We start from the raw sequence: 72089 nt of genomic DNA, 5'->3' as shown, positions 1-72089 counted from the left end.
CTGACTAAAGCACCGCTATAACGCAGCAATGACGTTACGACTAAGCGCCGTTATTACGCATGTTCTAAAAGGGCGTACCCTCTCGACGTCGTTAAATGAAAGTTGTTGGCTTTCAGGCGGCCTTATGAAATGTAACTTTCTTAAATGCTGCCCACTGAGTAACACTGGCGCGCTGTAGTGTAGTTCAGCACATAGCCGAAGGGGCTATGTCCAGGATTACAAACATCATTGAAATATTCCTCAAATTCTTTAACAATTGCAGCACGCAAAGAAGAGTCATGAAGCATCCCATCTTATTTTATATCTTGGCAGATAATTAAAAATTGCAAAACAATATTAGGGCCAATAACGTGAAAGTGATGTAATTCGAATGACGCCAGCGCCAGTGCTCTCCACATGCAGCCTGTTGCAGACACGATCTTCAACGGCGCGCTAAAGTTTCGAAGGGTGCCGCTTCAGCTCTTTATGCCGATGGAAATCGGCGCATGGAAACTCACTGAATAGGCCCGATGAAGTTGCCTGATTGAATGCTTTCAGTGCGGCAGGAATTATACCGTCGCTAGGAGCGCATTCCCGCCGTCGTTGCCGCCGCAGCTCGTGTCATGCTGGCCTGCTCCCGGCGCATGAGCGGATCGCGCGCGGGAGAGGGTCTCTATACATATACGCGTTGTGAGTTTGACTGCGAAAACGACGAAGCGAAGTGGACGCACCGTTAACGCTGCGTTCAATCGCCCCGGCAGTGGAGTGAGGCCAGCGTTTTGCGCTCGGCTTTAGACAGGAACGTTGCGCGCACGCGCACTGTAAGCATGTTGCTGCTGAGCGGCTGAGTGTATGATCTCGCGTGCACAAAAAAAAAAAAAAGAGACAGAGGGCCGTCAAGCTAGCCTATCCACTTTTTCACTAGGCGCTGAGTAATGGGCTCGTCTCTTGAAGCGTCGAGATGTCGCGCCTGCATCGCCACTGGCGGCGCTAATGACTGCAGCGCCTTCTCCTAGCTAGGTTCCGCGTAGGGGGAGCCAACGTGGGCGCAGGAGGAGTAATGCCCCTAAATAAAATTACAGCGTTTTGAAACGCCTGGTATATGGGCCAAGGCGCCGTAACATCTGCCAAGAAAAGCAGGAGTAGCCTCGCGTGCTGCGTCGTGCGAACATTCACCGGCGTATTAACGCGACGGCGTTAAGGGCCCCGTGTCGCAGAAAAATCCGCTGTCGACTTCCGGCGTCCGGCGTCGATCGTCTTGTAAGCGAGAAGTGATTCCAAACCGCGCATACCGAACCACGCAACCAGGTGTGCGGCAGAGGCGTTACTGAACTATTTAAATTTCTGAAAGCAGAATGCGTCAGACAAAATTGTAAAGTACGATTTACCACAACCCACGGACACGGTAGCGTCGGATTGTAGTTCGAGCATACGAGAAAACACAATTCTGTTGCGCGGAAACTGAAACGCAAACCGGCCGTTTTCTAGCGTTTATACCATTCGCAGAGCGGCGCCCCCCGCTTGGTATCTTGCACCAACACCATCCAGATGGCGCTCGCCTCCGCGCATGCGCGGCCCACGCAAGAGACCGCGTTTCTACCAGAAAGCTCGCCTTCGTGCATAGCGCTGGCCGCCGGCGTTTCCCGGTAGGCATTAGGGTTACATAAGCTGCAGTTGCCGGGAAGCGTGAGAACAGGTCAGGGATCCTTAAATGCTATCGGCGTTCCCCTCTTAAAGTCGAAGCTTAAGCGTCCTCTAAATTTTTATTATAGAACACTGTGCCAAGGCGATCAAGCGCAACCATGAACCATGACGTCGCTGTCACGCCTCTTTTCCAGACCAGAGTGGCCTTTCTTTTGCTTCTTAGAAAAGTAGTGTATAGTGCACTAATACCGCTCGAGTCATTTTTGTCTTTAGTGTCCGTTTAAGGGCGCGAATACTCAGCCGTCTGTGCAAACGCATGCTGCTGACTCGCAGTGGACCATGATCACGCCCATGCATATGCAACGAAGCGACGCGTGCGCTGCTACTCTAGGCGGCTACGTATACGTAACCGGCGGCTTCAGCGGCCGCGAGTGTCTCAACTCGGCCGAGAGGTACGACCCGCGCTCGGGTCAGTGGTCCATCATCTCGCCCATGCGGTTCCGACGCAGCGGCGTCGGCTGCGTTGGATTCCACGACTGCATTTACGCCGTGGGCGGCTTTAACGGATCGGCGAGGCTCTGCTCGGCCGAGAAGTACAACCCGGAGACCAACATCTGGACGACGCTGCCCAACATGAACACGCCGAGAAGCAACTTCGCTGTGACGGTGAGCGCGCAGAATTGCAGGTTTCGTCACAACGTAAGCATTCAGCTTACTTTGTGACGACGTTTTGATCTCATAGAGCAGCCGCATGTACTCCTTCACAATGAATTGTGCGGGGTGCGTATGGTGGTGACCTCGATAAAATGATAAGTCGTCAAACGGTTCGCGTTTCTGAGCTGTTTCGTTTTCTATGTGCCTAGGGTTGAGCCCATGGCCACACTTCCCAACACGCAGCGAATCGCTCGGACGTTTCGGTAGCGCGTCACCTTCGTTCCTCTCCGACATTGCGATGACATCTATCGAATTCGTGGTGCAAAACACTCGCGAGTCGTATCCGAAATTGCGGCCTACTCCTCTAGGGTCTCGGCCCTCGGCACGACAATGCTTCACTCGGTGATCTCGGCGTAGGCCATACTCTTATTAACAGCAGCCATTGGCGATGTGAACGCTTGTTAATGATGTCGGCGAAAGTACCCTCCACCAGGAACAGCTGTCGCCCGCGCTGAGGGGAACTCAGTCGAAACGCGGAGTGGCGATCCCGACAACTGGTCAGCACATTCCAGCCCTGTTCACACCGGCGGCGATCTTCCCTATGCAGGGGCGCACTCACCCCCGCTCTCCGCGATACCGAGGTGGGCGATGTGATTTCGGCAACATCTCCTGTTTGCGGAGCTCGGCTGCCCCTCCTGTAAAACGCTCCCGAATCAATAGTTCATTCAGTATGATCTTTTACCAATAACGCAGAGTTATCGCCCAAGCACTCCGTACAGATGGTTGACCAGCGAGGCTGAAACGTGCGGCCCCGGTGTTTATCACTGGGTAAATCCTGACGGTTCATTAAAGTCTTTCTCGATTATTGGTCGATTGCCGGCTACGTCTTTGCATTTTTTAATGAAGTTACAGACACGTTCGGCTGCAACGGAGAGAACGACGTCAGTGACGATATGCTCGTAGTCCACCGTTGTCGCTTGCGTTCGATGTCTAGGGTTTGCTCGGCGGCGTGGTTAGCAGCATCCGCCCGCCATTGACACTTGCGACTCTTCAATATTAGATCTGTCCGTCACGTAAGGCAATGAATGGCTCATACCTCCTTAGGCAATGGCTGATACCCCCGTAAAGGCGGCCTCCCCATTACGACGACAGAAGTGAAATTCTACGCAGCAATGATGAGTTGCAGCGGCACCAGCTGTGGAAGATGACGACGACTAACGTGGGAGCAGTGGCACCAGCGTGTTCCCGTGGTTGCGCCGAGGGGCGCCAATGAACTAGCTGTAGAAGAAGACGACGACGCTCGAGCCATTGCTGATGATGATAGTTTTCTCTACACAGGCGCGGACAGACTGATTTTCGTTTCGGCCAGCCATGTAAACCTTCGTTTTAAAAGTACGCAGCAGGCGCTTCTATTTAGCGTTACGTGTTGCCCCCTGTTGTAATCGCACCGCTGGCGCGAGTTGTTGGGAACTCGGCGCTGACGCCCGTTGTTGCACCTGGGTCGCAAGCCCCAAGGGTAGCGTTGGCCTGGCGGCCTGGGGTACAACTGGAAGCATCCGAAGGTCCCAGCAAAGCATGAGTCGACTGGTAACAACAAAACAACTTGTTTATTCTAACATCGCAAAGAGTTGGCGGTCAGGTCGACCGAAGTAGAGAGACGGGAGAGCACGTTACTCAACAGAAGAAATCGGAGCCCTTTTTGGCGTCCGGGGGCAGCTGCTTTTATACTCTCGCAGTTGAGGGCAAGAAGGAACCCCTCTATAGACGAGCACGTGACTGTGCCGCTCGGGCACAATGGGATAAGGTGGCTCATACGTCGTGTCGGCGCCGCTGGGGCACAATGGGAAGAGAAGGTGGACGCATCCGTCGTGTCGGCGCCTGTCAGACCCCCTCGCTTCACAGTTGTTGGGAGCTCCTCTCCCCGGCTGCCGCGCTTCGACAAGCGTGGGCACCAACATGCACATACACACACACACACGCACATGAAGACACGTGGCATTGGAACATGCCTGGACGCGCTTGGCGGGGAGGCGTAGCGGCGGCGCCGAACAGGCCAAAATGTCTGCCGCTTTGTTGCAGCCGCGCCGGCTAAACCGCGCGTCGTAGGCGAAACGTAACACCCCTAGGCAAATCTTTTACACTATATTTCGTGGCAAGAGTCCTTCAATGTGGTGCGAAAACACATTCCGCACGGGAGAAACTGATCTGGGGACTTTGTACAGGAAGGTTGAACAGACTGTTAACGGAAAGTGTCATGAAATGAAGAAGAATAGGAGACCACGTCAGATGTTCCTTTTTTTGGTATGTTTTACGCTGTATAACCTACTTACTAGCTGAGAGTTTGCAGGTATCGCTGCGTAATTCTTCCGTTTTATTTTTCGATGTTCATAATTTTCTGAGACGCAGCCAAATGTATTTTGTCTACAGCACATGCCTCTTAACTCGAGATAGACACACACGGCGCTGTCAGCACCGTGTATGTCCCATCCTCTATTCGGTTGTCCGGTGTACGTCTCTAGCGGTGTTTTTTAAACGTTATGGAAAACCACCAACTCGCCCAATCTGCCATTCTTCTTAAGTTGTAACACACTTCGGAAATACTATAGTCCGTGTCATGCATAGCGGGCGACACTACGAAGTCTAGACTTCTCTCACCGTTAGCATTCGCGAGCAAAAAGTAGTGGGCAACGTGTGAAGGAAACATATTAAGTACGCAGCGTGAAATTCGACACAAAGTTATTTCTCGGTCTTCTACGTCGCAAAATGTGACTTGTTTAATACACGAATGGCTTCGGAGATCTAAATCTACTTGCGACCTTAACGAGCGGAGTAACGCGTTCACAACTACTGCGTCAAACACTTGCCTTTGCTTCGTGTTGTCGACAAATTCGACTTCGCCCTGCCATATGCTAGCCGCCTGGTTAGCTCAGATGGTAGAGCGGCTGCCCCGGGAAGGCGGTGGTGTCGGGTTCGATTCCCGGACCAGGAGGAATTTTTTTCAACTGTGACGCTTTTCTTTCGAGGAACCCGTATGGGTTTCCTTTGTAGCAATTGCTACGAACGGGTGGATGTCGGATTTTCCCTTTATTCATTACTTCTCTCCACCTTGCGGGTTTCCGCAGAACTACTACGTCTAACTTCGGCCTCTTCGAGTAGACCAGCTCATGATCTAGAATTGTGCTATCGGCCACAGGAATTCTTAAAAATGTTTTGGAAGTGTTCGCTGAAACATCCTGTACCTGAACCATAATGAATGTGTTGTACCGGCGGTACAAAACAAATGTCCAAGGACAAAAGTTTATATGGAGGCTTCATTAAAACATTTAGTGATGGTGGAATAAAAGCCATCTTTAGGACCCCATGTAGAGCTGACTTTGAGCATTATAGAAATCAGGGAAATATTGATTTTGCTCAAAATTTAAGGCCGAACATTCCGAATCCTCGATGTATTTCGGTGGTCGCAGGATGCCGCTTCCATTGGTGCGTTCCTTCACGGAAGGAAATGCCATCGATCTCTGAGGGCTTATGGACTTCACGTCGCGCAGTCAATGCATATAAGTAGTCAAGAAGTTGATAAAGATGATAAGGAGTGATGAGGGGTTATATGGGCCTCATCACGGTTGATAATGCTTCGACTCCGATGCATAAGTTGTGATGGAGCGATAAGGGCTTATGCTAGCTGGAAAATTTATGATAAGGCTAATAAAGAAACGATGAGGGTTGATAAGTGCCAGATCAAGTATGATATCGTTGATAAGGCCTGCTAAGGATTGACAAGGATTGTATCCATTGTTATAAGGTTAAAACGACCGATAAATGTCGATTAGAGTTGATAACAGTCGGATCAAGCGCGATAAGATTGATCATCATCATCATCATCATCATCATCATCATCATCATCATCAGCCTGGTTACGCCCATTTCAGGGCAAAGGCCTCTCCCATACTTCTCCAACTACCCCGGTCATGTACTAATTGTGGCCATGTTGTCCCTGCAAACTTCTTCATCTCATCCGCCCACCTAACTTTCTGCCGCCCTCTGCTACGCTTCCCATCCCTTGGAATCCATTCTGTAACTCTTAATGACCATCGGTTATTTTCCCTCCTCATTACGTGTCCTGCCCATGCCCCCATTTCTTTTTCTTGATTTCAACTAAGATGTCATTAACTCGCGCTTTTTCCCTCACCCAATCTGCTCTTTTCTTATCCCTCAACGTTACACCGATAAATGCTGATGAGTGCTTATACTGGTCAGATCAAGTTTGAAAATATTGATAATGACACCGCGTTTCTTGGGGATGAGCAAGTGTACAATGCTTACGACTACTCCAGTGGAGTTTCTCCATATTTTTCTTTACAAATTATGTTCTCGTTGTATCACTGCGCTTTAACGAAATAATCTGGGACTCACGTACACATAATATTAATTATAATATAGTAACTTTAAGACAGACTGACAGTGTTCTCTGTTTTGTGTCTAGGCATTGCTAGTGAAAGGGAAATTACACCGGTATAGACTTGTCTTCGTTTCTGGATTTGGTTTGTATTTTATAAAGAGGAACTATTTTTATTTTAGAACAACCGTTCTTTAATCTCAGGAGTCGCACGTGTCGCTTTTGCGAACACATCTGTTTGTCGATCTGTATCTGCTCTTTCAAGGAATGCAATGCTAAAGGCCTCGTTTTCGTTATGGTATAACTGGGAAGACGGCCGTTACAGGTCTCGTAGTCACCTCTGCAAGACTTCGTCTCTTCCAGTTAAACATAAATAAATTAATATAAGTCGCTTGCTTATTCCGGTTTCTTTTTGGTTTACCATGTTATGTCAATGTTTGGATTCTTTTTTGCGAGCTACCATACTATGTGGGATGATGGACATCGTGTAATGAATCGTATGGCTTCTCTAATTTAGCTGATCGGGAGAATGAGAAAAATCGACTACATGCCTCGTGGAACGCGTAAAAATAGACAGAAAACGATTATGTATAGTCATGATTTCTGATAATCACAATTAATCCTGAGACGTTCAAGTTATGACACACATTACACTTAAAATGTCTCCCGTTTTCCCAAAATATAAACTCGATGTAACGGAGTGGTTTTTCGGAACGCTGGGAGATATAGCAGGTAACGATCGTATAGCGCTTTCGAATTCTTCGGCAAGTGATGCTTTTTTGCAAAGCTGCAGCTCTTGAAGCTTTGGCCACGCATCACGAATAAAATGCCCTTCGAATGTCAGTTATGTGGCTCGTCGGATTGCTTTAGAACAATGGGTAATCTTCCCGCGTGGCTCGTAAAAGGCGCTAGTAAAGCTCTGAAACTTAGTGCTGTATTATTGAATCACTCTACAAGTGTTTTGGTGTGCATGCTGCTTTTAACCAACACAGTTCCAACAATCACTACTAGTCACCCATAACATGTTCCATATTATCTCCGAATATGGATTTTACGCTACCTTTGGGAGCAATCTTAGTTAATACGGTACGATGGCAGCATCAGAGTGTCGTATCGAGAGTGTATCGTATCAACCACAAACGGCGACGTCCAGTTCTCAGTTAATTCATCCTGCACTCATGTTTTCGCGCTTTAACTGCCTCAAACAGCACGCGCTAACGCCTTTCAACTCTTCTGCGTTGCAGGTCATCGACAACCTGGTGTTCGCCATCGGCGGCTTCAACGGCGAGAGCACCACCAACCTCGCCGAGTGCTACGACCCGACCACGGACCAGTGGTACGAGGCCACCGACATGAACGAGTCCCGCTCGGCGCTCGCTGCTTGCGTCATTTCCGGCCTGCCCAACATCCGCGACTACGTCCACCAGCGCCGCGACAACCTGATGGAAGAGAAGCGACAGAAGATGCTCGAGATCCTGAAACAGCGCTCCCGCCTTCGCTCGCGGGAGAACGACTAGACCGCCGCCCATGGGGACACCTCCCGCGCCGGGCATTCGCACCGGAGACCGTGACGTTTAGGCTCCGATAAGTGCAAAATGAATGGTTGCAGACGCGCAGGTTGTAGCCTGCCGTGATATTTCGTGCTGGCAGCGTCGCGATAATGCCGCCGCTGCGTCCCGGGAAAGGTGGCAGTGAAATTTAGGCATGTGTCGCCCATATTGTGGAACGGTGGCATTTAACGTCAAACCCGTTGTCGCAGCGTGGTTCGTTTGTTTAGCGTTAATCGTGGCGAAAGAAGAGCTGTATTACGTGCACGTCGCCACTTGAACGCCTGGCATGGAAGTGCAAGTGCCTGTCGTGCAACCATGTGCAAATTTTGTATCGGGCGTGACGCTCAGGACATCGACGCCTGTCGTTGTTTTCAGCGTGATATGTGCAGAGAGCTATACGCGAACGATTGCGACGTGCGCGCAAACCTTGGTTTCCCCAAGCTGTTGTCCTGAATTCTGTGATTCTTACGCTCCTTTTGAGAAATTATGCGGCCTTATAGTAAGCTACAGGTTTTGGATGTATCGCACGCGGCACCATCCGCCACCAGTACGCGTAGCTTTAAATTATACTAATCATGCATTGCGTTGATGAGCAGCAAACATTCCGAAGAATTCAATTCGTCGCATGGTGTTTTTTGGGCATTGGCCGATAACAGCGCTGTTCTCCGAAAAGTTTTTAAATCAGAAATAACTGTCCTTGTACCACTCCCTCGCAGCTAAATGACTACATGTGAAGTGCGCCGTTTGCGTCATGTTTGTGGTCTTTGATCTTATTGGTGGGTTGCGAAATTGTTTTAGCAAATGACGCGCTGCCGGCACAGCCTAGTGCTGCGCTGTAGTGTTGCTTGTGCAGCCGATACACTGAGCTTGCATGCATGAAACAAAATGAAGGGATAAGCTAAGTTAATAAATTTGTCCGATGCTCAAGCCCGGCACCCCTCGTTGAAAGCGCCGATGGGGCGGCATGCCAGTTGTCGCGGCGCCATTAATGATTGACAGCGGGACGACGAATTTTCCATCTCTAGCCGCAATTTGTGCGGTGGCTAATCAGGCGCTGGCAGTTCGTGAAGGCAAAAATATAGAAAAATGAGCCGCCCAATAAAAATCCATTTTTAGAAAATAAAAATAAATTACCACCCAAGCACTCCGTACGGATAGTTAACAACTAATGGTGCTGAAACGTGCGGCCCCGGTGTTTATCATTGGTTTAATCTCGACGGTTCATTAAACAACGGCTAGGTAGGCTGCCGGACTCTCGGTACTCGGTTGCTGCTTGCGCTCGGCTGCACGAGCCTGTTCATGTGCCCGGGCTGCAGCATCATCCCGGCGTAGACGAGGTCGTTCCCGGTTCTGCTCGCGGTGTTGCTCATCGAAAGCTGCCTGCTCCTCATGAGAACTTACGACGTGTGGCCTACCCATTTTGGAGCCGGAGAGAAACTCGTGCGCGGGCTCGGCGGTGACTGAGAGCAACGACGTCACTACTGGCGCAACCAGTCGCGCACCTCTATAGCACGTTTTCCTTTTGCGCATACGCATGGGGTTGCGCCGGAGGAGTTTTCGATGTACAGGCGACTGATGGATGAATCGGCTAGCTATATACAGCTTCTCTGTAAAAAAAATTACCGACGATTACGTTACTTCCTAATGCGAAATTTGAGCGCAGCAAATAAGCTGTTTCACCTTTTGGATAGATTGAGGCAAAGAAATCGAACAACACATGTATGCGCTATCACAGAATTTTTTTTTATTTTTCACACGTATTCCTTTAACAAAGACTCCACTAACAGTTCTTGACAGTCATGAAGGAAGCTTTGTGGTCGGAGAAATAGACTGATATATGTTCGACTTGGTACACTAATGCTTGATTCTCAAAGACGAGATGTATACAAGTGCCTCGCGAGGTTGTCACAGCCGTGGGGGAAGCAGAGGCTAAGCGCCGCCGCCGAGAAGACCCTGCCGTTCGCGCCGCCGAAGCGGAGGCTCATTGCCGCCGTCGAGAGCAACCAGCAGTAAGCGAGGCTGAAGCAGAAGCTCATCGCCGCCGCCGAGAAGACCCTGCAGTTCGCGCCGCCGAAGCGGAGGCTCATCGCCGCCGTCGAGAGCAACCAGCAGTAAGCGGAAGCGGAGGGGGGCGGCGTGTACACCCAGCGGCAAACGATGGGGGCAGAAGCGCGCGCAGCAAGCGGACAACACGATAAAGGGAGGAGGGAAGAGATAGCAGCGACTGACTGATGCCTTTGACTGATACTCTTTCTGCATGGCGGCGACGGTGTTCTATGCAGTCACGTTATCTTGACTCTCTAGCGGCGTCAGCGGCATCCAGCGGTATCAGTCGGTCGCTGCTAGCGCTGAGGGGATGAAAGGGGGGCGGAGCTGGTTACGAGGCCGACGCCGACGACAACGCCGACGACGACGCGAAACCCAGGAACGGACGCCAAAGAGCTGCGCTCTAAAACAAGAAGAGAAAGATGTCAGGACAATACAAGTAAAAAAAAACAATGAATAAAATGAAGGATCTTGAACAGTGTGCATACAAGAAGGCGCAAGGTGAATATAAAAGAAAAAGGAGAACAGCAGTTGAACAATATGGCAGACTATAACAACACAATGCAAAGCTTGGAGAAAATGACTGCGAGTTATGAAAAGCATCAAGATCATAAAAGTAAGGGATACAAAGACCCTCTATTCTGCGGGCGGTTCAGTGTTGGTGATGACAGATATGATCATGGCAAGGTCTATGTTCTCTGGTGATCTTGAGCGGAATACGAAACGGGATACAACTGATGAGTTCGGGGCAGGCAGTGATTCTGTGAAGGAGTTTGAAAAGACACAGAAGGTCAGCGCGATTATATCGGCAGCGAACTAAATGCGGTGACAATAATCCAAGAGTGCTAGAACAAGATCCAGTGTCCCTGTTAGCAAAGAGGTGACGATATAGGCTTGGAAACGTTTTCTGGACCCGATCCGTAATGTCACTGTTGGGTCCACATATGCCATTCCAGACAACCAGATTGTTGTGTAGAAATTGCGGAAGGATGAAGGAGAATTGAATTCTCTCAATAGTCCGTAAACAGAACGAAAAGAGCGCATATCCCGCATTGCAACGCGTTCAGTGTGATCTAATAATAATGACAATAGTAAACATCATTAACGCGAAAGCGTTAAGGGCTCCGTGTCACAAAAAACCGGCGTCGGCGTCCCGGGTTGACCGTTTTGTGAGCGAAAAATCATTCCAAATAACGAATACCCAACCACGCAGGCTCTCCGTGTAGCGCAAGGAATTCACTAAAGTAACTGAATTTGTCAAATTAAAATGAGCCAGGAAAATCGCAAAGTACGACTCGCACACAACCTACAGACAAAATAGCAAGGATTTGTAATTTGAATATACGAGAAACCGTAATTATATTACGCAGAGTTCTATCTCAAATAATTCTATTACGTGGAATTGTACCTCAAATTCTGTTGTCTGCTACAGTTGTCTTCTCCGTGCACGTGCATTTTGTCTCGCGTATTACTTTTTAAGTGCACCAGTATATGCGTGGGCTCCGTGGCTGTTCCTGGACACTATAATAAATATTTGATTGAATGATCGAATATTATGTTAATAATAATAATAATAATAATAATAATAATAATAATAATAATAATAATAATAATAATAATAATAATAATAATAATAATAATAATAATAATTATTATTGTTGCCATCTTACAATAATCGAACATTAGAAGGCAGGCCCGTCAAAGCCAAGGAAGTGGCTTGCGTGACTTGGCCCTGCATGTCGGCAAACAAAGTCAAAATGGCAACATGTACAGAAATGAAAAGCTCGTGAAGTTTATCACACAAAAATGAAACAGAAACTCAGCTGAAATCAGTGACAAAAGAAATACAAAAAAAAAACAAGAATAGAGAAATATAGTATTATACATATCTTACAGTGCCTTCAACATTTTTTTCAAGTTTCGTTTCGAAGTTGCAGTAAATATATGATCAGCTAGGTCATTGAATATTCTTGTGACATAAACATACCTACTAGCTTTACCAAATCTTGTGTTGCAGTGCGGTACTATAACACGCAATGTTTCCCGCAGTGCACGGGGAACAATATATTCCTGTTTGAAATCAGGGTTCCGAAAATGTCTTACCCCAACCGTCTGAGTGAACAAAGTTTTAAATGACGGAAGACCCAGATGTATAAACAAGTTCACATTGTCGGCGGAGGAAGAGTTATAAGCAATGGACTTCAACATATTTTTTAGAATTCTGTCGATTCGACAGAGCCATCGAGATGAGCAAAACCCGAACAATGTAATGCCACAACGTAACACACTGTACGCTAAGGCGTGCATGATAGTGATTTTACATGCATCGGAACAATGGATTTAATGTTAAAAAGCAGCGAGGAAGCACTTCTGAGCCTGCCGCAAAGATATGTCATGTGATCATTCCATGAGAAATAATAATAATAATATTTGGGGTTTTACGTGCCAAAACCACTTTCTGATTATGAGGCACGCCGTAGTGGAGGACTCCGGAAATTTTGACCACCTGGGGTTCTTTAACGTGCACCTAAATCTAAGCACACGGGTGTTTTCGCATTTCGCCCCCATCGAAATGCGGCCGCCGTGGCCGGGATTCGATCCCGCGACCTCGTGCTCAGCAGCCCAACACCATAGCCACTGAGCAACCACGGCGGGTGATCATTCCATGAGAGGTCACTGTCAAAGAAAACATTAAGGTATTTAATAGAGTTTACATATTCTACAGGGGCACACTGACACGATGGGCAAGTACGACAGTGTAGAAACAAGGGTAAATTTGTAACCGTTACTTTAAGTGGATTTCTAAAACATAACATTTTAGTTTTTCTTTGTTTATTGACAAACAGTTGTTAGCAAACCAGGTCACTGCGTCGTACACACTCTCTTGAAGTAACGCAATTGCTTTTGAGTAACATACATGCTTAGTTAAAAGGACAGTGTCATCTGCATACTGAAATATCATACACTTCGATACAGCTGAAGAAAAATCATTTATGAATATGTTAAAAAGAAGAGGAGACAATATAGAGCCCTGAGGCACTCCAGCTTTCAAAGGTAGCTTGTTACTGATGAATAACTCGTTGTCTAAAGATATCACCTGCGAGCGGCTGGACAAATACTTCTTTTAGGAACTGCTAAAATGGCCCCCTGAAGCGAGCAGGTTTAGTTTTTCAAGCAGGAGTTCGTGGTTCACAGTATCGAATGCTTTAGAAGTATGGAGAAACAATGCACATGCAAACATGTTTTGTTCTAAAGCTGTGTTTAATTCATCGGAAAATTCCTCGAGCAGAGCAATGGTGCCCCGTCCCGCGACAAAGCCGAACTGACGACTCGATATAACTGAAAACTTATCTAGAAATGACGTCATAGTTTCTAACAGAAATTTTTCTATTTATGACATGATAGGCAAGATCGAAATAGGTCGGTGACTGTCCACAATACCTTTCATTCCTCCTTTAAATAATGGAGATACAACAGCCGTTTTTAATTCCGCCGGCATTGTAGCTGTGTCTAGGAATTCATTAAGTATGACAAGAAGAACACGCGATAGTGCGTTGAAGTTTTGTTGGAGCAATGATACCGATATACGATCTATACCAGCTGGCTTACGTCTCCTAAACCCAGCAAATATTCTTGCGAGTGTGTCGAATGTTATCGTCGGTAAGAACGCGGAAGCCGATATGATTTTTTCTTTCCCAGAGCGGCCAGCTGGCACCGTTGAAGTTGCTCCCGAAACGCGCGCGAAATGTTGATTGAAGATTGTGGCTGTCTGTGCAAGATCACATGGGAAAGCGTCAGCTAACTTTGAATTGGTAGCGTCTTTCCCGCGTAGGTGGTTTATCAATGACTACGTCTTCACCGGGTTTCGAACAGATAATTGAAACTAACGTTGAAAGTAGCGTCGTTTTGCGCATCGTATAAGGGCGACGACTTTATTCCTTGCGATTCTGTAGCTAGCGCGTAGGTCAGCATTGCTTGGAGTTCGTTTAAGCCGTTTCCACAGCAAGTCGCGGTAGGCGATTGCATTCATTATATCCACGGTAAGCCAGTTATGATTTCTTCTCTGTTTGGCTAGAACAATTCGAGTGCAGGCTTCTTGAAAGCTGCGTATTTTCGAACAAAATTGTTCATAAATAAACACTGGCACTCCGGAAACAATCAGTGAAGACCAGTCGAACCTGCCAATCATCTCATCCAATTTGCGTTGATCAACAAAGGCAACGCGTGTCCGCCTATCTGAGCTATTTACTTTCCAACGTTGAGGTGTGTTAAGAAGGCGCCTCAAGCTAAAACGACTGACAGTGAAAAAAATTGGAGGACGCTTAAGCTTCGCCTTCAAGAGTGGAACGCGACAGCGTTCCCGTCGACCCGCCAGGGGTGTAAGACAATGGGCTACGGCGCAGCGACTACGCGCCCCGCATCGGACGCGGTGAGCGTCGAGCAACGCAGCGTTCGGCGCGACAACGAAATGTGCGCCTGAGCAAGCGACGCACGCCTGAGCCTTAGAAACAGCTCGTTTCTAAGGCAACACCGCGTTCACTAGAGGCGCTTTTGTACCGCTTTGAAGCACCGAACTCGTGGCTCAGTGGTAACGTCTCCGTCTCACACTCCGGAGACCCTGGTTCGATTCCCACCCAGCCCATCTTGGAAGTTGCTTTTTATTTATGAAGTGCCTGCCGTGATTTATCGCTCACGGCCAACGTCGCGGACGCCGACGCCGACACCGACACCGACGCCGACGACACCGGCTTTTCTGCGACACGAGCTCCTTAACGCTATCGCGTTAATAGTGGTCTGCTAAGCGTTGTGTAATCACGCATGAATGCAGATCATGATTAGGCTCCAGTACGGCGATGTGGTCTAAGCAAGAATGCGTTATTCGGCCATTCACAATTTCTTCACGTGTGAAGGTGGTGACCATGCTTTCGAGGCCAAAAGCAGAAAGGACAGATAAATAGTCTGACACTTGAGCTTTGCCTGGGCATAATACGTCAATATTTAGATCACCGGTGAAGCAAAACACCTCCTCATAACTGAAACGCTTCAACACAGTCTCTAATTCTATTATAAAGCGACTAACGCTGTTTGCAGGAGGCCGGTAGATCGTGAACAAAGTAAGAGTGGTGTGAAAAAAGCTGACATTTAAATACAGGCATTCCGCATGAGCAAGATCTACATCAATACATGATACTGTGTACTTTTCATTCACAAAAACTGCAATCCCACCCCCTCGACGGTGTGAACGAGTGATAAATTCTGCACTGTAACCTTTTATGACACAGAACTGTGTGCTTGATTAGGGAATATTTGTTTCGGTTAGCACAAATACATCTACAAAATTTATTGCATCTTCTGCAATATGTTTAAACTCATCCCAGTATTTACGTAGACTGCGAATATTTATATTGACCAAACTAAAGTCCAATTCGGAATTCGGACCGAAGCTGTCCTTAAAAGCTCGAAAGCTCGGAAAATCAAGCAAAACAGACGGATACATATTCATTGGATTTTTTCAATATCCATTTCATTGGTAATGCGAATGAGTGGAGAGACTTCGTCCTTCTTAGCGAAGATTTTGCCTGCTCTCACCCAAACGAACTTGTACTTGTGTTGCTTGCCTGCGGCCCGGGCAAGCCAGAACAGATGCCGATTTGCCTTGGTTAGATTGTCATTAAAGTAAAGCTTCGGAAGCACTTTAGATTCACAGAGCTGTCGAAGCTTTCCACGAGCCTTGATCCAGTTTTATTCCATGTTTATCGTTGAGAAACGAACCAAGACTGTAGGGACAGTGTCTGTTTTGCCAGAAAGTCGGTGGACAGCAACGACGTCAGCATCAACCAAAAATTCGGGTAAATCAATTTTGTCAGCCAGATCATGCAGTATTTTCTTCAATTTTTCCTTATCAGCAACCGGCAAACCTCGAATTTCCAAATTTGCCTTTCTGCTGTGCAGTTCAGATTCATTTTGATCATGCTGCAATCGTTGCAAAATCTGAGCCTGAACACGGACAGTCTCATATAATTTCTGAATTTCTCCGTCTCTGGTCCTTGCGGCTTCTTCAGACAACTTGAGCTGTTCGCGTGTAGTCTCGTATTGCTTTGACAAGAAAGTGACGGCGTCTTCAAGGTCAGAGACGGTCTTCGACAGCTTTAAGAATTCGGCTTTCAGAAGCAACAGTGAGTCAACCTTAGAATGCAGTGCCTGTGGTACTTCTAAGCTTTTATTTTACGTCCTTGATTTCCGCAACAAGAGCTAAAATAGCGTCATTATGACCTGCCGCCTGTGCTAAATCCGACTGCGATGAAGAAGGTTGCTTTTTGTTCGCTATGCAGGTCTTGCGTACCCAACCCTCACGTTTCGCCTGTCCCATAGTGTTAAAGATATTAGGGGCAATACCCGAGCAAGTCTGTCCGAGATGATATGAATATTTGCATTCACAACACCCCATGATACGTCCATTACTAGGCAGGCTTTTTTGACAGGCAATACAAAGGCTGTCTTCGGACATCACAACAGGTTATAAAAGCAACGCTCGGCAGTCGGCCGCAGTTCACATACAATGAGAAGCAAGAGATTACAAAGGACAATATACCTGTGGAAGTACAGGCGATCAGTTGAGTGGGCGGCAGCGATACCAGTGTATCGCTGCCGACTGCGGAGCGGTCTGGGTTGAGTGGACGTTTTATGCTGAAAACGCCGTGCCAGCGTTGCCAGAAGAGCAGGATCCAGGCGATGAAATCAGCCGAGCAGTGTCGGTAGGCGTCGATGAGCGCACCTCTGCCAATCCAGCGGGAAAAACCTTCAGCAGGCCAAGGGATCTGTGGAAGTACACGCGATCAGTTTAACAGGCCAATGTATCGCTGCCGACTGCAGAATAATAATAATTCTAATATATTATTATTATTATTATTATTATTATTATTATTATTATTATTATTATTATTATTATTATTATTATTATTATTATTATTATTATTATTATTATCGAGCTTTCCACTCGCCTTTCCCAGGATTCAGCTCTATCGGTTTCAGAGGAACTTGTCTTTAAGAGCATCAAACGCTTAAAACCGCCTTTTACGTGTGGTCCTGATGACATTCCACCTGCTTTGATTAAGACTTACGGGTCCTTGCTTGTTCCAGTGCTTACCTGTATTTTTAATTCTGGTTTAAAGACGAACACATTCCTGAAGGCTTGGAAAACAGCGTGGGTCGTTCCCGTCTCTATGTCAGGGGAAAAACTGCTGCGTGTTACTACAGGCCTATTTCTTTCGTATGCACTGCATCTAATTTATTCCAGTCTACTGTGTTCTCCGTATACGTTTATCCTGTATTAAACATATTATCACTCCTCAGCAGCATGGATTCATATCTGGACGTTCCACAACTACCAACCTTGTTAACTTCATGATGCGTGCCTCTCAAACAGTGTATAAGAAAGGACAGCTGGATGCCATTTATTTTGACCTCAGTAAGGCATTTGATGTTGTAAGCCACAGAATACTCCTTCAAAAGTTGACACAACTTGATCTGCAGCACTCTGTCAGCGCTGATAAGAAGCTACCTACGTGACCGGCACTGCTACGTCAGCGTAAATCGTCAGTCGTCAGAACTTTATGCAGTTACAAGCGGAGTTTCTCAAGTGTCTGTACTGGGCCCTCTTCTTTTCTCGCTGTTTATTAAAATTGTTTCGGTAGTCATTCAAATTTCTTCACTTTTATTATATGGAGATGACGCGAAACTTTTCAAAGCAGTAAAAAAAAATGTTATTGATGGTGCCGCTTTTCTGAAGGACATTGCGATTTTTGGTTCATGGTGCGCTGAAAACAAGCTGGTCATACACGCATCAAAAACGGAAGTTGTAAGCTTCACGCGGAAGTCTAACAGGACTTTATTTACCTATACCGCTGAAGACGTTCTCCTGCGAAGAGTTCGAGGAAGAAAAGACCTTGGAGTGTACTTCGATAGCTCTCTAAGTTTCTCATCCCACGCATAGCAGACGAGGCAGCATGCACTTCGAACGCATGGCACAGTATGTCGGGTGACGAGAGACTTCAAAAAACCTGGGCCATTTGTAACTTTATACAAGAGCATATGCCTCCCACTTCTTGAGTATGCCACCGTCGTTTGGGGCGGCACTTGTAGGTCAAATTGAGAACTTCCCCAAGGTGTGCAAAAAAAGTTCACATCTATATTGAAAAATCGATTCTGTCAGCAGCCTTCCATCTCCATAGAGCTAACACTAGACACTCACATTAGCTACCCTCACCTGTAGACGCAACAAATGAGATGTTCTTTCTTTTTCCACAAGTTAATACATGGAAAAGTCTGCTGCTCGCACATGCTTTCTAGTGTACGATTTTACGTTCCGCAGGAAGGCACAAGGAAACAGCGCTGCTTTCAGTCTTCCGATTTTTCTGATCCTCTCTCTAGATAGCACGCGACAAATAACGCCCATTCAGAGTGCCTGGATATCTTCATGCCTAATTTCAATAATTTCCTGAAAGGAGTTGCAGAGGAATTTCAATAACTCAAAAGAAAAATTATGAGCCATTCCAGGCTGTGAAGGTGGTTGACCAGCGAAGCTGTTTAGCACACGACACAGAGATGACACATAATTTTCAACAAAGGTACGAACTCATTTATTGTCTTGATGGGTAGTCATCGTAACGGAAGGTACGCCCACTCATTTATTGTCTTGATCGATGGTCATTATTTCGATGCACTTGGTGGTCGGTTGGACCAGATCGATGCGGCATCGCACGGGATATGTGTGCGGCACGGACCGCGTAAACCGCTCCCGTCTCAGTGCCGACACACCCACACTCATATCACCGACAACGGCAGCAGTGGTAGTGTCATCGCAGCTGATTCACGCAAAGTGAGTAGCCATGAACCTTACGGGACTAACAGTCATTGCATTTTTTCGCTTGCTCACGAGGGTATGATCTATTGATGATGACAGTTTTGGACATGCTGTTCTGCATGTTGTATGCACGATTAGAAAGAATTTAAGCACTGTTCGCTTCGCTTTGCTGACTCCTTGCAGCCTCTGCCTTACGGAGTTGTGAGCCATTGAATTTTTTGCTTGCTTACGGGAGCATGAATGCTCATGATGGTACGAGCCATTAATGATGATAGTTCTTGTTCACGGAGAACAAAAATGCGTAGAGCCCTAGCCATATACAGCGTCGCTGTACAACTGTTATATCTGTTGTGCCTGCTGTCATTCTGTAATACCTTTTCTGTTTCTCCACTCTTGCTTTGTATTGTCTTCGTGTACACATTTTATGCTCTGTTAAAATCTGTACTCGCGAAATTATATTTTTATGTGTGCGCACGTGTGTATGTGTGTGGGGGTGAGCACTGTTTTCCTGTGCATTGTGTTGCCCAGTGCCCCAGCACCAAGAACCTCAAGGTTGTTCCTGGGCACCTTAACAAACACCTTTGATTGATTGATTACTATTGCTGCGCTTCACGTCTGTTTCTTTTAAACTCCACGTCGTACATTTTCCCCACTTACTCGTGCCAAAAATCACTACATCATACTCTTCCGCACGCCGCACGACCGACTCAACTCTCACTTCGGGCGGCGAACGGTGATGACTCGAACCAACACGGACGGTGCAGGTTGGCGCGGGTTCAAGAATCGAAGAAAATTATTCTAAAGCGAACCGGCTCGAAGACAAGCTCCTCCGGGAAGCGCGCTTGCTGCAGCATACGACGACCATTGACGTCTTCAAGCTTTCAGGTATGCGAGATCGCCTTACTGCTACTGGCAATGAGCTTTCCAACCTGAAGGAATTGCTAGAGGAGCATATTCCAACTGAAGAGCTCGAAATGAGGTAAGCAACAGCAGCCGGTTACAACAATCAATCGCTGCCGAATCGCTCACTGCGAGATGAAACAAAACATCTCTGGGCAAGTGCGCCCCCCCCCCTTGCCCCTTCCCCCCCTCGCTAGATACGCCTATATATGAGGCTTTCAGTGTAGCTACGGATGCGGAGGGGTTGACCAACGTAGTAAACAATAGTTAACAGCCACCAATGAGATTAGAACACAATTAGAATGCAGTCAGGTTCGATCCTATTCGCAAGGTGCATGCGGTATTTCAAGATCTCACTTGCCATACAGTCCACTTCCATGACATTTTTCTGAACGCTCATTCAGTACCTGGAGGAATTCTTTAAACAGCCTCGTTCCTGAAAGTTTCTCGACGACATCGAGTGCCATTCATTACAACGTTTCTATTATGCAGGGGCAACAGCTGTCTAATGAGATTCGGAACTGGAAATTCCTCGCTTCCACGTAGCGCCAGAGCTCTAAGCATATGGCCTTTGCTCGGATTCGTTGACTGAGCGCCACCTCCAGGATCGAGGATGGCTGGGACCGTCATACAATCAAACTTTCTTCTTATTGTTAATCCTGGACTTATTGGTGCACGTCACTGATCTCGCGCGTCTGGCAGCATCGGCTTAATCGCGATAACAAGTATACGGACACTGGAAGCGCATTCACCCCCTTAGCGCCGCCGCCGTCGGGCTGTCCCGCTATCGGCCGCGCATGCGCCGCTGATGCGCGGAGGCGTCGAGGTTCACCAGAACGGGGAGTGTGTTTGCCTGCAAAAATGACGAAGCGGAGTGGACGTACCGTCAACGAGACGCTTAATCGGGTCAATGTCGGCGGAAACAGCGTTCTGCCTTCCGCTGCCGGCATAAAAGTTGTGCTCACGCGCACTTTAAGCACACTAGCGTTCTTTGTGAGCAGCTGTATGTATTTTCTGGTCTAAGCAGTAAACTTCAAGCTAACGGTGTTTGACATTTCACTGGGCGCTGACTGACGCCGACTTCTTGCCGTCATTTTCATCCCGTGCACCTTTGAGGTCAGACACCTGCAACGCTATGGGCGACGCTCATGACGCCAACGTTGTGAGAAGCTAGGTATGCGGCTGTCAACACGTCTCAACCACGTGTAGTTAGGACACTGTCCGAGCTGTTCAAGCACAGCGCTATACCTTGCTGTCGCTCTCAATGCTTTGCCCTCGGGAAAAAACTACCAAATTTTAATGATATTTGCATTGGTAGCCTCCTTGTCACACTTTAGCACGCTGCTACTATCTACTACCTTGCCCCTGCGACGTCAACAACAACAACAAAAAAAAAATTGGCTGCGGCTCAGCTCAGCTAACCCTGGATATGCAAAGCGAAAGCTTGGTTTAGGCTGGTTAAGTCTGGGTTGCACTTGGTTAACCTTTGATTTAGCTGTAATTATTATACTTAGGTATACAACCATCGTTAATCATCAGCGTGACTCACCGCGCCGGAGCTTGGCGCGGTGAGTCACGCTGATGCGTTGCCAAGGCCACGCGCACCTGTGTTCTTATGAAAGTAAAATTCGCAGCGACGGCGAAACTCGGCTTGACGTGGTTAGTAAAGGGGCGCTATGGGCTTCCTGCAATGGTCAGGCGGCGCAGCGATCGGCTCAGCCGTCAGCACCACCGTGTCAGTTGCGCGAAACACAGAGGCGGCCGCTGCTGCGGCGGCATGCTTTTGCGGCACTCGTCTGAAACCTTTCGGACGTTCTAAGTTGCGGTTTTAAGGCAATCGAAAACGTCGAGGTCCATTTCGGACCACCGACGCTTGAGAAAGGACGTAAAATCTTTTACTACAACCACGTATACCATGTCAAAGAAGTAAACAGCAGGGATAGATAGATAGATAGATAGATAGATAGATAGATAGATAGATAGATAGATAGATAGATAGATAGATAGATAGATAGATAGATAGATAGATAGATAAACTTTATTAAAAGAATATTCAGAAAAACCGCTAATGGTCGGGGCCCCTAGTGCAGGGCTCCGCTGGCTCTTGCCATCTTCTCAGCTCTCTTAATCAGCTTGAGCTGGTCGTCGAGGGCCGAGCTGGACAGCAGTGCCTCCCATTGCTCCCTCGTTATGTTCGTGTCTGGGTGTTCTATGTTGTGTAGTGTGCACTCCCACGTAATGTGGTATAGGGTTGGTGTGGCCCCACACCATGGGCATTCGTCCCTGTAGGCTGTAGGGTGTATCCTATGTAATATGTGTAAGTTCGTGTAAGTGCCTGTCTGGAGCCTACGCCAGGCAGCGGCATCTTCTGTCTTTAGATTTCGATGGGGTGCTGGATATCGCAAGCAACGCCCTCTGTGGTAGGGACATCACAGTGAGACATCACAGCAGGGACACCACAGTGAGGTGCTTAAATTAAATTGTGGTGTTTTAGGTGCCAAAACCACGATCTGATTAGGAGGCACGCCGTGGTTGGAGACTCCGGAATAATTTGGACCGCCTGGGGTTCTTTAACGTGGACCTAAATCTAATTGCACGGGTGTTTTGGTATTTCGACCCCGTCAAAATTCCGCCGCCGTGGCCGGGATTCATTCCCGCGACCTCGCGCTCAGCAGCCCAACACCGTAGCCACTAAGCAACCACCGCAGGTCGCGAAGTATTTGTCACAGCAAAGTAAGTATGCTTACGACGTCGATCTCGAAGTGCGTCAACAAATCATTATTTTCTGCCACTTAAGTGAGCAAATACGGCCGTGGACACCTTTGAACTGTCATTTGTCACTTCCTTACTTGGAGCGTGCCTTGCACCTCACATTGTAGAGATTTTGGTGAATTCTCAGGTAAGTGCTTTTTTATTCGTTGACGAAGTGCCTCGAGCATATTCTGGTTTTGTCGTTCGTGCTCGAATGTGAGAGGGCATTACCGCTGAAGCATCATAGAGAGCAATCAGCTGAGACTAAACAACGTGAAGACTGAACAAATATGCGCTTGTGTGCGCGAGGGAAATGCTAATTTTCGAATACTCGACGTGTTCTGCAGTGTACTCCAACCTTAGTTCTGTTCAAAGCGCGAGAAAATATCGGCACGAAAGAGCTCGGTTCCAGCATTCGCGTCTTGATCTTGGCGCAGGAAGAAGTACAGCGCATGCAAAGCTCCAGCGCGGAGTGCTTACGAAGGTAGATTTGACACCTAACAACCACTGCGAGTTTGTTTTGGAGAAATACGAGCTAAACAACTATCAAAACAGATTTAAAACAGCCGGAATCAGTTCACGCATTTTTATGCAGTTGACGCTTTATTGTGTGTTTTTACAGATGCCGCTGCTGGCTCTTTTTCATTTCTTTTTCTTGTTTTTGCACTTACGTCTTAGTTCGTTTAACAGAAATTCGCAAGACTGACACGAACCGCGACGATCCACTGCAGTTGCCGGGTTGCTTCCCCCGGTTTTGAAGGGAAGCGGTACAGTTTGATGTCGACATCCCCTTCGCGGTTGTGACCGTTCTTAACGCAGCAGTATCTGCGCTTGTTCTTTTTGTTCACGCTTCTCACGAAGGAGCTGCCAAGAGGTAGCGGGGAATCCATTGGAAAATTGGAAAAGCAGGCTTACAGGCGGGCCTGAGCGCACCACGGACAATGGTGAAATGACGGTGAGGGCCTGCCCGCGGGTGCTCACCGCCGCTGCCAGGTGGCGCGACATGTACAGGCAAATTGCATTGCAGGGTGCCTATAACGTAAAACTATTCCAAACTTTTCTATTCCAATTTTGCAATCACCCTTCCGCGATTTGTCAAAAACTTTTTGGACCACCCCTCTTTCACCTGTCTGTCACGCGACGTCACGAAAACCGCGATAGCTCCCCATCTGATATAACGTGTGCACACGGATTATGCATGATTTGACCGAACAAAAGAAAAATAGTTATTTCTGATTCGACGCTTCTTCGCCATTAGCCCTCGGCCATTGGTCAAAAGTTTTCGGGCTGCGCCCACTTCACGTACCTCTCATGCGACGTCACAAAACCGCAAAAACTCACCGCGTCAAAGTGACGTGTAGGCGATAAAGATGCATTAATATGCATTAATATGCATTAATATGCATTAATTGCTAATTGCATTAATTGCTAATTGCATTAATCTATTAATGCATTAATATACCGACGCAAGCATCGGGGTGACCGCCCGGTGCTTGCGTCGGCGGTTACGCAAATTTGACGTCAGGAAATTGGAACAAAAACACATTGGAATAGTTTTACGTTATAGGGCCCAAGCTCTCGCTTTAAAAAATCTGACGGCATCAAAGCACTTCTTACGAGTTGTGAATGCAAAAGCATTAATGTCCAATTGAACGCCGCTGAGTGGTCCTTCGAGTTATTTATTACTTCTAGCGGTACGCGAGCGCGTTGAGACGCTTGCCGCGTTTTGATTTGGCCTTGCCGTGGCGCAGTTAGAACGCAGGCGAGAATTGGCGCGAACAAGGAAGACGCGGATAGCTTATGCTTGTTAAAGCGAGAGCGAGGGTGATCGTGTCGCGGCGATGCCCTCTTCCCTCACACGACACCTGGCGCACTACTGCAATAGGAGGTGTTCTGCTCCATAGAAGCGCGCTCGTGCAGTGATGTCGCAGCCTGTGGGAAATTTGGTGCTGTTTCTCTGCTGCAGACGCACGATGCCGCATTTCTCCCTCAGTGAGCCATTTGACGCTTTCGCGTCAAAAAGACATTACATATGTGAGTGATATAATGAGCACACGCGCTCGCGTGGTTGACAATGAAAATTATTATTTTATGCCTGAAAAAGGAAGCTGTGCAATCGCACCGCAATTTATTCAGAGTTCAATATGTGAGTTTAAAATGTGATTAAGTGACCATTTAATTGTGGCGTCTGAAGATGCAGACGTTGTGACCTGTATAGTAGTGCTGTGGCGCGTAATGGAGATTAGCATTTTTGACGTGCCTTCCTTACAACACATTGGAAATAAAGGTGTGTTCATCAAAAATGCCGGATCTCCTGTAATCGAGAGTAGATGTAAGCATGAAATGGCTACCGGCAAAGCAGATTAGTTGAAGATGATACTAGCCAAAATCGTAAAGATAGGTGTAGTGCACGTTCGCAACGGCAGACCCCAACACACGGCACCGCAACACGCCATACTGAGAACTGGTCCATATGGACGCAGTAGTTTCCTGTCACAGACAGAACCTAATTGCAAGTCTCGTCTCGGCCAAACCACAGAGAAAGAAAAAAAAGTTTTTTTCTTTCTCTATGGCCAAACTGCCATCCGCGGAGCGTCGGACGCTGCCGGCTTTAACGTAGCCGGACGCGCCGCGGAACTCGCGGACCACTGGCGTCGGAAAGAGCACAGGCAACCCTGCCTCAGCGCCAAATGATGACACTCAAGTACATAGTGCCTTGCATCTGCTTTTTGAATTTCGCTATTTGTAAATGACAAATAAAACTTCCGGGTTCTAGAAGTTACAGCTTGAACGATATTGTGAACAAACATTAGGCAGAACTCGGAAGCAATATTGTTTGTAACTTGTTTGTGCAATAACTAGTGTATGTCATGGGGGCGTGTACAAAGGGTCGGGGGCCAAAGGCCGCATTTAAGTTTGGAGTGGTTGCTCGGATGATCTCGTTTTGTTCTCGCGATGTTCTCGCTCCATTGTCATGTTGAATGTCCGGATAACGGCTCAGGATTTTGGCTCAATGTTTCGTGAAGGCAGCCGACAACGGCCGCTAAAAGCATTTCATCCTTAATACGGTTTGTCGCTACGTTGCTTCAATGCTAATCGCAATGATGTCGACAGTCATCGTGAGATCGACTGTGCCGAAATTTTAGTGCGGTACAGATTATGCAGGAGTTCTAGGCGCGTTCGTGCCGTCACCATTCTGGCGGCGCCCCCCCGTGTTTCCACTATCGACGACGCATGTGTGGCAGGCGCGTGGAGGTTTAGGCCTCGTCTCCAGAGGCGAGGAGAGCGTTATGCTGCGAATATAGAGTTTCTCACTACATTACCCAGAGGGAAATCTGGCACTGCTGCGCTGTGGTATGCATGGGAATGCCGGTATATTGTGACTTCGGATTGGCATCGTTCTCGGAGAGACACGACACCTTGATGACGCGCTTGGCAAGTACCGTTCTGTCTGTCACAATGATTCATTTTCTACTAAAACAGCACGTGAAAAGCTGTTTTAGCTTTAGTATTACGCAAAAACATGTTTTGTTTGACTATGAGAACTTGTTGTTACGTGTACGATTATACAATACGTAAAAAGTATCAGCGAGCCGCTAAAGTTGGAGGACAGACGACAAGGTTCGCGCTCGCTTTGAAACAGTTTGTCGTCTGTTCTTGCTTTTCTTCGCTTGGTCATGCATTGTAGGTGAGTAAAGATGTAATATGCGTGAATGGAAACATTTTACGAAGATTTTACTTTGAGAACGCGTTATTTGTGTAGGCAAATCCACGTTTGAGACGAAGCCTCTTACAACATCAGCCAACACGAGCCTCGCAGGTGCATATACCGTCATTCCCATGATGGCACGGTGTCCCCTTAAGAAACTCTCATAGACGGTGGCGCCAGATTACCCTCTAGGTGTTATAGTGAGAAACTCTATGGCTGCGAAAAGGACGAAGCGAAGTGGACGCACCATCCTACGCTACGCTCAAACGCCTCGGTGGCGGAACCCGATTATTGTTCTATGGCGGAGCCAGGGCAGCGTTCTGTCTTCCGCTGCTGGCCTGAGCGTTGTGTGCATGCGCGCTATGGAGGCACAATGTCGTTCTCGCTCAGCTGCTGTGGGTATACACTGGTCTTGGCCGAACGGGGGAAGTAAACGGGAAGCTAACCTTATATACTCGACACAAACACGACAAAACAATTATAATGCCTCAGTGCAGAACCAACACATACAAGCTGTCGTTCTTTCCAAGAACGATAGCAGACTGGAACAAGTTGCCCTAAGATGTGGCCACCTTATCATCACCCGATGCATTTTTTTCAGCAGTCAGTTCTAGCCAATAACCTTTGTGAGCTCGTTTTTTTTCTTTCTTTTTTTGGATTTGAATGTAACGCGTTTGCATCTTGTGTTGTTTGCTTTGCTTCGCAGTAACCTTACTGTGTGCCTATGTGGTTCTCTGTCGTAACTGTTACTGTTGTTGTTTTCTTGATGGACCATTAATATGAAAAGCGTCATGTACCCACTCCTGCCCTGGCTACCAAAAGGCGGCTGGCAGTATTGAATAAATAAAAAAATAAAAAATAAATAATATTTCAATAGACGCTGACTAACGCTGGCGGTTCCCCGACAGTCTCATCTGGTGCACCATCAAGGTTCGACCCCTCCAACTCCACTGACAGTGCTCCTGATTGGACCAGCTTAGGGAGCCTTAATCCGCACGTGTAGGCTTTGCGCTTGAGCGTATATATATATATATATATATATATATATATATATATAAACGTTCATTTTTAGTTATCTATATTTTCCAAACAGATACGGAACTGATTAAATTACATGAGAAGCATCTGGATCCTTAGGATCAAGGTAGTTTGGATCCATACACAAATTATATCAGAGAGATATATGTACACAATATCAAGTTCAACAGTATTTTTTTATTTATGCAGATAGCAGACATCTTCAATCACGATTATATTTCAACAATAATACAGGTCTTTGTAATGGGGTTTCAGCTTAACATAAAAGTATTTAATTTGTTTTACTTGAACAGTTCTCTACTCCATCGGTGTGAGACTCCTGGCAGCTGCCAGGGCGCTGTTCCTTCTCCCCAGCAGCAGTTGCGTTGCGTGCTACGCATCGCGCCAGCACGCCTAACCCGCGTCAGTTAGGATACCGTCGGAGTCGTTGAAGCACGACGCTAAACCTTGCAATCACTGTCGATGGTTCGCCCTTCGGGCTTAACTGCTCCATTTTTTTTTCTGAGAACTTTACAGCCAGTCTATCCGTTAGACTTATTCCGATTTTGTCAACCCTTTCAGAAACTGCAATAGCAGGACAGTGCACAACAACACGCCCAACTACCACGTAGCTTTGTGGCCGTTCCATTAGGGCCACTTCTGTTTCCCTTGAGGTAAGAGAGCACAAATCGCGTTGCAGACATGCTGAAAACCGATCTATGTGTGGCGAACGTTGGCCCACGCTCGTAAAAACTCCACGCTTAGCTGAACGCTATGTGTACCTAGATGTATGTCCACTAGCGCTTGTATACTGTGGGGTGCTGTCATCAACCACGGCTATTACTGTCATGATGCTCGCTGCAGGGCATGAGCCCGTGGCACGCGGACGAGCTAGCGCCGGGAGCTGGATAGCAGCCGTAACAGTTGGTACTCGGATGCGGCCGAGTGGTACTGCGTGCTTGTCTGCCTGTGTCGGTCTCTGCGGTACTCAGCTGGTCGGCTCGCTCAGAAGCCACGGCTCTGAGTCCACAATACAGAGTGGAGGCGGCTCGAGCAACGTCATTGAATGCGACTGCCGATGATATCGCGGGCAGTTTCGCCCCTGTCTCCGCCGAGTTTTCTCTTGCGGGTGCTGCAAAACTAATAGTTTGTATTACTTAGAAGCTGCTAATGCTACTGTAGAAGCTAAAAAAAAATATTCATATGCCTGCTTCCGTCTGCCTGCTTTGCTTGCCGGCTTTCTGAAAAAGTAATAAAAAATGCGTCGCTCACAAAGATTCCGTTTTGACAAAATGTGGGAAATATTAGGACGCGGGGTTATTAGGCGTCGATTGAAGACTGCTACACCCTATGTTTTCGGCTTGTTTAGAGGCCTTACGTGAAGCGCTTACAAAGCCTTTCCAAAACTCTGAAAGACAAAATATGGCCGCAATTTTGTCACCATTATATCGGTGACGTGTAGGAAAAGTGTTAATTATGTGCTTTGAAAATGTTTACTCAATACTCATTTTCTCCCCATTCTTTTAGAAATTATACGAGGCGTATATATATGTTGATTTGCCTGCGCTCCTCGGTGAATTATGTGCACTACATCGTTTATATTTCGTCGAAATAGGCAACATGTTGCCAGTGATGAGTGACAAATGTTTAGTCTGCGTATGTTAATTACAGCCTTTCTGGGAAACCACTCATTCAAACGTTTCACAGTGTCGTACTACCGTTCTCCGCTGTGTTTCCCAAAGTCCTAAGGCAACTGCAAAATGCACGAAGTTCGATTTCGGCCACAAATGGGGACCATGATAAATGTAATGTGTAGCAGAACTTTCACGTTTCCAATCTAATTATAAGCATCGCAAATAATTATTGAACCCCAGTTTTCTCCTCATTTTCATGCGTTATTCGCGATTGCCAGTTTGTTGCCACGGTGTTCTCGGTGAACTAAAGGAGGCAACTTGTTTATATTTTGCAAAAAAATAATGTTCACGTAATTGTTTACATGTAAGCGCAGTTTCAAGTGCGTTGGTTATTAGGCGGCTGTGCGATAAATCACCGATACAAGTGGACCGCAGCGTTCCCTTACAAAAATGTTTATAGAAAGTCCATAGACAGTCTATAGACATTTGTCTATGAAGTCTATAGACTGTCTATAGACATTTCTTTAGACTAGTCTATAGACAGTCTATAGACTTATGGCCATACACTTTCTATAGACTAGTCTATAAAAAGTCTGAGTCTATAGACTGTCTATAGACATTTCTTTAGACTAGTCTATAGACAGTCTATAGACTTATGGCCATACACTTTTTATAGACTAGTCTATAAAAAGTCTGAGTCTATAGAATGTCTATACACAGTCTATAGACAGTCTATAGACTTATGGCCATACTTTTTATGGACTAGTCTATAAAAAGTCTGAGTCTATAGATTGTCTATAGACTGTCTATAGACTTATGGCCATACACTTTTTATAGACTAGTCTATAAGAAGTCTGAGTCTATAGACTGTCTATAGACGGTCTATAGACTTATGGCCATACACTTTTTATAGACTATTCTATAAAAAGTCTGAGTCTATAGACTGTCTATACACTGCCTATAGACAGTCTAGAGACTTATGGCCATACACTTTTTATTGACTAGTCTATAAGAAGTCTGAGTCTATAGACTGTCTATGGACAAGTGTATAGGCTTACAGTTCTACTTTTGTAGACTGAAGTCTATAGAACGTCTACAGATGAAATTTGTCCGTAGACATTTTATACACTTCAGTCTACAAAAGTAGAACTATATATACAGTTCTACTTTTGTAGACTGAAGTCTATGGAATGTCTATATACAGATGTATATAGATAGTCTTTGGCATTCTATAGACTTCAGTCTACAAAAACAGAACTTTATAGTCCGATACACTTTTTTTCTATGACATTCTGCAGACATTTGTTAACAAATATGAATTTTTTTTATTCTATAGGCACTCTATATACACAGACATCTTATAGACAAGTCTACAAAGAGTGTATAAGGCCATAACTCCATAGCGGCTATCTACAAGTTAGTTTACATTTTTGTTTACATGCCGTAGCAAAAAGTTTTGAATGTATTTATGCATGTGCACCTGTTCCTTTTCATCTGCACTTATGCATTACCGTTAGTAGATTAATAATGCTTCTGAACCAGCTGTACTTTCATATATGTTGCATAAACAGAAATAATTTATATAGTGCTGAATCATGCAGTGCGAAAAATAAAACAAATGCACCAGCAATGCAATCACCGTTTTTATTGCTCGATATAATAGATGAATTCCTTAAATTCATGTCGTATGCTATTATGGAAACAGATTAAATATTTACACTACTCCTTGGCAAGCATGGTCGCCAGGCTGGCCTTGACCTTTGTGTCATTAGTCCCAAAGGTGCTGCAGATGTATGCTGCAAATAAGTAGATGCAGCAATATGAGGCAAAAATTAAGCAGCTTAATATATTTGCTCAAACCATCTAAGTCAATACTTAATGCGGTTTAACTATGACTAATGGCTGCTTGTGAATACAAATCAGCACCTTTATACAATGTTTTATTGCATGGTATGGTGAACAATTAAACAGTCACAACTGCTGCTCGTGCCAGCAACAGTATGTTCCCTTTTATGACAAGTTCATATATGATGCATTATTGTACTTATCCCAAATGGTCTCTATATTTATTGCTGAAACGTTACCCAGTTGGGCTGTCTGTACATTCTTTTTGGGTGGTAGTTAAGTATGCCCGTGCAGAGGGATATTTTCAGAAGACGTGACTGGAATATTCACAGTATCATGCCTAAGATTGTAATTTATTTTGCTTAATACACATTTAAATGTCTTTCTCATACTTTTAAATGAATGGGTGATTGGCCATAACTTCAACGGAAGGCAGATGGGCTGATTCTATCGATATGGTCACTTAATTTGTTACAGGTAATGAGGCCTCTTGGGCGTGCTAACAGGTTTCCAAGTTAGGTATACCACATGAGCACCCGAAATACCACACGAGCACTTTGTGTCATGGCACGACAGATATGCACCTCCTAGGAAACAGAACCGATAGTATAGTTCGAATGAATTCTATTACAGTAAATTATTTAAGGTGCTTTGAAAGATGAAAATTTTTTCTAGGCTATCGAGGTTCAGGACGTTTAGCTAACGCAAAAAAAAACACATATTGAGTAAGAAATGCCTTGTCAGTAAGCTTGACTTTCTTTTATTTTTCAATAAATGGAACCAATTTCCTTCAATTTTTATTAGGTGAAACGTTTTAAAAATATATTTAACTCAGAGATTCTCTGGAAACTTTGTATGACATATAACAAGACAGCATACCTATGTGGCCATTTTAAAATTTCCCGATCTTTTTCCAAGCCTTCCCTGGCTGTTTTCATGAAAATTTTTTGGCAATCTATGACGCCTGCGGCTTAAGTGTAATAAAAAAAATATTCTGGTTTAATGCTTGCCAAGTACTGCCAGTCCGTAATATTTAGATAAAACGAATAACACGACAGTCACTTGACATGCAGTATTAGATTCAACTGACTTGAATCCCTTGATTAATAAAGCTGACAAGGGCTTCGGCAAGTTCGTAATTGATGGCCACACGAGTACAGCACGGAAGACACAGAGACACACGTAAAGCAAATGCAACAATGTGAGGAAAACCTATACAATGAGTTATACAATTAGTTATTTTTACGGTTCAATAGTAGTTTTCAATATAATTTGCTCTCATCACTTATGCCTCTAGTTAACTTTGTTTACCTCTGACTAAAGACTACATGGCAATATTAATCAGTACCATTATGATGTTTCGTTATACTACAGTATGATAAGCAGTTAGACAACCGTAATGGTCGCCGGTGCCAGCAACGGTACGTTTCGTTTTAAGACAGGTTCATGTGACACACAGTGTACTTATAAAAATAAAAGAAATGCGAGAATCCCAAACGATTCCTATAATAATACTTGTTGAAACAAAGATACCCGGCTGGACTGTGCACATTTTTCAGGTGTTAATGCAATATGCCCGTGCCGAACGAACATGCTCAGCATACTGACTGCAGTTTTGAACAATCACGTTAAGATTTGCAATTTATTTCCGCTTAGAACAGTCTGCAATGTCTCTTTTCTCATACTTCGAGATGAATACATTTGCCACACTTTCAGTAGAATGCACATGAATGGGGGCGTACTGATCAGGTTACTTATCAACTAAAACATGTTACGATCTCTTAGGTGTGTTGATAAGGGTAGAACAAATGAAATGCCCACTGAATTATTTGAATAATCTGTGCGTTATCTACTTAGAAAAGACCACCAAATTGATAATCTGGCTCTTTTTTCTTTTGTACAGCGCATATTATATGCAGTCTGTCCAAGACGACGGCACAACAAGCAACAGTAATGAAAACCGGAACACTTATTACGCACGACAATGGCTTCATACCATGCACGATTAGCACAATGCGAATCTGCGCCAGCAGCTGCCTTGTGATTAAGAGCACGTAAACTGCAGAACGCCGAAGCATCGGAAGCCGCTTAACGCTTTTCATATAGCTCGAAAGATAACTTCTGCTGCTAAATTGTTTAAAAAAGAGACAAAAAACAAATTTTCCAACTACCGTCAAACGCAATGCCTTCAGTTTGAAACGTGTAAAGGTGTTCCCGGAGCGACTAATTTATTGTTCTCTAATTTTTGCGGCTAAGTTGCGAAGCTGCAAGTGACTGAGCTTATCGCAGGTTTCATGCTCCAAAAGCGTTTGTGGTTGCATATAAATAGATTGGGTGAATCTAGAGATCTCTACTAGATATTTCTTCAAGTCTCGTATTTTGCTTGCTGTAACTTCCCAAAATTATTTAGATTGGTTGCCAGGAACCTTAAAAATACTGCTACTTTTAAACTATGCGAAAACGGCAGCGCACACACTGCTGATGCATGCCCCGCAAACACGGCCTTTCATCCGAGTACGCTAGCAGTTATTCAACTATGCCTGTCTGTTCGAAAATTCTTGATGTTAACACTATTTCGAGATATATACGTAAAGCGTGTCACGAGAATTTCACTACACATACGGTGCAGCATTCATCGCGGCGAGATCAAGCGCCACTAAATGAGATCTACCACACTGGCTGCCCAACACACAGAATCCGCTTAGTGGTAGCTCAGTATCAAGTTAAAACATGGTGTACTTCCTTTTTTACGCACCTAAGCTATAATGATAAAATCAACAAGCACGAGCGATCGCTCGCCGTAAAACATTCCGTATAGCAGAAGCGAGAACAAGAGCGCGTTATCAAACCATGTCAACGACAAACCGACACTATACCCGAGTCGCCTGCGCTACATGCAGCCGGTTCGCGCTACGAAATGCGCTCACATAATCATGAGGTATTGACGCAAAACGTCTTTGATAAAGCTTACCATTCAGTGTAGTTGACGTGTGATGCCACAAAGAAGACACGCATACACAGACACCAACGTTCAGGGAGACACCGCGCACCGGCACAACCGTTTACGTGCCTGGCGCACTCGTTGAGACGGCGCACCGCCGCGCATGCGCAAGAGCTCCGAGCATGCGCAGGAGCTCCGCGCGGGAGGGCGTGCGCGCTCGGAGGAGTGTGAGCGCCTTTTCCTCCTTCATTTTTTTCTTTGTCTCTTTCTGTTTCTCTGCGCGCCATGCGCGCCGTAACAGGTGGCTTTTCTTTTCCGTTATGCATTTTTTTTCGTGGACGAAGGATATGCGCTGGCAGGTTGTATGACAAACGCTGTGGGCTATCGTATGAGACTGGAACGCTAACATGAATGCGCTGTTTGTAAAAGCCGTTACGGGGCCCTTCAGACGTTTTAGACGCATTATTGCCAGCGTCGATGAGTAATACAGCGTATTTGTAGCATATCTTCCAGCGTACCGCCAAATGGGATGCCCGCACGTATGTTAGTGCTAATTTTCTGTTCCGATGATAGGTCAAAGCAATCAGTACAGCATTGAGGTACTCATATGCCTGGCTGCGCAGGCATACCGCCGGCGAAATACTGGGTGGGCTCAGAGAATTTGGCACCTATTTTCAGTGAATGAGAAACTTTGATGAGTTTATAGTGCAGGATATTAGGCAACAAAAGTCGCCCGATGTTAGTGACGCAGCCGAGATATGAAGACAATGTGAAAAGTATCCGAGAATCGGACGACACACAACGCGAACACCACATGCGCGACATCGGTTCATGGCACATTCACAAAGTCCGCGTTGTCAGCTACAAACATTACAAGTGTCTTTGCTGTTAGCTTGATGCCTGTTTCGAATCCACTTGTATCTGAAGCTGGCGTTCATAAGATATATTTTAACAATTGGATCGGCGTTTTGCTTCCGTTATTCTACTGCCGCTAAAGTAATGCGACAACTGTGAAGACTGTCTTGGGATTGCCGAGAGCGACTACGTAGATCATATGTGGTCAACAAATGCGGAGGTATACACTATGTGTATACTAAAGTCTACAAATAGGCTCTGCAGCAATCTCAGCAGTATACAACTTTAGTGGCTTATATCAAATGCAGCTATGTATTATCCACCGGTACCTGCGCTTGGTTACAGCGTACACGGGTTGGGCCCAGATTAACGATGTTTGTCTATTGTTAATCTATAGACATGCAAGACCACGACAACTCAGACGTGGTGAATTCACCACCTGGTCTGCGGGCTTTCGCCTCTTATTCACCCCCTTTGCCACATTTTCCCCATCTGACCTTCACCACCTGGTCTTCGCGAAGTGTACGTCCGGGAAGCAGCCAGTTTTAGGGCCTTCGGGTGCCTGGAAGACCTTGGTGACTCGGACGGTGCCTGCTCCGCCGCGATCCTCGTTCGGTGCAGCTGCACCGAACGCAGACTAGCAGTCTGCACGGTTTGCCCTCCGCGCCGGGGTTGCGGTGCCGTCGTGCATAAACCAGTGCCATATCATCGCGTTCGCAGAGGGCGGGGGGTATGGGAACTCGGAATTACATATTATCGACTTTCTTCTATAGACATTCAATACACCAGGAGTAGAGAAAAAAATAGAAACCTTGTCGACTATTGTCCATAATATAGAGAGTCAACAGACAAAGTATGGACAAAAATAAATAGAAACTGTATTGGCTTTCGTCTACAGGTAGTCCATATAGAGGGGAAGTAGACGAAGAAGAAACAAACTCCTTATAGAATTTTTTCTATAGGCCGTCTATAGACTGCGAGTAGACAAAAAGAAATAGAAATCTTATCGACTTTCGTCTACAGAAAGTCTATATACAAAGTATATGGACAAAAATAAATAGACACTGTATCGACGTTCGTCTAAAAGTAGTCCATAGAGGGGAAATAGACAAAAAGAAACAAACACCTTATCGACTTTTTCTATAGACCGTCTATAGACAGCGAGTAGACAAAAAGAAATAGAAACCTTATCGACTTTCGTCTATAGAAAGTCTATAGACAAAGTATGGACAAAAATAGATAGAGACTGTATCCACTTTCGTCTATAGGTAGTCCATAGAGGGGAAGTAGGCGAAAAAGACACAAACACCTTATCGACTTTTTTCTATAGACCGTCTATAGACTGCGAGTAGACAAAAAAAATAGAAACCCTATCGACTTTCGTCTATAGAAAGTCTATAGAGAAAGTATGGACAAAAATAGATAGAGACTGTATCCACTTTCGTCTGTAGGTATTCTATAGAGGGGAAGCAGACAAAAAGGAAACAAACACCTTATCGACTTTTTTCTATAGACCGTCTACAGACTGCGAGTAGACAAAAAGAAATAGAAACCCTATCGACTTTCGTCTATAGAAAGTCAATAGACAAAGTATGGACAAAAATAGATAGAGACTGTATCCACTTTCGTCTGTAGGTATTCTATAGAGGGGAAGCAGATAAAAAGGAAACAAACACCTTATCGACTTTTTTCTATAGACCGTCTATAGACTGCGAATAGAGAAAAAGAAATAGAAACCCTATCGACTTTCGTCTATAGAAAGTCTAAAGACAAAGTATGGACAAAAATAGATAGAGACTGTGTCGACTTTCATCTGTAGGTATTCTATAGAGGGGAAGCAGACAAAAAGGAAACAAACACCTTATCGACTTTTTTCTATAGACCGTCTATAGACTGCGAATAGACAAAAAGAAATAGAAACTTTATCCACTTTCGTCTATAGACAGTCTATAGACTTTATATCAACAAAAGTCCAAATCTATAGAAAGGAAAGGTCGTCTATGAAAAGTCTATAGACTTTCTATAGACAGTCTAAAGTCATTTTTGTAAGGGTTAGGAGGGTGTTTTATGAGCAGTGTAAAATTTAGCCCGCTGCCCGGGTATCACTACAAATGTCAGCAAAATAAAATTTAGGAAACATGGAAGGAACGCGATGGCAAATAAGCGTACTAGGTTAAATGCGTGTGGACCAAACGAACTTTGTAACAAACTTTTTTTAACATGTGCTCCAAAGTGTTATACGACCATTTTACGCTTTATTTTCGACTGTACCGACATAACATTACGGTACACCAAATTTGCATTCAGTGGCGGCCGGGGGGGGGGGGAGTGGTGAGGAAGCGCATGGTAAGAGCAATGTGTAAATAAATTTTAACCTTCCTGGCTGAATTAGGCGTCGCAAATAATTATTGATCCCTGTTTTTTTGTTCGTTCGTTATTTCCATGCATTACACGAGGTTTGTAGTAAGTTTCCCCTGTGTCCTTGGTAAAATGAATGCGGCACTAAGTTTATGCTTGGCGGTAAGTGAAGGCCAGGTTATGGTTGGAGTTTAGGCAAAGCTTAGAATGAGTGGGTTATGTGAGGCATTCGCATTGCAATACGCACGCAGGCGCCGCGCCGACGTAGCGATGGCGATGCAACGCCGTATATACGCTGCGATGGCGATGGCGCCCGCGCGACAGCGGCTGAAGGAAGAGAAAGACGAGCGCCGGCGTGTAAGGGCGGCTGTGTTGCTGCTGCGCGTCCCACGGACGGCCGAGGGGTCGCCCTCGACGCGCGAGGCGACGGGGACAGAGGCGTCCTCCGGGCGAGGGGCGACGGTCGGCAGCAGCGCAGCGAGGATGGGCAACAGCGGCGACACGGTCGAGGAGGCGCTCAACAGGGACACCCTGGAGGCCCTGTGGGACATGCGCAGCTCGGGCGTGCTTTGCGACGGCCTCCTCAAGACCACAGACGGCGGTCAGTTCCCCGTGCACAGGGTCGTCATGGCCAGCTGCAGCGAGTACTTCAGGTATACGTTGGACAGACGGCGCTTACTGTAGGTAAACGCCAGTGCCGCATTGGCACGACGAACGCACATTTAAACATTATGTAAAGTTATAGCGAGGAGGAAACGTGCGATCGGTTAATTCAGTAAAGGTGAAGAGAAATCCGTAACGTGGAAGAACTTTAAGTGTTCACGTAAGTGCTCACGTGGGAAGATTCTCGCATCTCTTGGCCTTTTCCGCCACTACGACTTCGTTACGTCGAAGATTGAGACGTGTGAATTTAATAACGACGCGCTGAGGCTTGTAACTTACTGTGTTGAAGCTAATGACGAAGTGCACTACCTTCTCAGATATGTCTGGAAGTGAGGGAAAACCAGTAATGCCTCGTCTGTCACGTCAAAACCACGAAAGCTTGTCTATATGAGTCAGTTTCTAGTTGGCGCAATAACTGACTAGTTTTTAAGGTGATAGAATTATGAGCAGACTGCGGCCACTTTCTTTTTGTTCACAGGAGAAGTTCAGCTATGAGCCATCTCACTCGTTTCATCTTTGCTTGATTTGAACAGCAATGCATAGGGACAGATATTCGAGCGCTGCAATGGTAAAACTTAGACTATATACATCCTTGAGTTGCTTGCAAACCAACTTTTAATTCAATTATCGTTCGCATTGCTGGCTTGGTAAAGGATGAGCATGAAAAACATGAAGCTTTATTGCTGGTTGTGAAAAGGCAGAAATGCCATACACCCAAATGTAGCGCGAAGCTACAAAGGAAACCCTTTGTTTGCAGCTTCGTAGCAAATTCGGGTTAATGACAATTTCCCCTTTCATGACACTACCCGCGCCTTGCGGGATTCCGCAGAACCGATTTGTCATTGCGGTTTGTGATGTCGCCAGCTTAGAACTACGTCCGACCTCGACCAGTGACTCCGTAAAGACGCTGCTCTTGAATTGTGCAGCAATAGGCATAAAGGCTGCGCATTTCCGTATTTGTTGACACAGTTGCAGGTGCACAAGAAGGCTGGGACGTTATTGAATAAACAGTTTCCATGATACCCTGAAGTGACTAGCGCAAGACTGGACCCGGGACACTAAAAAGAGGACAAGAATAAGCTTGTCCTCGTTGCCTTTGTGACTAGCGCAAGAGTGCCACATGTGCACTCTTGCGCTAGTCAGCATGGAATATCAACTAGCCCGGTCTCACACCCGGCGCCACAATACTGCAGTTCGTGAGAACAGCTAGCACATCCAGTGGCGTAGCCAGGAATTTTTTTTTCAGGGTGCTCGCACTTGACTGGTGAGGCAGTGTAGGGCAGGTGACTATTGTGGCACGTAGTTTTAAACCAGGTGTCCCTGGTGCACTGTAATTTCGGGGAGGAAGGGGGGAGGGCACATGTTTCGTGTTTGGAAGAGGCACAATACACACATGATTCACACATAACCTATATACGCCGATCTAACTTTGATGTTGAAGTCTTTTGTGGGGCCTACTTGGCATTTTGCTGGGCACTTCGGGAGGGAATTAATGGTTGAATCACCACATGGTGTTGTACGTCAGAAGCGTCATGCGCCCGACACGTGTGACCACGCCGCTCTCGTCACTCGACCTTTAGTTTCAGGTTTCTCATTTATCTCCTCAAAGAGAATGTAATACACGCACGTGGCAGAGAGAATAGAACTATGAACTTACTAACAGGCAGCCAGAATACACGAATTGAGGACGTTAGGTTTGACCGATAATAGCAAAAAAAAAAAAAATTATTTGAACTAGGTTTTGAAAAGACGCAGATAAACTGTTTACTTATTGAAGAAAAAGTTTTGAAGCGTGTTTTTATAAATTGCACTGAAAGTTGAGGAACTCAAGAACGTCGTCGAAAGCAAGAATTTGAGTGGTGGTATTAGGTGTTCTTTTAAGTTAACAGAACTTTAAGAACGTGCCTGTTGCATACAGCAGAAACCTACTTGTTCATCCGGATTACTTAATGAAGCGAACATAACGTGCAAGAACATCAAAATTCGTAATTAGATAAGTCATAAGGTCTTGCTAACAAACTTTTAACTAATCAGGTTATTGCACACATTTAAGCCAATGATTCGACAACGCTCATTCATATAGAATCAATATTGAAATTAGCTTCAGTTTGACTTAGGCGCTGCCAAACTTGCGGTAAAAATGAACTGCTTTAGTTAATTTTTAAGAAAGCACAATTTTATCTACGAAACTCAAAAATAACTTATAACACTAATGCATCTCGTCGCACACTTCGCTAACGCATATTTGGAAACTGGGGACATCCTCAGAAATTGTCAAAAGTAGATATTTATTTATTTATTTCAAGTACCCTCAAACGCAAATGCATTGTAGAGGGGAGTGGTTACAAAGGAACGGTAAGCTATACAACGTTATACAAAAGAAACGGTAATGCAAAAAGTATCGAGAGAGGAGCAAACGAGGAATGTACTCACAGCAACAGGCATGCTCTTTGAAAAAGCGATGGCACTCAGTGAACGTTTCTTTTTGACATATGCAGACTGAGAAAGGGGCAATGAAGATTATTTTAAGGAAAGCTCGTTGCAGATAGCAGAGCCTCTCGTGTAACTTCAGCCTGAAGAAACGCCTCGAAATTTTTCTTTTCACGCCACTGCATTCATTCAGGGCCCTCTTCAGCTCGCATCTAAGCAGTGGTGGCCGGTGCGAGGTCCTAGTGCAGGGCGTGTCCAGCGAGGCCCTGGCCATCATCGTGGAGTTCGCGTACAAGCGCATCACGTGGGTGGGCTGCGACAACGTGGAGAGGCTGCTCAAAGCCGCTGACTACCTCTGCGTCATGGGCATGATCAAGGACTGCTGCGACTTCCTCCTCTCCATCATGACCCCCGAAAACTGCCTCTCCATCCACAACCTGGCCAAAATGTACAACTGCTTTGACCTCGCCGCCAAGGCCAAAGAGTGAGAGCGGTCTTCGGGCACGAATAATATACGATCCTTTGTTGTACATGAAATGCCTCCGTTTATACACGCGTATTTACTGGGCGATCGATCACTCAAATTTGCGCCACAGGGAAAAGGAGCTGGAGCTTATCTGTAAGGCGGGAAGATTTGAGTACACGATGGGATGCCGCAGTGAAGGAAACAGTGCAGCGTTACAGTGTAACCCAGTTGAAGGAATGTACTATGGTCGACAATAGAGGCTTGAAAGAGTTGTGGCTATCTAGAACGCATACTTTCACTTCTAATTCGCCACTTCGTGCTATGTCAGTATTATTTGAGCTTGTACGCTTAGTGCGACGCCTATACCGTCTTTTACAAACCCATAAGTAGAGGCGCGAGATCGTGCCCTCGAGTTATTTGCAAAAGAGGCTCTACATTGTAACTTCTTATGCGCGTTACATGTGTCCACGATGGAACGTAAACGTTAAGCGCTTCAGTGAGGTTCGTGTACACAAAACACCACTGTGTTAAAATGCTAAATAGGAGCTGCATAACAATTCAACACTCGCCGTGCTGACTGTTTTGTCAGGAGGCGGTCTCTCTGTGCCGAAGTACAAGCGCAGCGCAAGAGAACCACCTAGAGGCTGAGTCTGAAGGCCTAATTACTCCCCCCCCTCCCCTCCTAAGCTCCAGCGTAACAGAACGCTCACGTTGCTTGCCTTTTGTGCTGTTCCAAAGCCTCCGGCATGTTGTATGCCCGTTGATGAGTTAAATGCAATGCTAAACTTAATTGCACTCCCAGGCAATCGAATGACTTGCATTATGCAGTATATTCATATAGTTTCGTAAACCACTTGATGCAGACCTTGTGTAAGGCTCCATACTTGGTGATGTAGCCATTCCATGCACACCACTTCCTGTGCTGCTTCACTGATGTGGTTTTACTTTCCAAGGAAACACAGAATCTTCAATGGACATTGTAGTATTTAGCCCCGTATTAATTTCAACCTCCCTCAAGTTAAATTCACGCAAGACATGGTATACAAGTTAACGACCCTTGTGCAATAAAAAAATACCTTTACATTCATACTAGGTTTGGCAAACCGGGAAATATGCTAAAACAAAAGAGAAGCAGAGATTCTGCCTCGAAGTTTACGCTCTAGCTTACCGTAATGTCATGGACATCGACGGCGTTTCCTCGCGCCTAGTTATTATTTCACCAGCAAGGATAAAAGAAGTCGCACTTTCGAGAAGCATCGATCGCGATAGCAAATTAGTAAACATCTATGCGAAGTAAGGATAGTAGTTTTATTAGCCGCGTAAACGTGATAACATTCGTTTACTAACTGAATAACCAAGCGTCGTGTCAGCATGCACAAGCAAACATGAACACATCGCAATCGATGAGCGCGGACACTTGCTGTCAAAACGCTGATGCGAGCAAGCGCGGCAGCAGTAGTGAGCGCAGTGACCTTCGTGCCATCTATCGGCTTCAACACAAGAGCGGTTAGAGCAGAGCACGCACAAAGGTATTAGCCGTGTGCAGATCCGTTTCAAGATTCGGCGCATGCGACCGCGTGGCCGTGCAGAGTACAGTCGCGATCAATTTGAAGGTGATCGCTCGAGCTGCGACCGGCGGGCCTTCCAAGCAGCATAGCGGCCCATTTCGGAACTGCGAAGATAAAAATTGCGCTATCTTCTTCCCCTTTTACGCTCGTCCAGGCTGCAACCGTCACCCCCAAGACTAACTCGTAACATTTTTGTGCATGTTACCCTTTCATGGCAATGATGTGTGTGCGTCCCTGGCTCATGCATACATTGGCTAGCAATGACGCCTCTGTGCAATAGCTGATAAGGCAGTCGAAATGAATTCGCAGGTTATCTGCTGAAGGGTGACGAAAAGCTGCGAGCTGCCAGACGGGAGTGACAGCTGCTCAGCGAACAGCAAAAGAGAGAGAGGGAAGCTATCTGATGGTTCCCTCTTGACTGACGGTGATGACGTAACGTGGCGCTGCTCCTACTTTCGGTCGCCGCTCGAGCGATCGCCTTCAAATTGATCGCGACTGTACGCGCTTGTTTGCGGGGTCGAAGCCAACCCCTTCCCTCTCGCTCTGCATCCCCGCCTTCTGCGATCGGCAGTTCACCTTGATCCCGGTCGCAGAATGCGCAGTTGTTGACGGAGAACAACACCGCCCCCCCCCCACCCTCTCTCGCATCCCCCCTCCCAATGCCTTTCGCGCGACGGAAGAGGGCGCGTTTGCTCTCTGTTTTGTCCTTCGTGCGCACCAGATTGAGCCGCGATCGTCGACCTCCCTCGCGTGCTTTCCCTCGCACATAAGCATACGGCGCGCGGCGACGGTGTTATCAACCTTTGACTTTACGCGGAACATAACGGCGAAGGCGAAAATGCGCCTGCAGTGTCCATATAATTGCTTTCGCAATGAAAGTAAACATTTCACCAATGATAAGGAAAACGTTGTATTCTGAAACAGCCGAAATCTGAACTTAGCAAGTTTCAAGTAGGACCACTTTTACTGAGTTACAATGACCCCTACACCATAAAGGTGGTGTTTTCAATTCGCTCGAAACTGTTTGCATTTGGGGTCATACCCACATCTCCAGCTTTCGTTGCCGGGGACAATCGCCGAAAGAGTTGGGTCACTTTCGTTGTAATTATTCAGAGAGCGCGACAAAGTCAAAATAATATTTTTTGTCCTCTGTGAGCAGGCCGGGAACAAACGCCGTGGCAACTCGCCTCATGCCCAAGTCCACGCTCAAAATTCGCTGATAAGCGCTACGATACATACCACCAGGTTCTTAAGTCGTGCTACTTGTGTCCAAGTATGAAGCCCAAAGGTCGCTGGAGATATTTAGAAGCTTTTCACATACGTGCGATGGGGACCCAGGGCGTAAGCTCGCCTCCCATTGCTATAATAGAGAGCGATACTTATTACCTGTCACCTTGAGGCAAGTGTTACGCTAGCCTTGCCATGTGCCTTCCTTGTGGTTTTGCGAACATAATTTTCAATATATTTTTGCTACGTCGTTCGCTTCTGACCATATATTTCTGTGGCAGCAATAAAATTGGATGGTGGGTAAAGTGCCGTGCCTTGCAGCCTTCTTGGCTTCCACATGAATTGTGCTCAAAATAGGGCTTTTTCCATGATGAAAGAATGTTTTACCAATCAGCCCAAGCAGCTACTCTATTAGGTAGCGATAAACCTCGCCAATTTTTGCTGAGACTTTAAGGTAATCTACCAAGTACGACAAGTTGAAGGTTAACCGAACTGAGGACGGATTTAGCACTCATTCCTCCTCTTGGAATCACCCACACTTCTCAATACCTGATGTGCGGCTGTGTGCCTCCTCCATAAACGTCATTTGAAGCATGGCAAATGTTTGTGTGATCATTTTTTCAAAAGAGGTATCAAAAACTCAAGGAGATTCGTTGCGCTTTACGAGCAGACGTCGCGATGTTGTAAGGGTAGCGTGAGAACCGTTGGGACTGTCACCGCGAGCCGGCAAATTATTCTACGGTGGCGTAAACTTGGCTACTCAGTGGTGAAACGTCCTCCTACAACCGCTTAACGGGAGAACACAGTAAACCAATTACGAAGAGCTCTGTGAAGCTACTTTCGTCTTACATTTATTTTTGGGGGAAAATCCCAAGTTATTTTCTTCGGGAAAGGAATACTTTGCAATCTGTGACGCCACACCAACGTCCTGGAGCAGCGCAGTTTCAGCACAAAATTAGCAGAGAGAAAAGAAAGATGAAACTTTTTCTCCCTAATATCGAAAATATTACAGCACAATTAACCAAAATGTAATATTGAAAGCACGCTTTCTAAGCCTAACCCGATGTAGCCTCTCTCACAACTGAGCGTCCCTCTTCAACGTTGCCGCCGAACCCCCGTCAGCTACCTGATGGAGCACTTCGTCGAGGTGGCCAAGCGCAGCGACGAGTTCCTTCGGCTGGACGCGGACGACGTGGTGTCCATCCTGTCGGACGAGAACCTGAACGTGGTCAAGGAGGAGAGCGTGTGGAAAGCCGCGCTGCGCTGGATCGAGTTCGACCCGGCGAGCCGGACGCGCTACATGGCGCGCCTCTTCGAATGCGTGCGCACGGGCCTCGTGGACACCGACTTCTTCGTCGAGAAGATCAAGACGCACAAGTACGTCGTCGACGACGACGGCTGCAGGTCGGTGTTTTTTTGCGCGAACCGTTTTTTTAAACCGCTGTCTACACGCGCATGCAGACCAGCGCAAAAAATCATGGAGGAAAAGAAAACTCGACGAGGGAAGCAACAAATTCCACAGCTGCGCACACGGCAGAATCGTGAACGAGATCACGCCGCCGCTGAAGATTTACACCGGCAGTGAAGCAGAACTCACTTGTTTAGTGCAATATCAGCTCTGTGCTCGTTCTTCCAACTCTGCCCCATCAGGTGGCGCCACGGCTCCGGCCACTCGTGTTTACTGCCCTCGCCCACCCGGTATTCCGCCCGTTTAACGGAATACCGGACAGGCTCTCTAATCTTGCGAAATAGTTGCGATTCGCGACGCCATGTCGTTTATTGGTGTGAGCATGCGGATACACAAATATTCTGGGTTGCGGTCACTGAAACTGGAGTTTCAATATAAGGAGGAACCAGGGAGCTAATCGTACCAACCGAAAAAAATAAGAAAAAAGAAATGAAATACAAGGTGATACTTACCTTTGACTAAGGTTTCAGTGTGAGCATACTGATGTGAGCAGGCGGATAAACAATTGTTCTCGGTTTTGGCTCGTTGAAAGAGGAGTTTCAATAGTAAGGCTGAACCACGGAGCTAATCGTAACCATCGCCAAGAAAGGCGGTCATTAAAAGGCGGGATAGTTCTCCATTACACTCGTACAACGATGATTCAAACCTTGCAGTGCCATAATATGCGTTTTGCACTATGTTAGGACTGTGTTTAAGGTTCCGATCTCGCGCCATATTTCTTGTAAAAGAAAAGCAGGTCAGCTTATTGAGGAAGCTGCGCCGGCTTCATTTCAGTACACTTAGTGCAAATTAAAACCTTTCTGAAGGCTTAGGGAACGCCTAATAGATTTGGAAAATAAGCTCATTGCACACAGGCCTGCGGTGTTTGTGCAATAAGGTTAAGTATCCGCATTGTTGTACCCACATGATGTATCCGCATTGTTACCTATGAATAAATGCGGCTGTTTGGAAGCCAGATACATTATTTATCGGAGAAAAGGGTGGATGATCATACAGCTTTAGTGCAAAGTACGGTGCCTTACGTATGTTGAACACAAATACGCGGAAACTTACGGTGCAATTGGACAGAGCTTCAGTTTGACGCACGGGTACGCAAACTGAAAAAAAAAAATTAAGAACGCTTGGGGCCATCTGGGTACTGGAGAAGAGCCTTTCGAAGTCAAGAGAATCCAGGAGGATCCAACGTGATGTTTCTACGTCAGCCCTGCGGACGTCAGAATCGCCGAATGAACTCGGAAACTGAGCGGACTAGTCGCTCGTATCATGCATTCAAGTGAGCTGGCAGTAAGCCAACTCTTAATTTACCATATATTCGCGATCAATGATATCAAGAGCCAAGCCACTACGACAGCCCATACTGAGGCGAAAGGCTACGGTTGCCGCCATGTTTCGCGAATGCGATCCGTTGTAGCGTGCGTAAACGCTACGTACGTTTAGCGTTACCGCGTCCGTCTCCCCCAACTGCATCTGCGCGTTAAACGCCTCGTTGTGCTGAAATCTGAGCTCATCGAACAATGTATTCATTAAATTGAGCATGTACAGGCATAAAGAAATTTGATAAAGCATGTATTATGCGCAATGTAACAAACACCATATTCCTAAGGAGAGACTACAGAGAAACGGTAAATCAGTTAAGCCTGATAACTTATTCTTTTCAAACTCTACGGTCGGTAATCTTGTGGAAACAGTTGAATACTAAAGGAGAAAAGAAACATCAAATTTCCATTTCTTGAAGTTCCTGCCGTAACCTTGGCGCCAGTGAGTATGACGTCGCGAATTTCCATGTATTTTCTCGCATTTTAGCTTTTCTTGCGCAGCAATAGCTCCCGAAAATTGATAGTTTGACTCTTTTGCTTCTGTAGATTAGAATGACTTCCATCTTTATGGGTACAAAAATTAATCGTTGTCCATGACGTCACAGAGGGTGCGTGCAGAAACTTCAAGGTGGCGTCGCCAACCACATTTCATTGTTGCGTCTTTTCTGGCCTTAGCAAGGCCACCCCCCCCCCCCCTCATGGTAAATGCATTATCTTTTCTGTAGTATATAGAAGGACAATTTACTACTGCAGCTCGAATGTTTTTTTTTTTATCTTTAGTGTCCCTCCAACATACGCGAGGCGTTGACATTTGCTTGCATGCGCTATTATAAAGCTTTGTATTGTCTCCCCCCCTTCTCTCTGGTGTACCACGTGACACTGTCATAACAGTCCCAGGTGTACGATGATGTGCTTGTGCGCAAATTCCGCGGGTGACTGTCTTCGGCGTGCAGGCCACGCGTAATACAGACCCTGCGCTTTCTGTACGACCTGGACGTGGTGGTTCACAACGACGAGGTGCCCACGCCCGTGTTCGCACGACCGCGCATACCGCACGAGGTGATGTTCGTCATCGGCGGCTGGATGGCGGGTGGGCCGACCACTTACATCGAGAGCTACGACACCAAAGCCGACAGGTGGATCAAGGCGAGTGCCGCGTAGACTTTACAAGGGCACACACAACAACGGCCTATGAGATCACCTCGACGGGTGCGACATTGCAATCTCGGAGACCAGGCACACCGCCATTGAGTTTCGCACAAGATTTACTAGAAAGAAATCTGGCGCTGGTGTCTACGTGAGTCGCTAATATGGCGCTTCGTCACCAGCCTGGAAATAATGGATTTGTTCAAACTTCATCGTTCTGACTTTAAATGACTTTGTGACTAATGAACTTGACCGTATTCAACGAAAGATTGCGTTATATGTGCAACACTTAGCAATGAGCACGCATATGCGCAGAGTCCTACGGTCTTAATGCACTTCAAAATAAAAAAAAACAAAGAAAACGTATCACAGTTTGAAAATTAAGGTATTAAAGTTATAGAAAACGTCACGAATATCACAACGAAAACGACTGTAGCCACAAATACACACGGGGGCGAGTCAAAAAACCTTTGCCCTTATTTTTTATTAGCCAAATAATGCACCATGAGGGTAATTACAAATATACGTACTATTGCACGTACCTTACACTAGTTTTTCACATAGTCCCCACTCCGGTTGAAATATTTATATCATCACAGCACTAAATTTGAGGTGCCCCTGTGGTAGAATTCGTTCGCCTGACAGTGGAACCACCATCGAACTGCTGTCTTGGCTTTATCTTTGCACGTGAATCGCTGTTCTGCCAGGAACTTCTTCGGCGGACATAAAACGTGGAAATCACTAAGGGCGAGGTCCGGACTGTATGGCAGGTGGTCCAGACTCTCCCAGGGAAATGACCGGAGCTTGGCGGTGGTTCTGATTGCCACACTTCGTTGCTCGTACGCAGTGGACATGGGAAGCACAACTGCCACCTTCAAGAACTGACAGCAGCGCCGTGCAGCAGAGCTGCTGGCAGATGAGGTCGGGGCAGTCCAAGGAAGGCCCACCGCTAGGAACGGACATGTTGACTTCGCATATATAGCCGTAATTAGGCCAAGAAAATAAGGACAAATACTTTGATTCAACCTGGTAGATTAAAGCAATACATGGACTACTGAGCATGTTGAAGTTTTTTTTCTTTTGAATGAATGAATGAATGCCCTATTTTCAACAGACCTAATACAGAGCCTGCTAGAGGGGCAGAGGCTAAAGCGCCCACGGTTGGACGCAGGACAAGCAAACTTAAATCGCGTGCTAGCTGATTGATGGCTTTGTCGGAGCATCCTCCAAAGTAATATTAGCGGGAAAGTGCGAACGCAGTTCTATCCGAAGCATACCCAAGCCCCTTTCAACACGCTAGCCGAAAAGCTACGCGTAGCATGAGTGCTTCAGACACAGCTGCTTTGACTAATGTTCATGGTTTGCATATATGTGAACTTAGTCAACACGTTGCGTCATACCACGTTTGGGGACCCTAAGGTGAATAAATGAAGCTGTTGCCTGAGCCCGTGGTTGGATGAAATTAACAGCCGCAGCAAAAAGGTGGCGCCTGGTTGACAGCTGACATTTTCCTGTTGAGCCATGATCAAGATGAGTTAAAGGATAGCGCACCTACGCCGACAAAGTGTAAGAGGAGATATCAAGATTTATATTACCTCAGAAGACTGAGGTAATGTTCGAAAGTCTGGCAAGAAAACCAGAATTTCCGATTGGCTGTCAGCTAGCGTTTTGAATCTCTGCAAAATTATGCGCATCTAGGGCATTTAGTCAAACCACATCCTGAATATGAGATGGAAATTCAAAGAATAAAAAATGGATTGGACTGCATATACGCTAGGATTTACCAAGTCATGACTGGCAGTTTAGCGCTTTTCTTGGAAGAAAAGGAATGGACAATAATCGCGATCTACTGGTACTTACACAGGGGACAGAATCTTAGAGCTTAACAAATAAGCTTGAGAAGGAGGTGGCGGCGCCGGTAGCTTTGTAGACAATGGTATATGTGTATTGTCGACGGTACTAATTGCAGCCTGCGGGAGATGATTTTATGTGGTTTCTTTGCTAGTGTGTTTTCACTTGCGAAACAACTATTGTATACTAGAGTTTTTTTAAAAAAGCTTTCACCCAGGGCAACTGTGCAGATCAGGCATGTATGTCCCCAACCACCGTTGTTGAAGCCGATTTTCCCGGTCGCAGGGCTGTAATAGATGCGCGTTAAGACCATTGAGTCAGAAGATGCAAAAGTGGTGTCATTTGCAAGCAGTCACACCGTGTGAAACTGACGCCCATTGATCCAGCAACTTGAGGAGCAATGTGTACTTTTCTCGCGAAGGTTAAAGAACGGACATTTCAACAAGATTATCTCAGTGCTGTAATAGTAAAATGTATCAGAATGAATGCTAAAACTATAATTTTGTTTCCAGAAGTCGTTGCTTACCTTTCTTTAAGAATAAGTTTACCCATTACCCGTGAAATTCGGATGTGTTGCTGCACTTACCTTCGAACTAGTCGAGTGAATGCAATTTTAGCTAGTTAATTACTACACGCAGTAAGTTACTTAATATGCAAGATATTTGCGTGACATTAGTTTATTGCGCCCTTGTTTATATGAATATGCTTTTAATTCACAAAAAACAGAAGCACAGCTAATTGCACGAACAAATATGTGTAGACTGTATATGTTAGAAACGAAAAAAAAAGAACGAAGAAGGAAACAGTGCCGACCAAGGTGGTGGTGTCAAAGGCGTTGGTGTTTGGAATTCCACACAGAAGCCTTATTCAGTAAACTTATTAGTGGTTGTCTTGTCATAGTTGATTGAAATTTGATTTTCGACATCTCGTGTGGTTGGGAAGCTGTACACACAATGGTGGTTAATAAAATAAATAAAAGTTATGAAGAAGAAAAAAAGACCCACCAACCAAAGTTTTGTTGTCAAGGGCCACGTTTTAGCTTCCACAAGTAAGTCTCGTTCACTTGGTTGTTCACGGAACAAGTCGTTTTGTGAACAAGGCTACCGTGTGGAAGCTCGAGCATTCACCCCTTTGAAAACAACACTTCTGTCGCCGTTCTATGCAGACTGTTTCATGTGGTTTAGGTAAAGTTTATTTAAATATCAAAGACTATTTTGGCCCAAGTGTGGTGGCATCAGGAGGGCGCAACATCGGTGTACAGTCGGCTGTTTCTGACATTAACCGCGCTGCGGCTGACATCGCAACACGTAGTCCACTCAAGAACGAAGCCAGAGAATTCGTGTGCGAGTCGAACGTATACAGGTACACAAGGCAGGCACACGCTGAACTTCTGCCGCGCCAGTGACGGAAATTGCAGCAAGGACACACACACACACACACACACACACACACACACACACACACACACACACACACACACACACACACACACACACACACACACACACACACACACACACACACACACACACACACACACACACACACACACACACACACACACACACACACACACACACACACACACACACACACACACACACACACACACACACACACACACGCGCACGCACGCACGCACGCACGCACACACACACACACACACACACGCACACACACACACACGCGCAAACACACACACACACACACACACACACAGACAGACACACACACACACACACACACACACACACACACACACACACACACGCGTGCGCGCGCGCGCGCGCGCCCACACACCTGCACGCAGGCACAATGACACATATGCGCGCACGCACACAGCTGCCTTCCTTTAAGGTCGAAACACAAGAACCAGTCGCCCACTACGGAGTGGGTCATAATCACATAAGTTTTGGTGCGTAATACCCTAGAACTATTCTTAAATAATTACCGGACTCATGAATGCCCAGGAAGCGAGCTGTAAGAAACGTCACTTATTGTAAGCAAGCATACAAATGGTTAAGAGTGGACAGGCTGCACTCTAGCTTCACGGCGGAGCCAGCGTGAGCGGAGGCGTCCGGAGCGGCAATAGAACATGTCCTATCTCACGTCGGAGTCACTCGACTAGACTGCACGGCGCACTAGCTAGACTCGCCACGCGAGAAAATGCTGCATGGCTCGCCTCACACATGGGCATTTGCGCTGTAACAACACTTGGTCGCTTTCTCCGCGCTACTGTCGTCGCTGGTGTGACGCGTCAGCGACTTCGCCGGTCGCTGCCTGGGACGCCAGAAACGTCTTACATATCCGCGCCTTTAGTTACCGACAAGGATCACGTATAACTGTGAAGCTCGAGCTTTTATAAGAATGCGACAGAAAAAGATTTTTTTTCTGCTTGTTGGTACACTGATAATCTTCGTTGCTTCTGTGCATAATAGGTCGAGACCGTAGATCCTGAGGGTCCCCGGGCGTACCACAAGTGTGCGGCCATCGGCAACGACATCTACGTCATTGGGGGTTTCAACGGAGAAGACTACTTCAGCACTGTGCGGTGCTTCAACGCCTACACCAAGCAGTGGCGCTCCGTCACTCCCATGCATGTCAAGAGGTACAGCATCCGGCAATCTGGATGAGTGACTGATTTCTAATGCCGGTGGCACAATCGAATATCACTCAGAAAATCTTCTTATTGGACGTTGGTACCCGTGGTTCTCAAAACAACAACAACAACAACAACAACAACAACAACAACAACAACAACAACAACAACAACAACAACAACAACAACAACAACAACAACATAAGAGTTGAGCACGCAAACATGAATGGTAGCAAATCCTTCCATGTCAACTGAAATAGTAGGGCCTTCGATACCGCTGGAAATATGAATGACTGAGGAGCAGTCATCAGAGTGGCATCAGTTTCACCTCCTCAACAATCCGCGGGCCAAAGTGGCAAGTTATATTCCAGGTTGAATTTACCTCCAGTTGACTCTGAGGGCCTAGAGTCTCCCGCCCTGCAGAATACATGTGAAATGGCTTGCGGAATGCCCTGCAGAAGAGGGCTTCGCTGAGCATATCTTTGTATAATCTTGTATCTGTTATTTAAACTGGATTCTTCTTTTTCACTCGATTAGGTTTATAGTGTTGTAGACAAACGTCTAAATGAATTGCAGGAATGGGTCATGTTTATTGAGCAATAATATACCAGTTATCATACTCCTTGTATTTTATTAGCAGAGGTAGTTATTTCTATTTCTTAATGACGATAGTGCACTGATGGCTGCTGTGGCCTCTCCTGGTGGTCAGCGCAAGGTTCTTTAACTACCCTAGTTCTGTCGTGCATCTGTTTTAACATTCGTTGTGAATTACTCGCAACTGCGTGAAAAATGGAGACGTACAATGATTGTTCTTCAGAAGAGGGAGGTACCGTCACACAAGGAGATGCTGCTGTAATTGTGACTCTTTCCTTTAGGTGCTACGTCAGCATAGCGGTGCTCAAGGACATCATCTACGCTATGGGTGGATACGACGGTCGGAACAGACAGAACACAGCAGAGAAGTTCGACCACCGCACAAACCAGGTACGAAGCATCATTCTTGAGATGAACTCCGCTAGTTGCCGATTTTAAACCGAAGTGCTGGTGCAGTACCGGGGCCGAATTCTGTACTGGTACACTTAAGGACCAGCGCGAGGGAGACGAATAAACGAGCGGTGTTCTGCCGGAAGGCGTTTGCGGCTCTAGTAGGGTTCTGCTTCGACTCGGCTGAACTTCTTAGGGCGAACAATTGCTATAGGAGTACCGTCCCCGCATCTTACAACTTCGGGAATCTTGCCGCGGTCAAGAAAACCTTCATTTTCTGTGGCTTCTCTTGCGCAATGGAGGGGAATCTTAGCCGTCCTTTTTCATTGCCTACAACCGTAATGACATTGGAGATGGCTGTAATGATGCGACTGACTGACAGTTGCGATAGCCCAATCGCTTCTTCATACCCGACGCACTGCTGGAAACTCCCAGTGAAAAATGACCGGAGCTTGACCGGTGATGACCAGTGAGACCATGACGGGCGTCGTGGTCTCACCGCCACTAAATCTTTGTGGTCTGATAGATTCTTCTAGCTCCTCGCAAAGCCACCACGCTGTGTCTTTTGAGAGCCTAAAGTGCATCCGCAACTCCTCCTCGCCCATTTCGAAGGCGTCGATTCGTTGCCTCTCATCAGGTTCCCCACCTTTCTCTTCCTTCCCCCTTGTGCAGTGCGGTTGAGGTGTCCTCTATTGAGAGACAGTTACCGCGCTGCAATTAGCCCCATGTTTAACCCCCCAATAAAGGGTCTCTCTCCCTCAGCAGGTACTTGTCTTTTACCGGCACTCGCCAGCAACGCAACCAAGGGAGGCGCCACTGCCATGTCTGTCTCGTCGGTCAGCGTGAGACTAGCTGGCGGCCAGGGTTGCCTTAGCAACCATTGCAACCCCGCTGGCGAGCGCGCACTACCCTCGAACGAAGCACTACTCCGCGGTGGCGCTCGTTGCAGAGGACGGGTTCGCTTTGCATATGATTGACAACCTGCGTGACGAGAGAGAAATAAACTTTTATTATCTGAAATGGTGATCCGACTCAGGACCCAGTTCATCTTATGTGGGGGGATTCATTATTTCAGGAACACACTGCCTCCTTGGCCCAGGCCACCAGACTGCGTTGCTTGTCAAGGTCCTCAGAGGAAAGCTTCGCCTTCCACGTTTCAGTGTTCAGTTCAGTTGCGTTGAGTTCAGATGCATTCGGATGGGGGCTCGTCTTGTGCTTCAATGAGGCGTTCTATTTTGGAATGGGGTTGTGTATGTGTCACGTAGGGGGGCACTCCTGGACCATGTGTTGCGGGGTTTCTTGTCGTGGCAGTAGGTGCATGTGTACGAGTAGTGCGTAAGATAGAGTCCGTGCATTCCGTGTGCATAGGTAGTTGTTTGTAAGTGGCGGAGAATGACCATTTCCTCTTTGTTCAGGTATCTGTGTGGTGAAGGGTACGTTCTTCTGCTGAGTAGATGGTGTTGCAGAAGCTCCAAGTAGTTTAGGACGATGTCATCAGCATTTGTGGCCAGACTGTTGTGAGATAGCAGGAAAGCCCTGCTGGTATGCTCGTCTAATTTCCGGTCATGCCTTGATGGCCTGGAATCCAGTTGATGTGCTTGTCGGGGAGCGGGGTGCGTGCGATGGGATTTCAAAGCATCTTGAGTGCGGTTTCTGATACGCCTTCTTTTTTATGGTTGTGAGCCGCTGCTTGGGAGTCAGTGAGGAATACTGCTACTTGAGAGCGAGTTGTCCTCATCAGAGCGATTACAGTTTCCTCTTCGGTCTCGGCCCCTGTTGCCCAGATGGTGACAACTGCGAGTTATTTGCCTTGGTGATCAGCCACGCTTATGGCAAAGGTGTTTCGTTTAATATAGCGGGCAACATCGTTGTCGCGTATCAGGGTCTCTCGCGTGTTACTTGCTGAGTGCGCGGATTATGCTTTGCCTGCTCTCCTTATGGTAAGTCGGGTGCATATTGCGCGGGATATGTGCAACGCCGATACACTTCCGGAGAGGTGCGAGTGGAATTCTTCCTTTCTGGTCTGTTGTATCCCTGTAGCTTTCACTGTAGTTTAGGTAGCGCACAACTGCACGTAAGGTTGCCGTAAGTTTGAGCCGCTCTAGTTGGCTGATTTTATGAACTTAGGCGAGGTCTTCCCTCGTAGTCTGGACGCTGAGCCTGAGGAGTTTCTCCGTTTGCACCACGGTCCAAGGCTACCTTAATTGCCTTTCGAATGACAATACTGAGCTTCTTGATTTCGGCCGGCTTGAGTGTCAAGTAGGGAGTTCCGCCTGTGTACGTAACGACAACAAAATTTGTGATCTCGCCCACCAGGATGTGTAACAGAGGAAGGCGGGCTACTTGGTGGTCGATATTTGAATGTATAATGTAACCGCGCAAACGACAACGGACGAAGCATCTGAGATGAAGTTGCGCGCTTGTCCAGTGTGTTTCCTTCTTCGTCCGTTGTCGTTTGCGCGGTTACAATATGCATTGAAATGCCCACCAGGAATGACGACAGCCGACCTCCGGCCAATGGCGTTCGTGAAAGTAAGCCGGCTCCAAAGCGAAACGTTACAGAATACCACCCCTGTATTTACCGGAGTTGAATGAATAAAATACATGAAAGGGCCCAGAATTTAGACTGATGCAGTGGTCCGGCTCATTTACGATCTAATAAGAAAAATTTAAATTTTCTAGGTTCATTTCTGACAGCCATTCACAGGTGCGGTTGTGCTAACTTCAGCTAAAACATATGAAGAGAAAGCATTTGCGGTCATGAAGCGCAGCTTTTGAGGAATAGAAACCGCAAGGCATGCCTCAGGTTTTGGTAGCATTGGGAGAGCTTGTCATGACATAGCATGTGGAAAACAAATTGAATGCAGCATCATAGCTGAAAGGGGAAGTAAAGTTGTAAGGTGATTGAACTTCTATTTGAAGTCGATGAAAGAAAATGACTCCCTGGGCGAGTTGAGGGTGAGAATAGCTTGTATGAACCGCATAACTTGTTATGACAGCCACGCTGAAGGGATAAGCTTTGATTGACGTAAACTTCAGTTTGAATCGCCTTGCCATGTTTTTTTGAGTGCATGCATAGTCCATCCATCTGGCAGCCTCTGCACGTTTTTTCTTCTGCGCTTTCAAATCCACTTCATTCAATAATTTCTTCGGGGCGCGGCATCGCGCTGCGAAGGCGGGCGAGCCCCCGTCTCATTCCATGCCGTTCTCTTGAAGTATCGAAATATCTAGGGCGCGAGTGCGACGTAGCGCTCCGCTGCGCGCTGAAGGCGTAATCATTTCGCACGGCACTTTTTCGCGTCACCACTCGGGTGAGGCGAGTAGGAAGCGCGTCAGACTTTAGACTGCACTACCTTCGGGATCGAACTACATTTTAGACCGCACTATCTCCGGGTTTGGCAGATATACTCCATACAGGCGTGATGCAAACGTACATACCCCATACTGAAAAGTCGTGGTCGTAACTAACCAAGGAAGTCATTGTCTACAAGACACATTGGAATCGATTTATGTGTCGTAGAAAATGCCTGAGGCGTAAGCGAACAAATATATATTGGATTGAGCATCATGGAAGACATCTAGCATTTATCTAGATTGTTTCTTCAGAACACAGCACAGCTAGGAAACTGGTGAGGAAGTTGACACTTATCAGGACTGTAGCAAAAAGAATCATAATATAGCTCGCGTGTATTTACAAATGCTAGCGCGCAACCAAGAACAAAAAATAATTTACACTTGTTCGAGGAAAATTTCAGAATGTTTCCTAACCCTTAGGCAGTAGGCGGCGAGGCAGTAGCCTATGAATGCCTTTTCAAGCGTATGGTATTGACGATGAAAAAAGAAAACGCCTCTTGAAATGACAACTCATTTTCTGACGGCAGGGCAGAGTTACAGGCGCAAATTTTTGTGTGTCTACGCGGCAGTTTTACAAAAGCAGGAGACTCTATCATTATACACAACTAGATAACCTTGCTACCGTTGGGACCCCGTGAAAGCTAAACGCTGCAGTATTTGGTGCAAGGTGCTTTTGCTGGCTCAAGACACCCCTCCACAGCAAGAACCGCCACGACCGGCTTATCTGGTAGCAACTGCCATGGCTCTTTGTTAAACTCACTGCTTCTAAAGAATGTTATCTGACCGTAGATGCACTAACAGATAATATTTTTACAGGACCGACAAGCTGGACGAGTTGAATTGAGAGCATCGTCAAAGAAACAGCACAAATATTGAATGATGTGCAATGAATATATTTTTTTTCTTATTAACCCGTAGGCTGTGGATATTAAGGTTAATGTTTCAGACCGAGAAAATGAAAGGTTACGGCGCATTGATTGAAAACAAGAGAGTTTGGTTTATAGCTTGTTTTAGTTAACGATCGCACGCACGATGACGGAACGACAGGATCTGACGCGGGAGAGTTGCAGTTGAAGCGAAACTATTAACTGTAGCCGTAAGGTTTGTAGCTTCAATAGCGGGTGCATCCAACTTTACCATTCTGGAGGCATTAGCCCAAGTTTCGTCTGAGATTGAAAATATTATTGTGTCACTTGTGAAAGGTGCAATTCTTGCTAAACGCTTATTCGACGAGTGGCCAACAGCCCTGTTTCTGAAAAAAAAATAGAAATCGCCGTGATGACTGAACACCGAGCGTGAGCAGAAAACAATACGGAAGGCCTCGTTGTGTCTGCTTCTTGCCATGCGTCTTCGCACTGTTTTTTTCTCTTGTTTTTAGAATAATGCGTACCAACGCCCAAGTGAGCCACATTACGGACCGACAGCACCAACGCATTTCCCCCGGAGACCCCATGAATGCTTTCCGGCCGAGATTTGCCATGGTAGCATTAGTTGTTGCGTATGGTTTTCTGAATGTCTCGTGTTTATGCGCCTATGCGTTATGATGGTCTATATCTCTACTTCTACCTGCTAAACGGGCAAAGGGAGCATTGCGCGACTAAATGCGTAAATGAATAGAAAACGTATCGTTGTCGCCATGGTTGCGTGACTGCAAATGAAATACTAACCTGTAACTGACGCAGTATTCATCTGAGGGCGAAACTCGCAATGCATTATCAGTGTCCCCGAACAAGTTAACTCGTCTCGATGTCATGCTACCACTGGGCTAGCCCCGTTTGTCGACCAACGTCGTCAACTAATGAAAGATTATCGGCACGCGTTTTTTTCTTAAGCCCTATCCGAATACCTCCGTGAATTGCCGCCTCGCAGTGGACGATGATCGCACCCATGCACATGCAACGCAGCGACGCGTGCGCCACCACGCACGACGGCTACGTGTACGTGACGGGAGGCTTCAGCGGCAACGAGTGCCTCAGCTCGGCCGAGCGGTACGACCCGACCACCGACCAGTGGACAGCCATCGCGAGCATGCGCTACCGACGCAGCGGTGTCGGTTGCGTCGGCTTCCGCGACTGCGTCTACGCGATCGGCGGCTTCAACGGCACCACCAGGCTGTTCTCGGCCGAGAAGTACAACCCGGACACCAACACGTGGACCAGCCTGCCAAACATGTACACGCCCAGGAGCAACTTCGCCGTGGCCGTAGGTGGCTTATTGCGGTACCCTTGCTTTTCATGAGTGACAACCCGCCGTGGTTGCTCAGTGGCTATGGTGTTAGGCTGCGGAGCACGAGGTCGCGGGATCGAATCCCGGCCACGGCGGCCGCATTTCGATGGAGGCGAAATGCGAAAACACCCGTGTACTTAGATTTAGGTGCACGTTAAAGATCCCCAGGTGGTTGAAATTTCCGGAGTCCTCCACTACGGCGTGCCCCATAATCAGAAAGTGGTTTTGGTACGTTAAACCCCATAATTTAATTTTTTTCAAGAGTAATAGTGAGATGTGGAATAATGGAGAGAAATTTCGTCTTTGCCGGCTTCAAAGAATGCAAGGTGGGAGTGAGTCACCAAACGGGCTCTGCCGATGTCGGAGCGGTGCAGACTCGGCTTTTGTACGAACACGCTGTCTTTCGCGAATGCCTGTTCGCGCAGAACACTAACTAGAATGTGAATCGAGAAGACTGAATGGGTCCGGGATTTTCGAAGTTTTTCTGTATTTAGCGTTCGTAAAAGTAGCGTCGAGGAGTGGAAATGAAAGAGTGTGAAAAGTGGTTTAGATTTCGAGAACTGTTATGCCTAACAATGCAGGGTCAGACCCCAACGACGGATTTTTACATTTCATCGCGGATGGTGCAGAAGAGCGGCCGTCATGTTTTTCTCTGGAAATATGAACATTCTCATAGGCGCACTTCTGTTTATGCGATAATGCATGAATTTTAATCAGTTGTTGGACAAGGATGTTCTAGTATACCTCATCAATGGCACGCTTTTGATGCAAGCAAAATATGAAACTCAAAAATAAAACTGTGACGCAGATTGACTTGCTCCTGCTGTGCTTTTAATTTTTTTTTGAGTGGCGCGAGGGGGAGCTTATATCAAATTTAAAGGCTAACTGCAGCGAAATTTTTATCGATGTAAAACAGTATGGTTTCAGGTAGTGTAGCTGCACAGTAGCCGCCATGCAAGGCTTTACTTTTGAAATACGAGTGCATGCGTTGCGCTAGACTCGCAAAAGTAGACTTTTTTGATGCCAAAGCCTAGAACAACACCGCCATTACCGCTGGCCGGAAGTGACACATGACTTACAACGCGCGGCTTCTCGGCAGGGCATCAGAGATTTGCCGTTGCTCGCGGCTTTCCGCGGTGAGCTGAAAAAGTTCGCGGACGACATTATGGGACTTGCGTCACACCCGTCAACCACATGGTGCACGGGTCACTTGCTTCGGTCCTATTTAAAAGCTGCTAGTAAAGAACTTAGGCGATTACGAGCCCTGAAGCTCTGCTAGAATTGCTTCCGTAGTAGTACTACCAATTTATAACGAGCTTAGCCAAAGTGAAATTCTGTTGCAGTTGGGCTTTACGTCTCGCCGTTTATTTTTACTGACGCGGGATCTCTGTTGCCGCCTGAGAGCCGAGCTCCGTTTCACTGTCCAATATGAGTAGAGGCATAAAAGAAACAGCATAAGTTAACCCCCAGTATAAAATCTTGTGATATTGTTTGCAGTGTTACGTGAACCTCTAGCAACGGCTAATTATGGGAATAACTTTTATTCCTCGGTGATGAGTGTTTCATTTTGTTCTTTTGGATAAATAATGGCACGCACTAGTCCTTTCACAAGTTACATCACACATGTTTTTGTCCATTGCAGATAATCGACAACCTGGTGTTCGCCATCGGCGGCTTCAACGGTGAGAGCACCACCAACCTGGTCGAGTGCTACGACCCGAGCACCGACCAGTGGTGCGAGGCCACGGACATGAACGAAACGCGGTCGGCTCTCGCCGCCTGCGTCATTTCCGGCCTGCCCAACATCCGAGACTACGTCCACCAGCACCGCGACAACTTGATGGAGGAGAAGCGGCTGAAGATGCTCGACATCCTCAAACATCACTCACGCCAGCTGAATGGCGAGGACGACTTGCTCATGTGACGATGGCACGAAGCGGAAGCGCTGAAACGAATTCGCATTCGTGCGATCGATAAGAATTGCTGAAATCTAACGAGCCAGCATGTACTCACGCGCCTGGATACCTGACAGGAACAGCGCGAGTTTCGGGCATCTAGTAGTCCCCTCATAGTAGAAGGACGTGAAGCTGCATGGTTCCTCGGGTGGATGTTGACAGTGTAGCTTTTCTTAATATTTTTTTGCGGAAATTTTCCAGGTCGGGGGTAATCTTCACGGTGCTGTGTATGCACGGCAACTCAAATTTTCGTTTCAACAGCATTTACAGCTGTGATTACGGCAGCGCCTCTTTGGGGGGGTCAGTGAATGCCTCGCTTTTTAAATCGTTCATCTGTCGATGGCGTTTGAATTTATTCCCGTGAGATGCTTGTATAGCTGGTGGTGTGCAGGCGCCTAATGGCGAAATTCTCGCCTTAAATCTGTTTGGTGAGAGTGCTCTCTAATTCAGCAGGAGAGGGCCACTTTAGTTCGTAGACCCCTTATAATAAGTTCGCGTTCACAACCTAGTGGAGAAATAAAGTGCCATAGCGTTTGTTACCGCGGCTTTTCCCGAATGAGTGTGTTTTTTTCATGTAGTAGTGACGGTGAATGATACAACGGAAAATCTGTGAATGACGAAAACAACTTTTACTGGGCGTACCTGTGCCCGCAAAAGCAAGTTACGCTCAAAGCACAGCGATAGCCGTGAACACCGTCGGCGATCGTCGAAAGCTGACCTGCGGGGCAAGCGCGTCGGCTTTTATGCATGAGTTATCGAAAGTTCCAGAATAATCTCTGGTGCCCGCATGTCTTCCAGAAAGTTCTACGCAATTCGCTTCATGCATACAAGCAATCAGATTGCGCAAGGTTTAGTGACAACTGACAGCGGATAGAACGCTCGATAAGATGCGAAAAACTTCCAATAGATGCAGGCGCGTCCTGCGATGAGCGATAAAATTTCTCAGAGGGTGAAATGCGGTCACCTAATAAAGATAAGTATGAGTAGACGCGTCAGTATCAATTTAGTACGAGACCCCTTAATGCTTAGGACACGTGTTGAAGAAACCGACCGAACTGGAGCCATTATATCGTTGTGTTCAGTTTTTAAAGATAATCGCCGCGGTCCATTTTATTTACACTTATATCTTCGGTTCTAATAGCACTTGGCGCGTGTACAGATCGGCTTAGTGACGTGAAACGCACAAGCTCCTTGTACGTTGCGACATCTGGCGGCGAATACTCGGTTATCCATGTTTAAGGCAACACCCATAGAGTTTCATAACATAATTACTAGAGGGAACTCTGGCGCTGGTGTCGTTCAGCCACCATGGGAATGATGGTACAGTGTAGTAGTGCGCTATAATGAAGGGAAATACGTAGATTGCCTAATCTTTGTGCTTGTGGCTTCAAATCGTCTTGTGATTTCGTTTATTACTCTTTATCTGCCACCATCATTCTGAATTTCAGAGCAATCAAGACTTTTAGAAGTGCTGAAGACTCCGCGAACACACAATCACTACTAATTGCAGCGGTTGAGCCTGTCGAGGTGGCCAAATCGAAACGCACCATGCGCCTCAACGCGTTGTTACCTGCTAGAAATTCATAAAGGTGCTGTATGGTACTTGTCGGTGCGTGGGTCTGTGGTGCATCGTATCAGCATTGGGCATCCGCGCGAGAGGTCCTGTGTTCGAATCCTGCCGTCGGGCAATTTTAATACTGTTCCTTGAGCTTTTTATTACGACAGCGCATTGTTGAAAATTATGAGTTTACAAAGAAACGAAGCAGTTTGAAGCCAGAACGGCCCAAGTTTAGGCAAATCCACGTACTTCCCATAATTCCCGTGCTGGTGGAACAGCCCCGATTGCAGCTCCTGAAGACACTAGCGCCACAGTTCCCTCTAGTATCTATTGGAGGAAACCCTAAACGCAGCAACAGTTTCTTTGGACGAGTGGTGACACTTCATGAATGTTTTTAATTTGCCGTATCGGCTATGTGTTTGAGGGTCCTCTCTCCCTTCACCAATGTGCGATGATACACCGTACGGATAGCATGTCCATTTTGAGGAAAAAAAAGAGCAGCTTAGAAATATAAAAGAGACTGCGTGCCCTTGCTCACCTCATTGGTCTAGTTGTTGTTTGGTAGGAGATGGCGCAAATAGAGGAGCGTACTATAAGCAAACTGGGCATCGAGACCTTCCAGAAAATTTTCGCGCTTCTTAATTACAATAGAAAATGTTTTGCGTGCGATAACCGCGATCTTATTGTATGGCGCACCGTAGTCGGGGACTCGGGATTATATTGACCACGCGGGATCCTTTAACGTGCATTCAGTGCACTGCACACGAGCGTTCTTGCATTCCGCCTCCACCAAAACGCTGTCACCGCGGCCAGAATTAAACGAGTGACTTCGAGCTCATCGTGTGCGAAGTCACATTGCTATGGCCATGCACAAAGTGCGTCGGCATAACTGGGAAGCAACTGTGGTGAATTTTTCATTCTGTTATGCTTTCATTACCTTTTGGATAGCTACATATTCCAGTGGATGAATGCGCGCAATGTTCTGCTCACGCATCGCTGTCGATCGTACTGGAGTAGACAAATAATAGGGGACAGCGCTGAATGGTTTACGCTTGTGATACTGATTTTATTAGGTACCTTGAACAGCAAAATATCCTTGTCTCTTTATTTCTCCCATGAATTCAATCTAGTCGAATAAATAGCGCAAGCAGCTACTTTCCGTAACCATGCTACTGCAAGTACTGAGCGTTTGCTTTGCCACATTCAAACAGTTGTTGCGGCGGTGCACCCTCTACAGGCATAAAAGCAGCGCCACGTCATAGGAACGGCTTCGTAATATGCATGGTAGTGCTTGGCTCAGACACATTGCCTGAATTACGTGCTAAAGTTTTTGCGCCAAGCAGCTGTTCAACGAACTAGCGCACTGTAGAACTTTCTGGAGCTACATGACTTAAGTAGCATTCCTGCACCTGGGGAACGGCAAGTGACAAACCTACAACGTGTACAAAGCGCCCGACACCTGTGTCCACGGCAGACAGCCGTGGCTGTCTTGTGGCTGTTCTGGCACTGAGGACATTATGCTTAGGGAAGCCACCCTAAAGCATCTCAAGTCAACCTGAAGCAACATAAAGTCTAGTAGTTGGGTAACGGAAAAAAAGTGCGTGAATTTATTGTCGCAGCACCTGCATCAAACAGGGGGGGGGGGGGCACGCATATATTTGACTCCTCCTGCCAGTTTTTAAGGCGAAAGCCTTAGATCTGTGTTTCAATGTCGCGTTGTGAGGTACAGAAAATATCACGTGACCCAAGGAAGGCCGGAAGCGAACCAAACCATGTCCAGCCGTGTAAAATCGATAAATAATGATGAGCAAAGTTAATGATTGATTAGTGATTGGATTAAGGTGGCATAAGGTAGATTAAGGTGGACTAGGATTTGCTAAGAATTGAAGTGGATTATGGGGGATTAAAGTGAAGGATTAAGATGAACTGGCGTGGAATTAGGTGGATTAGGGGATAAGTTGAATTAGGGGGATAAGGGGGATTCAGATGAAATATTAAGCTGAATTAGCGGGGATTAAGTTGGATTAAGCAAACTTAAGGTGAATTACAGTAGGTTTTACAAAGATTTCGCCTTAGCGTCGCTTAGACGATAGCTAAGGACAACTGGGAATTTTGTATATTTGCGTCGCGGAAGCCCACCGAAATAAAAACAAAAGTTCTAGTGGCAAAAGTCAACTTCCGCGACGGGGGGCTGAGACATATGTGAAAATTTTGACCGATATATCACGTAACAAGTATAACGTCAAGTATTACCTTGTTTCCGTTAGCACCTTGCACTGTCTTTATTTTTCTAAGTGAGATATTTCACACCAGACGATGTAAATTTTCTATGATATTGAGTCTAAATCGAATACCTAATCAATAGCAGTGCAGCTGGTGGATCTTTCTGACACTAGCATAATAAAAATAGGAGTTGGTGTTTCACAAGGGGCGTTACAAGCATGCTGAGACAACCGTCCTTCCTTGTAATTCACCGGACGTCTTTGTACCTAAGACTAGCAAACATTAGCTCAAAAGAGGGAAAAAGAAAGAATAGCAAATAATTATTTTCACTCATGTTGAGACATGACAGGGGACCAATTGCAATGCATGCTCACTGACCTGGAGAGGCAAAGCAGAAGAGTGGGTCTAAAAATTAATCTGCAGAAAACTAAAGTAATGCTTAACAGTCTCGGAAGAGAACAGCAATTTACAATAGGCAGCGAGGCACTGGAAGTCGTAAGGGAATACATCTACTTAGGGCAGGTAGTGACGGCGGATCCGGATCATGAGACGGAAATAATCAGAAGAATAAGAATGGGCTGGGGTGCGTTTAGCAGGCATTCTCAGATCATGAACAGCAGGTTGCCATTATCCCCCAAGAGAAAAGTATATAATAGCTGTGTCTTACCAGTACTCACCTACGGGGCAGAAACCTGGAGGCTTACGAAAAGGGTTCTACTCAAATTGAGGACGGCGCAACGAGCTATGGAAAGAAGAATGATAGGTGTAACGTTAAGGGATAAGAAAAGAGCAGATTGGGTGAGGGAACAAACGCGAGGTAATGACATCTTAGTTGAAATCAAGAATAAGAAATGGGCATGGGCAGGACATGTAATGAGGAGGGAAGATAACAGATGGTCATTACGGGTTACGGACTGAATTCCAAGGGAAGGGAAGTGTAGCAGGGGGCGGCAGAAAGTTAGGTGGGCGGATGAGATTAAGAATTTTGCAGGGACAACATGGCCACAATCAGTACATGACCGGGGTAGTTGGACAAGCATGGGAGAGGCCTTTGCCCTGCAGTGGGCGTAACCAGGCTGATGATGATGATGATGATGTTGAGACATTGTATTTGAGTTGATTTACTATTGCTGTTATGAGGAAAATGTTTTGTTTTCTTGTACACACAGGGTGTTTGATGTAACTCGAGCCAAGGATTAAAAAAAGGATTAATCACAGCTGGGTGAAGCCAACTACACATGGCTTGCGGTCATGTGGCGCTCCTCAAGATATTTTTATGTTACACTTAATTAGTTAACTGGGATCAATTATCCAAATTTTTAATATTTACTTTAGGACCGAATGCCTTTCGTTACATTATAAAGGGAGTTGAGAAACCACCGGTCCAATTTTTTGTGGCAACGTGAATGCTGCGTCGGGATTTTTTTCGGCGTGTAGAGAAAGCCCGCAAAAACGAAATTAAACAACCTGACTGCGCTCATGCTCTATCATATCACAGCGTCCTCAATCACTTACGGATAACTAATTGAGAAGTGAATTTCATCCTCACATAAAAAAAGCAAGTCACGCTAACAAACTTGTGTCCGTACACATAAGGATGAAAATGTCTTCCTGGATTTCGCGCTTGATAACATTTCACAGACGTAAAGTTTGGTTATATGCAAATCACAGGAAGCAACCCGGCTAATGGGCTTCTTTAAAAGAAATGCTTTGCAAAGACGCATAAGTAGGGGTCAAAAGTAAAGTTAGCCTCAGGACACTTCAATAAACTATATCCATAAGGCCATCATCGGCAACATTGATATAGTACACCGGATACGCTGTATGTCCTCACAGGCTGAGGATAAGGAGGACGAGTGATCAAAAAAACAACTGCCGAGGTTGAAATAATTTTAACCCGCAGTTGAGCACACTTCATTGAAAAAAATTTGGTCGCAGTTTGGCCCGAAAGGCGAAGCATCGAAAGAATTGTCCTTCGTGCTGCCTCTCGCTTCAACCCGAACTGAGTGGCGAGAACGCAGCGCACACGAAGCTATCAGCACAATTGGTTTCCAGCGGAACGTTCGTCTTTTCCTGTCCGTGTCAGAACTTTCTGCTGGAAGCCAATTGTGCAATGTGCAACCAACGAGCTCAAACAACCACTATTCTGAAGCTATCCGCACTCGGTGCACTCTTTCCCCGTCGCAGATCGCTTTAAGGATAAGGCCTACGCGGCCGCGCCATACGCAGGCGCCGCTGGAGTAGAACGCCGCCCACTCCCCCCCCCCCCCCCCCTCCGGTGCCTTGCGTGCGACAGAAGACGGCGTTACCCCCCGCTGTCCTCCCTTGACCGCGCAAGATTGAGCCACCATTGTCGGCTCAACCTCGCACGCTTTCATTCGCACATGCAGCATACCGCGCTTGGCAATTATGTTAACGAAAGCGCATGGACTTTGTACGGAACATGACGGTGACGCCGATGGTGACAGCGACGGCAGAAATGCGCCTGCAGCGTTCACAAAATTGCTATCTCAATAATATAATGTTAGGTTAACGCCTTATTCTTGTACTTGGACAAATGAAGGGCCATCGTAACGTCATTTCCTGGGACCAGTGACCTCTTAGGCGAGAACATTTCTTAGAGTGCGATAAAAAATATAACAGAAAGTAAGAAGGTTACCGGAAGAGCGTTCAGTTGGCGACCTTGTACAGGAAAAAAGGAGCAAAACAACGACGGGGACTTAAATAAACTGAACAAATGCACGCTCTTAGAAAGTAGCATACAAACAAATGCGATCGCATTGGCCTGTTAATCTTGAAAACGCAACGGCATCTTCAGAGCCATGTACACCAATGAACAACACGGTCTCCGTTTCGCTAACTTGTATGCATACAAATCCCGTTGCAGTGCCCTTCTTCTTGTTATTATTATTATTAAAATTATTATTATTATTATTATGTTTGCCTACATGGCACTTGCAGATGGGAGAAAGGGAGATAGCTGACAGCTGCTACGAGGAGGTGCACAACGCGTGGTGACAGTTGCCAGCTAGCTTCTTTTACGCACCTTCACAGTATGATGCTGATGGTGACGACGATGATTATGATGATGCAGCGACTGGCCTTTCAAGATGACGATCATGATTACCATCGACAAACTCGCCCTGTACAACTGCAGAAGATATAGGCTTTTGTCGACTCTATTCGGCCACGCTGTTTCTTCTTCAGACCTGTTTTCCATCTAAGAATGGCGCATGCATATTGTGGAAGACTGGCTAAAGACTCAAGGTCTTAGCCTAGCTTATTTCTTCATCTTATTGCAATGCGCTCGAGTAAAATAATAATTGTTACGATAGCGGTAATAATACCTTACTTAACGCTCAAAAAACGAGCAAATAATATACGTTATGTGCGTAGCGCCAAAGTGAGAACTGTTCCTACTGGAGGAATGTGGGAGAATGTAGTGTAATTCGCTGGTGCTTCGGGCTCATCTTTACTGAAACACAAACATGATTTGTGGATGCGCCGCCATTTTTCACGAAGGAGTCACATTCTTATTTGCATAGGGCTGGTATGATGCAGTAACCTCTCTGTCATTTTCTAATAAATCGGAGGCAATTGATCATTCCTCCTAATGCGAAGCATTCTTTGCCAACTTTAATAACTTTGAGTCTATCTTTATATCTTGCACCTTACGCCATCGTGATGCCGTCATGGCCGTTTCTTTGACTGGATATATATCCGGATATGCCTGACTTGACAAGCACGTATGACATCACAAGGATCACGTGACATGATGTCATCTTGCTTCAGTCGTCACATGGAGCCGCTCGCAACAAGCATAATTGTTTACTTTGCGCAGATACGCTCGCCCACCTGTTAACTCCTTGAAGAGCCCCAAACGGTGCTTGATAGCCAGCTGCCTGCAAGATGGTTGGCACAACATCGATTACCGCAGTACGTGGCATCTGCATAATGTTGTTGTTCTGTTGTCGATTGTCGATACAATAAAAGTTGACGGTTACTTTAACCTACGCTAAAGAGGACGAAGGCAAAAGCCAGCGCGCCCACGAGCTATTAATGAAATTACTTGACATTCTCGTTCGAATGCGTTGTTACTTCCTATAACTTGTTTTCTCCCACCAAAGGTCGGGAGTTCAAGTGCCTTGGTTAACTCCACCTGAATTAACTGAGGCTTTATTAACTTCGGTCTAATTAACACCAAAGGTAGTGGGTACGACCATCAATTGTGGCACCATTAATTCTGGTGCCATTGAGTTTTAGTTGCCATAACGCCGGACTGTCAATTTTTCGATAGTAACGGATAGCGGATTTTCCGACTCATGAGCCACTTAAGGCTTTCGCCTTAAGTAAGGTTTCTCGAAGCACCATTTCATCAACTTGCACTTTCACTGACATCCAGAATTTTAATTTATCTGGGTGTCTTGGCTCTCGGCTTTAGCCATAGCTATCTTCAAGCATGAAATGCTCTTAGCTCACGTTGTCGGCGACCTTCAAGTGACCTTGAGCTAAAATCCAGAGCCGCTACCCGGGCAGTCAAACGAGGCCATCCTGGCAACTGGTGAAAGCTTTAAAAAATGCGGTCTGTAGCCCCCAACACTTTGTACAGGACCACGAGTTTCGCGGCGTAGCATTTGCATCTCCTAGAGAGATGGCGCCACGCAGGTGCTTCTATCCGCCGCGTTGGCTTATCGGTTATGGTGTCGCGCTGCTAAGTACGAGGTCGCGGAATCAAATCCCGGCCACGGTGGCCGCATTTCTGTGGAGGCAAAATGCGAAAACGCTCGCGTACTGTGCGTTGGGCGCACGGTAAAGATCTCCTGGTGGTCAAAATCCTTCCAGCGGTCCCCCACTACGGGGCACCTCATGACCAATCGTGGTTTTTGCGTGTAAAACCCCAGAATTCAATTCATCCTTCTAGCTAGGCAATGCGTTCTGTCTCCCTGGCTTCTTTCGCTGCCTGTTGTGCGGCCTTCAGCCGGTTTTCTTCTTCTAGCTAGGCAGAGTCAATGTGGACCAATCCGCAGTGGTGGGGTGTGCCGTTGCGAACATGCACTACACTAACTTCAAGCTTGTGGCTCGTATCACTTCCAACCAACCTGCTTTGCCGGTTGCCGTTTCATGCTTACGTCTACTCTCGATAACAGGAGAGCCTGCAATTTTTTAAATTAAAAACATTTTTCGGAGCCTTTTTGTTTTTGTTTGAAAATGAATTCTTTACGTTTTGTTTGTAAAAACGCCCGTCTTGTTTTTCCAAGCAATGCGTGATTAAATTTGCTACATCAAAAAGATGCTGTGGTAATTTGGCGTTAGCCTTCTAAAGTCAAGCTTACTTTGCCTAATTTCCTGGATTTGGCAAGGGTGCTTGGCTGTTGGGCGATGTCAGGTCGGTCACTCTGTTACACAAATGGCACAAAGGGGATATTGCCAGACCAGATCGGTGCATGTAAAAATTTAGGGATGGGACTCGACAACGCAGTCTCGTTAATGTCACTTCCGTTTGTCTTGTTTTGCAAACTTTCCTGCTCCAAGGGAATTGTAAGTGGTGTAGTTCCAAGGCCGATTAAAGATTTTATTTTCATGTTACAAGGATGTGTCTTCTGAACTTGACAGATGTGATAAAACCCATCGTGATAAAACACATCGAAGCCTTGGCCAAGCTGTCTGCCACTTCATTCATAAATATGCCTTTGTGCCCAGGTACTCTTATTAATCGCAAAGACCGCAAATGACTTAGAGCCTGTGAGTACAAAGTTTTTAAGATATGCGACTCGCCGGGAACAGTAAGTGAGGTGCTCAGGGACAAAGAATCTGTGATTATTACCGCGGTTGTCCTGGAAGATTGTAGCTTTCGTAAAGCTAGGACAACAGCTAGGAATTCCGCTAGATATATTGGAGTGAAGTCGGGAAGCCGACTAGAAAAAGACAATCCAATGATGATGAAAAATTGCAACTATTGCATTTTCAGCATTGCCAGTTGTTGGGCGCGTTGGTAAACTGACTTGGAAAGCATATTTAGCGCCAGGAAACAAGGACGGAAGGGAGACGATACCACAATGCGCTAACTACAACAAGTTGATTTTCAGGAAATACACCTATTTAACCCATACACAGTGGCGCCACCTCATCCAAATCTTAACCATCAAAAAAGCCGTCTCCTTACCTAACAAGTCGACCGAAGGGGCACTAATACACGTATCACTATTCCGTCAGATAGCCTGAGGCTCAATAATGTCTCGCACATCTTTATCTTTGTGCTTCGCAAGAACCCGGCAGGATCCATACACTGGCACACAGCCGCATTCCTGACAGTGAGTTGACAGATGACCGTATTGCTTATTTTTCACATTTAGGCTATGTTTAGGCTCTATTGCATTTTCTTCATTCTGCGAAGCATCTGTTGCTATAATTACGTTAGTGTGGAGCTGATTCAAATGATACTGGAGTAAGCTGTTAAGAATATGCGATGGAAGCTGCTTTGCATTATTTGGGTATAAGTCATCATAAGTAATACCCAACAAACTTGAGATGCGTTTTTTCATGATTACATTATTTATATTTACATCTAACGGATTCAATAACTATTATGATATATTGAATTGTGGCGTGTGAAACAGAGGCCATTTGACTCCAAAAAATTGGGCTCGTTGCTTGATGAAGATGGACTGGGACCATCTTAGTGGGGATTCATAAAACAATATGAATGTTTGAACGATGAGTATTTTAAATCCCATTTCAAGGGAAGGTAATCGTCATTCCTTGTAGAGCACAGCGCTGGATACAAACTTTGGTAGCCCCAGACATAAGCGAAGCGCTTCGCATTCCAGCAAAACTAGTGGACGTAGCTTGTAAATCGCGGCGCTGGAGAATAACACACATCCGCACTCTTGTATAGGTAGGATATACATGCGGTAAATCATTATGAGTGTGTCTCTGCGCATGCCCCATCGATTGTTGCTTATCCTTCTTAATATCCCCATTGCACAGGAAGCTTTTGATGTATGTTCAATATGATGACGCGAATTAAGATTTACATCATAAATAATTCCAAGGTACTTGACTTCTTCCACTTGTGGGATAGTGGAGTGGCGGTATGAAAGGAATATTATAACTGGATCTTGTAGAGGAAAGACAAGAATGACATTCTCATTTACATTAAGAGACAAGCGAATACTGTTCAGCCATGCTTCTAGCTCACATAAGCATTCCTTTAAGCACTCGTATATTGACTGAATATCACTTGCTGAAGCAACAAACGCCATATCATCAGCGTACACGTACGTGCTGACATTCTGATGGTAAGGAATGGAGCTGAGTACGATGTTAAACAACAGCGGGGATAAAAGTGCACCTTCAGGAACCACGCACGTTTGTTTGAATTTTCCCAATAAAATTCCACTTTGTGCACAGTAAAACTCCCTGCCCTGCAAGAACTCGGCAGTCCACGTCGCGAACTACTCAGGCAATCCAATATCCTGCATCTACTTTTATTAATACAGGGTATTCCACACTATCGTATGCTTTAGAAATGTCTAATGTAACTAGAGCTGCATATTGTTTTTGGTAACGTGCCAATTGAATTCGGCGCTCTAGGTCGACATGTGTGCTCCAAATTGACATCCCTGGTCTAAATCCAATTTTGCAGGGGCCCAATAATTCTCTTGTAGTCACAAACTTAACCATACGTGCGTTTTATAATCATTCTATTAGTTTTACAAAATTTAATGTTAGAGAAATAGGCCGAATATTGTCTAGAACATACCCTCTTGTTTGGTCTTTCAGCAGAAGAATCACCTTCGCAATTCTCAACAGAGGAGGGGTCCATGCATGTTATATTGAGTAATTTACGCCATCTAACAAGTCGTTAGAGCGACTTCATAGAGAAGTTTATTCATCTTCGTAGTGAGTCCATCGGG

General features: G+C 46.1%; 2 protein-coding genes across 2 annotated transcripts in view; both read left to right on the top strand.

Annotated features, from left to right (window-relative positions):
• The window catches only part of LOC142570529 (kelch-like protein 10), a 24361-nt gene extending 16174 nt beyond the window's left edge, over positions 1 to 8187 (top strand). The window contains exons 7-8 of the mRNA XM_075678903.1: positions 1957 to 2289; positions 7915 to 8187. Of these exons, the coding sequence (XP_075535018.1) occupies positions 1957 to 2289; positions 7915 to 8187 (606 nt within the window). The remainder of the gene's footprint in view (positions 1 to 1956; positions 2290 to 7914) is intronic.
• Positions 8188 to 37439: 29252 nt separating this feature from the next.
• Positions 37440 to 60888, top strand: LOC142570528 (kelch-like protein 10). The gene is made up of 8 exons (XM_075678902.1): positions 37440 to 37792; positions 40426 to 40716; positions 44616 to 44897; positions 47231 to 47423; positions 51713 to 51882; positions 52749 to 52857; positions 58081 to 58413; positions 60080 to 60888. The coding sequence occupies exons 1-8, from the start codon at positions 37440 to 37442 to the stop codon at positions 60359 to 60361; spliced, it is 2013 nt and encodes a 670-aa protein (XP_075535017.1). The 3' UTR covers positions 60362 to 60888.
• Positions 60889 to 72089: the final 11201 nt, after the last annotated feature.

Source organism: Dermacentor variabilis, chromosome 2 (assembly GCF_050947875.1).
Source record: "Dermacentor variabilis isolate Ectoservices chromosome 2, ASM5094787v1, whole genome shotgun sequence".
In the NCBI taxonomy this organism is placed as follows: Eukaryota; Metazoa; Arthropoda; class Arachnida; order Ixodida; family Ixodidae; genus Dermacentor; species Dermacentor variabilis.
This window is presented reverse-complemented; position numbering and strand designations above follow the sequence as displayed.

Bases quoted from the DNA above. Each gene is read 5' to 3' on its own strand.
- LOC142570528 (XM_075678902.1), top strand. From the start codon at position 37,440: ATGGCGATGGCGCCCGCGCGACAGCGGCTGAAGGAAGAGAAAGACGAG. The intron at 40,717-44,615 runs GTGAGAGCGGTC...AACCCCCGTCAG, and splicing joins CTCGCCGCCAAGGCCAAAGA to CTACCTGATGGAGCACTTCG. The intron at 58,414-60,079 runs GTAGGTGGCTTA...TGTCCATTGCAG, and splicing joins GGAGCAACTTCGCCGTGGCC to ATAATCGACAACCTGGTGTT.